Here is a 67,536-nt window from a genome sequence, read left to right as displayed (position 1 = left end):
GGCACAACTAATATTGTGCTTGGGGTTATTTCATTTATTGTGCCGCTATTTCAAGCTAGTACCATGCTGACTGCACAAACTTGTGATGTAGCCTACTAAAGCTCCAAAACATGTTTGAACTGTTTTCAAAGTTATCCATATTTGTTCAAACACAGCCGAGTCATTCCAAGAAAATGTTTCCCATCTGACATGAAAAAGTTGTGATTTTTTTAACCAAAATGTCTCCTTTTAAATATATTCTAAGTTATTGGGAATGAGAATCATAAAAATGAGAGTCATAAGAAACATTTTGCCATCTCAGCCATAAATGTTCTTTATTTCTAGTTGTGATTGAAGTAAATGTGTCATGGTGCCTCTGGCTGTTCTCCTCCCCCTCCCCTCTCTGCTCTGCTCCTGACTCCACCAGCTGTGACTACTCACCTCATCAAGCCTCTGCTCTAAATGAGGAGACCCAGCTCCAGCATTCTTTGCCAGTTCATTGCCCCTGATGGTGCTTAGTCTAACCTTTAGGCTCATGTCTGCCTTCCACGTTTTGGTTCCTCGTTAACCTTGTTTTTCTGTCTCAGGACTTCATGCCACGAGAGTCACCAGACTCAGATGCTTCCACGAGCAGCCGCTACATTCCTGAATCTCCTGAGAGAATCAATCCACGTCAGATCTTCCAGCCACGCCACGAATCCTGAACTCGCCAAGATCTCCAGCCACGCCACGAACCCTAACTTCGCTAGAACCTCCAGCCACGCCAAGACTCCCGACCACAGCGGATCAAAATAAACCTTATTACTTACCGTACTCCTTACCTGTGTTCTCCTCCCGGGTTTCAGCAACTGGGTGTTCCTCGTCTACTGGTCATGACAAAATGTTCATGAATCTCTGTGAATATTATAATGAAAATGTTTTGAAATTAATCACATTTCCCCTAATTCAACCATTTCAATCTGAACATTTCTCCTAAACAACAGTTTGTTTCTTTAAAATCATAAAATGTACCTAACAGGTGAAATTCACTGTCATTTTCCTGAAATATGCAATTTCTCAGATTTGCAATCCAAAATACAGAATTTAAGATACTTATCATAATTTAAATAAAAGCCAACAAATTTTTTATTTATTTTTTTATTTATTTATTTTAAATATGATCTGACTTGTATAACATGGTTGAAACAAACACAACAGGGTTGAAGAAGGTGACGGGGTTGAAGAGACAAATACAGATTTACTTGTGATTTCATACATACAAAATTCAATCCTGGACCTTCTGGGAGCATTGTCATTTCATAACCACAGCAACATCAGATGTAAATTGTAGTTTAATGAAGTTTACAATAATAATCGACAACAACTACAAAGCACATAAACAAGATAGTAAAGTGAATTGGTCAAGACTTCAAGTCATATGAGTTTTCCAGATGCATAAGATCATTTGTTTGTTTGTCTGCTCATTTCTTGGATTCTCTGTGTGTTTTTTTCTGTGGTGTTTGTGTGTTGGGAGGTTTTTACAGCTGCTTAACCCTTGTGCTATCTTAGATGACCCCACCCTTACATTGACGTGTTCTCCCTACCATGACAAAGGTGGATAAAGGTGGAAAGATTTCATGTAATCCATGGACACCAGTGAAGATCACAAATCATTGAAGAAAAAAGGTTCAGCACACTGTCTAGTGGGTCTAGATGACCCAACTCCCAATGGTAAAGTGCCTAGGATAGCACAAGGGTTTCAATATTAGAAAGTCCTGCAGATCTTCTTTTTTGATTGTTTTTCAATTCTGCCTTGTACCTAGATCAGTCATAAAAAGCTAATAAAGTTATTTCCTCTCTGCAACACCTAATAGAACACTTGTTACTTTTAATGCAAAAGTAATTTATTACCTTACAATATTACTTTATTGGATTTGTAATGCATCAAAAGTTACTTTCATCACTATGCCTGTGGGACACAACAATGTAAGGGAACAGATAGGGGTCGAAAGATATAAAAAAAAAAGAATTAAGTCCATGCAAGCAAATGTAATGTTCATTTATGTTTATCTAGGTCGGGTGTGATGGAAATCCATTGATCCTATGATGATTGGAGAATTGAACTGTGTACTCTGAAAAGATAGATACACTTGGAGTGATGGAGTCACCTGATCCCATCGCTCAAGACACAGATAGGACTGACTGAATTTGACATTTTGAAAACAAATCTCAAAGAACACACTTTTTCTTTCTCTCAAGTGTTAACTTTTCCGCCTTTAGCATGAGTGTTAGATTTCATTCGTAGATTTCAGTTGTTGTTGTTTTTACTTTTGAATTTGGCGCTGAGCTTTGTTTGTTCGCTTGGCCAAGCAGTTAAATCATTAAAATGTGATTTAAGATCGAATAAATAAACAAGTAGGGCCCCTGCTCTGCAGTACAGCAGCAATTAAGAATGTGAAACTGTAGTTTTGAAAAAAGTAAATTCCCTCTCAAGTTCCTTCTTTCTGTATGACTCAAAGTGTTGAACGATTTCAGACATGGAAAAGAGGTTTCTCTGAACGGCTCTACTGCCATCTAGTGGAATTTATTGTTTTCTACAATCAGCTTTCAGGTGATTTTGCTCAAAACTACAGCTTGTGCTGAATCTTATTTTGTTTAATATTTCCCATTTGAGTTAAAAAAAAAATATATGTATATAATTTTTAAATTCAAACGATGGCACTGGGATTTATATATATATATATATAGAGAGAGAGAGAAAGGCTCCTTGACCGGCCGCCTAAAGAGGTACACAAGAGACATGAAGAAAAAGTCAGTTCACCTCTACAGCTTCACTTAAACATAACTACAAACAAAAGACTACACAGAGTGGGCCTGAACACAAAACCACAAAAACTACACAAGGCAACACAAAGTACAAAACAGGTGGAGAAGCGCGCCCAGCTGCAGTGGAGACCAGTTGCAGCACAGGCTGGAGGTCCTCATGGTGCTTTTAAGGCTGCTGCCATCAGTTTGGGTCCATTTTTACTATGTAAAAATAAGCACATACTTGAAATCAATTTAACAGTGGGTCCTGAATAGATATATTCTGAAAGTTTGATTTTTGAATGGAAGTATGGAAATCAACACACTTATCCATCATATTCTGATTTTTTGGAAAGAACATGTTATGTATAAAATAAAAAGTAAATATTTGCAAAATCAGTGACGTTTTGTCAAATGTGAAGATGTCATTTTCATACTAAAACCCTCTCAAATCTTACTTTTTTCTCACAGCAATCTTGCCTTTTTGGGGGCTCGAGGTTAGAGGGGCTACATGACGTTTGACAGCGCCGCGCTGCATGCTGGGATGTGTCACGGTCTTGTTTACAAGATGGTAGAAGAGGTTGTTTGTCCCTGACTAAAAAAAACTAACAGCATTTCCACCTCGTCGCCCCGACAGTCTGTGGTCCGATTCCCGGCTTTTGTGGACAGCGGCTCGCTGTTGGTGAGTGGGCGCGGCCGGAAAGCGAGGAGTGAGCGGGCAGCAGCTGCCTCAGAGCCGCTGAGATTCTGCACAGTCACCCACACGAAACCACAGGTCAGAACGCGGAGCAACTGGGGGCATATAAATACCTCTGAAGCGACCACACAGCGGTCACTGACTTTGGAGGGGAAGACGACGCGAAAGCTTCAAGTCAATTACATGGACTGCAAAAAATTATGCCTCTTTCTTGAGGGTAGAGTCGTTCACTTATTTTCAGCCTCAGATCAGTCAGTTTAATGAGTTATTGACTGAAATTTAAAACTAACCCAACCTGTCACCAAACTTATCTAGATCTCTAAACAGAAAAGGAATCCCCCCTATATGAAAAAAAGTTATTTCTCTCTCCTTTTTTTTAGAGAATTGAGAAAAACGTTTTGTTTTCTTGCTGAATGCCATCTATGGATGATGTCTAAAACACAACTGTTTTAGGGCTCTCATTGCTAACACCATTCTCTAGATACAATGTGTTACTGCCTGTAGTATATTTTACAAAATGTTGCTTTGATTGAACTGAATCAAATTAGGGTAACAAGTGTTCAAAATTCACTCTAACAAAACCAAATAACCATAAAAGGGACTGGCAGAGGTACAAGTACAGTAGCTTTATTATCAGTACTCAGTAAAAAAAATAAAAAAAACAGGCTATTGACACAAAACAGGTGAACAGCTGGTTCCAATTGCAGCAGGTTAATTAGCTCAGCTCAAATTCCACATAGCTAAATCAGGGTCAGGCAGGCAGGGTCAATAATGAACATGGGACCATCAGATAAGAAACAAGATCCAAACGAGATTTGGGGCAGGCAACCGGAGTCAAAGAGTGTTGGAGTCAGGAAATCAGAAGATTGTGTCAGGATCCAACGCTCGGTAATGCAGGCAGAGTGGCACAAACAATACTTTGCACTGAGTGAGGCTCAGTGCAGTGCTTAAGTATACTGTGAGTGATTGCAACTGGAAGACAGGTGGGTGGAGAGAAAGTGCACTCAGAACTCTGGAGACGGTTCCCACTGGTGACCAGAGGAAGAGACAGAGCTCCGGCTTCTGACAGCTATACTCATGGCTATACCTATGGCTCCAACATAAGTGTCTGTATTGCCAAATAATAGCGGCTGAATTGACTTAATTCCGTTGAACCCGGAAGTAGACCATTTTCGATGGGTGACGTCACCCTCTCTCGGTCCAGTTCTCATATACAGTTATGAACCAGTGTTGGATGCATTACAAAAAGTCTGCATTACATCCCCAAACCCCTCATGTAAATATGAAATACTCTGCGTTATGTCGCACCTTACAATTCTAAGATGATTGTATTGTAAGGGATGAATATCAGTTTGGAAGTATCTTGCACAACTCTGGTATGAACTAACTCAGTGTTGCTCAACTGCCTTTGCAGAGTACTGCCCTCTCATCTGAAGAAGTAACCTGAATCCAGCCGAATGTAAGTCTTAGTGTTCAGTTTTGACTTTTTTTTCTTTATGACCCTGGAGTACTGATTGTAAAATATCTATTTTTTTTATAGAACCTAAGCTCATTTGTTTTGCTCGTTGTGTCAGAGCAGTCAGTTTGACTCGTGTTTTTAATCTCTCAGGAACAGAGCGACTGCTAAGAAGCTAATAGAGCGGTACTTTCAGCAGTTGACTGAAGGCTGTGGAAACACCAGCTGCACAAATGAGTTCTGCGCATCCTTTCAGGGTTTTCAACCCTTGGACAAAAACGCAGCAGCTGCCAAAGCTCTCGACCTCTTTAAGGCTAACGCCAAACTCTGCGATTATTATCCTTCCATCAAGTTGAGAGCAGACAACGTGGAGATGGGTAATAAGATGAGCACTGAGGATTTCTCAGGTACTTTGAAGGTAGACACTAAGTTTTATGTACGCTCAGTTCAAGCAGTATTTAAGATTTCTGTTTGCTTTGGTGTTTCAGATATTCACTACCTCACTGAGCACACCGTGTGTAGCATCCTGACCTCCTGTGAAGAAAAAGGAGATTATTCTGCTCTCGTTCGCGTCATTGGCAGGATTTTCTCCAACTCTGATGCCCTCATGAAGAGTTTCAGAAAGGATGAATTTGACACCACCAAAAATCTTGATTCTGTGAAACCAGCAGAGCAGCAGAGTGGAGAAGACTCCTCTGCTGCTTCACTGCCTGATCCAGCTCTAAATGGCGGCCTGGACTCGTGTGAAGTGGCAGTAGACCTGGACAGCGTTCGGAGAGTGTATGACAAGCTTCTATCCATTGACCAGGTGGAGGCGGCCCTCGTCAATGCTCTCATCTTCCTCACTCCAAACGTGGAGCTGGACCTGGAATACCTGGATGTGTATGAAACGAACCCGGACTATCTGAACATCTTCCTCATAGTGATGGAGAATAGTAACCTCCACAGTCCAGAGTACCTTGAAGTGGCTTTACCACAGTTCTGCAAAGCGATGAGCAAGCTACCAGTAACCGCGCTTGCCCGCCTCTCAAAGCTCTGGTCCAAGTACAGCCTCCCACACCTCCGCCGTATGATGGAGACCTTCCAGCAGCTCATAACCTTCACTGTGGTCAGTAATGAATATGACTCAGATAACCTTGTAAACGACGATGAAACTGTGGTGGCTGCAACCAAGTGTCTAAAGGTAGTGTTCTACGCGAGCATCCTTGGAGGGGACGTGGACATGGAGCACAACGATGAGGATGAAGAAGACTCTGATTCAGATGAATTAACTCTGCACGAGCTTTTGGGTGAGGAGCGCCTCTACAAGAAGGGCCCCAGAGTGGACCCTTTAGAGAAGGAGCTTGGTGTACGTACAGTAGATAGCATCAGACCCCTCATCCCATTTGAGGACTTCATCAATGAATCATTGAATGACGTGATTGAGATGGACAAGGACTTCACCTTCTTCAAAGTCGATGCTGAGACAAAGTTTTCTTTTCAGAGCTGTCCTTTCATCCTCAGTGCCATCACCAAAAACCAAGGGCTGTATTATGACAACAGGATCAGCATGTACAGCGAGCGACGCCTCACAGCTTTGTACAGTATGGTCCAGGGTCAGCAGCCCAACCCCTATCTCAAGCTGAAGGTTCGCAGAGACCACATCATCGACGACGCCCTCGTCAGAGTGAGTCTGTGCTGAGATTGTGCTGCATTTGTGTTGAATGACAGCTCAGTGGATGAAAAGACGATCACCCTTCTTCCCTCCTGTGCTACAGCTAGAGATGATCTCCATGGAGAACCCGTCTGACCTGAAGAAGCAGCTCTTTGTTGAGTTTGAGGGAGAGCAAGGCGTAGATGAAGGAGGAGTTTCAAAGGAGTTCTTTCAGTTGGTTTTGGAGGAAATTTTTAATCCAGACATTGGTGAGACTTAATAATACTTTAAACGTTTTTCTGCGTTTTTTTAAATTTGAAGTATTTAGGATATAAGATGGATGAGTGGATGGCATTGTTAAAGTATTTAAAGACCTACTCCTTGATCATCGTCTAGAACAGCTCTGACACAGACTGGTACAATTATTCATCAACTCATCGACTTAGAAATGTATGATAACCAGTGTTGGGCTTAAACTCCCAAAAATTAATATTTTACCTGTTACTTGTTGAAAGTCCCACTCTGATCATCTCTTGTTCTATTGTAAAAGCATTCCCAGTGATTATTTTATTTATGATTATACCGTTTTTAGACAAAATCAAAGATCTTTTCCATGGACAGTTTCTGCAGAGCAAAAGAATTTCATTAGAAATACTGACTTTGACTTGTGGGCGGTACTATTGGTGTGGAACAACCCTTCCTTCATTGCCTTCCCTGTTGCTGAGAGCTCTCTGTTTACACTCTCTCCCGCTATCTTACAGCCCCTCACATCCCCAAACTAAATTACCAGTGCAACAAAATGGCAAGCAATATTCCAGCTATCCAGCCATACAGTTTAGATCCAGATATCAGCTTAGACGAGGAAAACAAAGACATACGTGGATCTATTTGTCTGCAAGAGGATGCATACAAATGGTGCAGAGCAGGAAGCTTGAGGCCCAACCAGCGTATTTTATTCATTACAAATACAATCTTTTACGAACAGCATTTTTTCGTCTGCCTCTGGTTCAGAATTTGAATAAATTTTTCTTTGAATACAGAAATCCTCAGAAATGCAATTTATGCTAAATTTTTGTTTTATATATTGGTATTTCATCATTAGAAAAAATGCCACAAGAACATGTTAAAAGCACAATTTTCATCAGTGTGGTTTTTTTGGTATATAGAAGTCTTTATTTGTTGGTTATTCTAACTTGAAAACCAATACGTTAAAATATTAAGTTTAATGTGAAGGGTAAAATCTATGAAGATGAAAAAGATTAGTCATCTTTAAATTTTATGATTTGATATATTAGGGTATATAAAAAGCCACAGAAATGTCATCTGGTTCAAATCAGTTAAAAATGACCGAATTGCTCAGATTACCTGCAGATGCGACACAGATGTTTTGATGAAATAAACAACTACAACAAACCAGAAGTAAGGCTTCTGGATAGAATAATCTTGACTCAGCAGGTTTTGCGTTCTTCCTCAACATCAGTAACTTAAAATCACAATGTTTTGGTTCTTTGGCTTGTCCAATAATTCTTGAAGGATTCTTTTCCTAGTCACTTCTGCAAAGTGGCTTTATTCTTTAAGATGTTTAGCTCATAATTATGTTGAAGCAGTGCTTACACTTCCCTTATTGTCTTTTTAAGTAATCTTAGTGTCATCAGATCATTGTGTTTTCGCACAATTCAGTTATATTTGAAATCTTTCATCTAATTTGCCAGCATGATAGTCTAATTTAAAGTGGAAGAACATAGTCACCTTATTGTTTGCAGGCTATACTGGACTTGTGGGTTTAAATAACATTTACAAACCCATAGCATTAACCCTCCACCACCGTGCTTGAAGGAAAAATGCAATTTGAGCTGATGTGCTTTGTTTTTCTCTGACACACCATTGCATGTTACGGTCGAAAAACCTCACATGAATATTGTATGTCTATAAAATGTTTTACCTTTTTTTTAGTCATTCCTTTTTTTAATGAACTTTCAAGACCCTGAGGGTGACTGTACGTCTTTAGGTTTTGCTAAAGTACTTGTGAGATCCTCCTTCTTATAGTCCAGAAGGCTCAAAAGATTGGATTAGAGATGAATGAATGAGTCATCTTAAGTATAATGTCTATGGCTGATATACTTTCAGATTGTACATTTGCTTTGAGTGTCTTTCCTGTTTCATTGCAGGAATGTTCACCTATGATGACAACACAAAGCTGTTCTGGTTCAACTCCTCCTCTCTGGAGAATGAAGCGCAGTACACACTCATTGGAATCGTCCTGGGACTTGCCATTTATAACAACTGCATCCTGGACGTTCATTTTCCTATGGTTGTCTACAGGAAGCTGATGGGAAAGAAAGGGACGTTCTTGGACCTGTCAGACTCACATCCAGTACAGCAGCTATAATCTTGCACGTTTTCAAGCCCAAGTGGATTTTTGTTTTTGTTTTTTAAGATATTTATTGACATTTTTCCCACAGAATCAAATCTTTTCTTGTGACAGAGTGACAGAAACTCTTTGCTTGTGTTGCAGGTTCTATACCAAAGCCTGAAAGAGCTGCTGGAGTACACGGGCAATGTGGAAGAAGACATGATGCTCACTTTTCAGATATCGCACACAGATCTATTTGGAAATCCAATACTGTATGATTTGAAGGAGCAGGGAGATCAGATTGCTGTTACCAAGGCAAACAGACAGGTCAGATATTTATGTTTGCAGACCTCAGTCAGAATGAAGTTTATGAGCAAACATTGTCTGTCACAGTACAGGAAAGTACTTTTGCACCTTTTCAATCTTGGAATTTAGTCAGAAGAAATTGGACGTACAAGTTGAAGATACAAACAATGCTTTTATTTTTAAGTCTTTACATTTGTTGTCAAGAGTCAAGCATTTAAAAGCCAAAAAACATTTAAAACAATCTATTCAATTTAATCTTTTTGTTCACATGCGTTAATGAAAAAATCCATAATCTTCACTACTACAAAAAGCAAGTTATTTGTTTAGGAAGTATTTAACTTTCTTCTTTTTGTGTTTTTGTTGAACTAACAGGAGTTTGTAGATCTGTATGCCGATTACATCCTGAACACCAGCGTGGAAACTCAATTCAAAGCTTTCAAGAAAGGGTTTCTGATGGTCACCAGTGAATCTCCCATGAAATATTTGTTCCGACCAGAAGAAGTGGAGCTGCTGATCTGTGGAAGCAGAGTGAGAAAGTGCTCGTACTGTAGTTTTTAAGCCAACAATTGTGGCTTTCTTTAGTTAACAGTGATTTACTATCTTGATTTTACAGAAACTTGATTTTGAGGCTCTTGAGAGGACAACTGATTATGATGGAGGTTACACCAAAGACACCCAAGTCATCAAGTACGTCCAGAAACTGTAGAGAACAGGGTGGAAGTTTGCTTTTTGACCTAGTAATGACCTTATTGTTTCCCTGTACAATAGCTGCTTTTTCTACTGTCTCAATTCTGAGGCTCAAAATGTCAGAGGATTATAGCAGCAAGGAAATGCTAATACACAATTAAAACTTAACAAGTTAGCTGCTCCAGCACTTTTTAACGCCTTGGTTCAGGTGCCAAAACAATGATTCATAGAATTAAGCTGTGTCATTATTTTTGAATATTTTTTTCATTTTTGTATTAGTTCAGGAGAAATCTTGTTTTTACCAGATAAAGGAGTTAAGAAATTACTGAATGGTGCAGTCCTGTCCTTTTTTTCCCCAACCAAGTGTCTCATACTGTTATTATTTTTTGTTTATGTGTTTTAATGTAGCCATGGAATTTATATGTAAAGCACTTCTGCACCATTTTTGATAAAGCTGACTTTAGTAAGGTAGTGTTTATTTTAATTTGACAACATTTCAACGTACGTGATTGAAAACAGGTTGATCACCTCAGATCTCAAGGGCCAAAGAGTCAAGTAAACAGTCTAACTGAAACCAGTTCACATTTTAATTTGGAACAAAGAGCACCCTGCAGGGCAAATCTGAAGAAGCACAAACATAAATAAAAAAGAAAAATAAGGTGCTTGTGAAAATCTAATACCAGAGTTACAAGCAGGATGTTCCTTTTAAGCCTTGTGCTATCTTAGATGACCCCACCCTTACATTGACGTGTTCTCTACCATGACAAAGGTGGAAAGATTTAATGTAATCCATGGACACCAGTGAAGATCACAAATCATTGAAGAAAAAAGGTTCAGTGCACTGTCTAGTGGGTTAGTAACAGTGTTGAGATACGACTTTTTTTTGTCACCAATGACCCAGACCCTCCCCATTGGTAACCCATCTACACCCATCCTAGTAAGGCAGCGCATTTATTGCTGCAGCCTTAGTCAACTCTGAACTGCATATGTGTATCTGTTGTATGTCTGATCTTGTTCAGGTTGTACTGGAAGTAATTTCGTATGTCGGTGTAAAAGCTGTGCATATGACAATAAATGAATTCTGATTCTGATGACCCAAGTCCCAATGTTAAAGTGCCTAGGGTAGCACAAGGGTTACAACATGAATGGTGCTTGTTTTGAGCAACACTGCCCCCAAATGACTGTTGGATAGGTCAGTTTTGAGGTCCAATATAAAATAAAATCAGGTACTCACAGATTTCCGTGCAATACAGTTGATCTAAAATGTAGCTACAAAGACTAGAAGAATCCATGATGCCAGACTGTAAGTATCTTTATAATTCTTGCACATTTGAACCATTTTACATCAAAGTCAAAGTGACTTCCTAACTTGTTTAACCAGCCTCCAGTGTATAGTTGATGAACCAGACCTAGCTCCAGTTTGTTTTATCATCAAACAAGATTAACATTGTTTGTCACCGCCTGTTGGGTTTAGCTCACTGGTCATTGCTTTGCATATTATGTTTTAAAGATGAGGAAAATGAGTGGTTGCCTTCTTTATTTTTGCGGTTACAGGGATTTTTGGGAAACTATTCACTCCTTCAGCGATGAGCAGAAAAGACTGTTTCTCCAGTTCACCACCGGCACCGACAGAGCTCCAGTCGGCGGTCTCGGCAAACTGAAGATGATCATTGCCAAGAACGGCTCTGACACAGACAGGTATACAATTAATCATCAACTCAGTAGCTGCAGTTACATGTGCAAAATATCTTTGATCGGATCAAAGATCGGTAAGAATTGAACTGTGCACATGGACCCAGGAAAACTTTATGTGATTATGACAAATGTTCACATACGCCACACTTTCAGTCGGAACAAATTCTTTTGACATGCGCAGAACTATCTAAAAAAACGGAAACGGCCATAGAAGAAGAAATTGCAAGTTTCATTGTAAACAATCAAAACTGCGACTTAGAGTGAGATGATCTTCTAAATGTGTTTTTAGTATTGTTATGATATTTATTGAGTGCCTGTTCGCTTGTAATTTTCTAAATATGTGCGGCCAGTGCTTTATTCTTAGCTGCACGGAGCCGGAGGAAGGGTTAGGCTAATACGTGCCAACAACAACATTTAGCTCTGGATGCACTTAAAATCAAGGCGGGCAATGCCACAATGTGCACCATGGCTGCACATAAATATCAGGGAATAACATTAGCCTTTATTTTGTCTGGATACGACTGGAAATACAAATTCACGCGATTGTTTAAAAGGTTTCTCTGGACTGTGCAGAGCGGCATTCCTGCATTCAATAGTCGCCTCCGCCAGCTCACACGCCGTCCCAAAGCCGCTTGGAGATACAAATCTCCCGGGAGACGCGGTTCTCCTGAGTCCGGCAGCTCGCTCACGCAGAGCAGCCGGACAGACTGGAGCGCATTACTCATTGCTTATATTTTAGTAATAATAATAATTTATACAATTAGAAATGAAAAAGGTAATAGTATGACCGCCCAACTCTGATGATACCTGAATCTTTTTAGTTTGTGAGACTATCCTATGCTTTAACACTTCTTAATTTTTTTTTTCACGCAGGTTACCCACGTCCCACACCTGCTTCAATGCACTGCTGCTTCCCGAGTACTCCTCCAAGGAAAAGCTGAGGGAAAGACTCCTCAAGGCAATAACTTATGCCGAAGGGTTTGGAATGCTGTGAGAGTTCCTCACAAACTGATGTCAGGCTTTGATCGCAAGGGGGGAAAAAAAAGAAGCCTTCAGAGAACGAATGAAATGCTGACATAATCCTGTGCCTAACCAAACTCTAACTAAACCTCCTCTGGTAGCTTCTAAATAAGCTCAATAGTCCAAAGAGTTTTAAATGAATTTTAAACATCTCCAAAAATATAATTTTTTTCTCAGATTAAATAAAATACTTTTATTCTTTTGGTTTTCTCTGAAATAATTTAGGGATTGTGTGACGTGAACATTTGGATGCTGTGTGTGCACTGCTTCTGGAAAGGTAAAAAAAAATGTATGGCATTAATTTAAAATGGGTTAAAAAAAGAGCATCCTTATTATTTTCATTGTTCTTGTCAGGCATTAATAAAATACACTTGATTCGAGAAAACTGAGAGTGCAATAACTGAACAGCAGTAGAGGTATCAATCAGAACTCTAACAGTACTGATTCTACGCTGGGATTTATGGTGCTCTTTGGCTACGATTGTGTCTCATGTCCTTTGTGCTGTGCCTTTTGTATTTGATTTAAGTACTGTTTGCTTTGACATGTTTTTTGATTAGCCTTTCAGGATTTCTCAGTCACTTAACAACATGGCGGTTCCCACTTGTACCTTAAAAAAAAAGTTCTTTTGCTTCTGTGTTCTCGTTTTTTGCTAAAATTCACCGATAGCACACTTAGTTCAGGCGTGTGCTGCCTCTATAAGGAAAAATATGTTTTATTTGCTCAAACATCTCAGGTAAATAAAGACTGTGCAGTTAATGTGAAACTCTTATGTGAAACCACTTTAACAAGAAGCAAATAAAAGAGAAAAAAATGATCAAATAATGTCTGTAGTCACTTAAGAGTCTGGGCTGCAACTATGCTTTGGTAGGTGGGTCAATCCTAAAAACATCAACATGGTTGGATAGAGGCTTTGTCTATAGAATATTGGTTAAATGCATCCTACTGCCATAGGTTCCCATGACAACATTGGCGTATGTTTATTTTTTTTTACATCTGCAACCAGTTTTAATGACTTTAGGATGGGACGGACGCACTGTATCCAAGAGAAATAGAAAAAGAGTGCACTCATGTGTCTCATGCATGTGTACATTACCAAACTCGGATAAGCACAGGACCCGAAACAGGACAAAAGCTTCTTAAGCTGTGAGTAGTTTACAAAGGAGTAATGCATCTCTGCCAATCTTTCTTCCCACACCAGAATGAAAAGAACAGGGACCACACAAAAGGCCACAAAATGGCCCAGCCCAGGGTCATCATTGTACATTTGACCCCACTGGTTTTCACTAGGCTTGTGGCTTTGGCTAAAATGAATGTCCTGGAAATCCTTTTCTTCTGACATTTAATAAAACTACAGGGGGGAAAAAAGCTGTTGGAACACGATCAGTTTAATCATCCAAAGCTGAATATTTGGGCTTTGATTTAACTAAATCCCTGATCGAAACGTGAACTGTCTTCTTTGATAAAAGAGATAAGAGCTCATTATAGAGGCCCCTCTATTAATGTTAGTTAACGCATATTTAAGCATTAATTAATTATTAAATAATGTGTTAACAGCCATTCTTATGCATTACTATCAAATAAATCGTTAAACAGTGACACTGAAAAGTAATGGATTACTTTTAAGCAACATTAGCAAGTCTTACAAAGAAATACCCAGCACAGTACCATTCATTTTTGGTGTCAGATTTGGTCATTTCAAGGCCACCTAGCAGTTTCCCAGTTAATTTGTCTTTGAACAAGTCCAACCAGTAAGCTTTTGGGTTTCCATGTTCATCTCAGCAACTTATTTGTGTCTTGCTGTGCAGGACCTTGTGACTGGTCTCACCCCCCCCCCCCCCCCCCCCCAGGGGCTCTTGTGATGAATGTCATCAAGCAAAAATCACTCAATTCCTTCCATTTGACCTTTTTTTTTCCCCTGCATCTGTTAAACGAGTCGTAAGTTGAGTTTGCACAAAAGGAGCAGGTTCCTATTACTGTCCCTTTCTTTGCCCCCTACTCCATATCTTGTAGGGTCAGAGGTGTATCGTCTCCTTGGGGTCAGTAGTCTACTGTTCACTCAGTGGGGGGGTTGGGGGGGCTCATGAATCAAAGATCCCGTTGGGGGGAATTGTTTGTCCCCCAGGGAGCTATTCTTGGGTCCCCGCCCATGAGCCTGATCGCCCCTGGTTTTTCATTCATTTTTCCTATTTACCTCCCACCACCTTCCTCTTTGGTATGGTGGTGGTGGTGGTGGTGGTGGGGGGGGGGGGTGCTTGCTTCTGCTTTATGCTGGTCCCTATGCTGGATGTGCATAAACGTGTGTTTGAGCTACCTTGTGTAGTTTTTGCAGTTGTGTGGGTCTGCATTAACATGTGTGTGAATATGAGCATATATGTACAGACAGGTTAACATCATTTATGTTCTCTTGGATGTGGGTGGTTGTACTAAAAAAATCCAGCCTTTCAGTTAATATGTATTTATATTGACCATGCTAAGCCACAATCCTCCTTTGACACCTATTTTGATGTTTCATCTCCCTTTTTATGTCAACTACTATTCTGTTACCCAGACCCTGATCTCCCTTTTATCTGTTTTCCCTCCTTTCCATAAGACTTGTGATTTTTTTTTTTACCTTGTCCAATGCCGTTCAAAAAATGGCTTCAGCTGCAAAAAGGGATTATATATATGAAAAAAACTGACTTTGTGCAAGGAGCGCCAAACAGAACCTCAAGTGTTACAACAAAATGTGTTTCACACAAGAGGATTGTCTGCTGAGCTGCTGAACAGGACAGAAAGGAAAGTAATAAAGTTGAAGTTGTATGATTATAAACAGGTCAATTATCTTCAAATGTGTTCATTTTAGTTGGTCTTGTGCAATAAATTTTATCCAAAAATCAATACAGTTTTTGAACTTACATCTGCAATGATAAACCCTTAGCAATCAAAAGACTTGTGCAGTTTCAAATGACCTGAGAAAAGCTCAACTGAACAACTCAACACAACCAGGTCTTAATGGAAAGTTTAAACTGATGATCTGGTCTGTGTGAGAAGACCTGGCCCCAGAATACCCCTGCATAAAATATTGTTTGAAGAATGTGTGCACCTCAATAGCATTTAAGTGTTTATTGACAAATAAACCTTACAACCGCGGATGTTTGTTGACAGTAACCCATGTACAGAACTCATATTTTAGTTTGTACATTTTCATGAGGTAATACATTGAAATGGACAGTGCATTTCAGAATAACACTGAGTCCACTAATCAGTACATTTTCCACAAAAATCTTTGGGCTGATAAAAAAATAATTGCTGCTAGTCTACGGTCACGAGGAGCCATTATTTTGGCAGACATAGGTGCTTCTTCTCCACACATTGTTTTCCCAGCCAGCATACACATAAACATACGCTGTATACATTTTGACACATTATGAAAAGAACGAGCGTGCAGTAGAAACAGTTAGAAATGTGGGCATTTCTTTGAGATGGCGAAACAGCATTTTCAAGTTCTCCAGAACATCTATGTATCACTGGACTTTTTTGTCCTTGTCAGCCACCACTTCAGAAAGATCCTCTGGTTTCATGGACTTTACTTTTTCCTCCATCTTGGTGACCCTCTGCTTTATCCTCATCTGTCCGGAGGTGTACTCTGCCATGAGCTGTGCAAAGTTGGTCTGCATCATGTCCAGGTTGCCTTGAAGCTTGACAATCTTCTCCTCCAGGTCTTTCGGGTCAGCGCCAGCATTAGCCACTGCCTCATCTATTAGGTTGTCTTTCATCAGGATGGCTTTTCCCTTTTCTTCCAGAGCTTTCTTGGCATCTGGATACTCAGTGAGTGCCTCCATCAAATCGTCTTTGGACAAGGCAAAGAGATCAGAGTATCCCACACTTCGGATGTTGGCGGTTCGCCGATTACCTGCTTTGCTACCTTTGATTCCTAAGATGCTGATTTCTCCAAAGTACGCTCCATCACTGAGGACTACAAATTGAGTAACTCCGTCATCGGCCACCACTGCAAGCTTTCCTTCCTTAATGATGTACATCTCCCTGCCGATATCCCCCTTCTTACAGATGTAGTCTCCTGGACTGAACACCTGAGGCTGCAGCTTCAGCACCAGTTCAATCAATAGACCGGCCTCACAGTCCTGGAAAATTCTGACCTTCTTTAGCGTATCAAGGTGAACGTTAATGGCAATCTCTGCTTTAAGTTTGTCGGGAAGGGTTTTCAAGACTTCCTTCTCATCGCAGGTTTTCTTCTCTGTCCACAGGTAGTCAAACCACTTGATGACCCTGGCCTCCAAGTCTTTAGTGACCTTCCTGAACTGCATGTACTGCTTTATGGAGTCGATCTTCGCTTGGAACTCCGCACGAGAGGCGTTCATGTTAGAGATCATGGCACCGACATTACCTACAATACTAGCAAAAATCAGCACACCCGTAAGAAAGTCCGCAATGACAAATAGGTATTCAACATCCCTGACAGGGGCTGGAGTTTCTCCGATGGTGGTGAGTGTCAGTGTGGACCAGTACAGAGAGTAGATGTACTTCCTTGCCAAGCGGCCATGCTCTGGATGGCTAATATTGGGATAGACCCAAGTGTCTGAACCAAAGCCAATGGTTTTTGAAATTGAGAAGAACGCACAGGCATTCCAGTGGATGATGACCAGGATATAAAGTACGAGATTGCTGATGCGAAACATGTTGGGGAAGCTCGTCCTGGTCTCAGTCCGCTCGAAAAATTCAAAGAGCCTCTGGATCTTGCAGAGGCGGTTGAACCGGAACTCTGGATTGTCAAATCCGTATTGTAGGAACAACAGATCCGTGGGTATCATTGCAATCATGTCATACTTAAACTGAGATGTTGTTCTGTACTTGTCTCTTAACTTTTTTGAGTCTTTTACCAGCAGACCTTGTTCCAGGTAACCTGAAGGACAGAAAAGGACAGGTGAAGAAGAACAAAACCCAACCAGCAACGGAGCACCAAACCACACCGCTACTATACCTGTTCTTGAACGCACAAATGTGTCTGCTAAGTAGATTATGTCTGAAGTGTAGTCCAAGACTATCCACAGCTTTGTATACGATTTTTGCAGGTCATTAAAGCTTGCTCTGCAACACAAGGATGCACACAATTTGTCTCTTTCTGTCTTACACTAGAAAAAGTTACAATCTGCCAAACCTTGTTACGATCATCATCAGGTTGTAAAACACTGGCCCAGCGATGACGGTCAACCATCTGTAATACTGGTCTGCAGATGGATCCATGATCCACACCTCTTTCCTGGAAGAATCAAGGTGTTCTATTCGTGCATGAGGCTTTATTTTGGTTTAATGAAGCTGGGTCAAATTTGTTTCTGTCATTTTAACTATTCAAAATTCAACTAGTGTACTTACGGGGGTTCCTCTTTCTTTTTATCGTCTTTCTTGTCATCTTTTTTCTCATCTTTCTTCTCATCTTTTTTCTCATCCTTCTTCTCATCTTTTTTCTCATCCTTCTTTTCCTCCTCCTTTTTGCCATCATCCTCTTTTTTCTCCTCCTTTTTTTCATCTTTCTTAATCTCATCTTTTTTATCCTCCTTTTTGCTAGGGATCACAATCGTACAGTGACATAATGATTCCACTTAATCCATATGGACGGACAGTGGGATCTGACTACATGGGGGGGGGGGGGGGGGTCTAAATCAGGACTGAGTTGAAAGATATGGTGTAGGTGAAATATTTGCCCAGCAGATGGCCCTAAACTGCAGGAGAATTATTTTGTGGCACAGCTTAAACTTAAAATCTTAAATTTTTTAAAAGCCAACACCATAACTTTCTATAAAAGTCCTTTAATGTATAATCTTATCCAAACTGTAATTAAATAAAAGAAAAACTAAAAGGAAAAGCTTTCTTAGACTGTAGAAAATACGAAAATACCACCAAAGTTAATATTATGAAAAAAAAATCTCTATCTACAGTCTCACATAAACATGCACTTACTCGTCTGTGTTGTTGCAGTTATTCATGTTGTAAGTAGCCAGAGGCCACTTACTAACAAAGAGTACAAAAAAAAGGATTTTATTCTTTTATTTTCTTTGTCCAGATATATACACACTCAGTGAGCACTTCATTTAAAAATGTCAGACAATTTGTTTTTTTATCAACGTTTTACTCAAATTTTGAACTGTAATCGTTTAAAAATATTAGAATAATTTATTTTCTAAATCATGCGAGATGTAAATTGAACGTTTTAGACTATAACACTGACTTGAACTTTTTCTCTAAACAGTAAAATAAACATTACGTCAACTGAGGCTGCAGTTTCCTCAGTTTAGGAACTAGCAAATAATTTATTGCAATAAAATTTTGGATATTATTTTTTGTCCTACCCAATGTTAAAGGATTTTAAAACTGTGTTCAGGTTTCTTCCTCAGAAGCCAGGTTCTTACCTTCTGTGTCGAAGCTTGTCCTCATCTGACCTGTTCCCTGCGTTGGACGCTTCTTTGAGCTTAGGACCTCTGAAACGCTCGAGGAAAGAGTCGCGCCTCTCTTCAGGGGGGTTCATTCTAAAGGAGGTCCAGTTCCGCAGCATGGAGAAGAAGTAAGACAGCCTAGATGGTCAGCAGGAGGTAAAGCAGCTGAAGGTGACATCCATTCAGGCAAGGAGCAAACTGTAAAAACTGCTGATACAGCCTGACGGTCCTGACATTTTGCTGTGGTTTCTGGCATGAAGCCTTTGCAGATGTCTGAACAACACAGTTTAGACATGAGACATTTTTGGCGGTGTGTTTGATGTTTACATTCGGTTGTGTTGCTGCAGCTCCTGTTGCTTCCGTTTTTTTCCTCTGTCTTGAACAGGAGATCAAGGCAGGCAAAAACGTTGACATCAATCCATCACTATGAAACGCACAAATGGGGTCATGATGGAATTGTCCATCAGAGCTGAAGACAAAGCGGACTTGTGTGGAAGTAAGGCTCCTAAAGGAAGATCACTGCAAGAGGGCTCATCTTTCCTTTTTTTCAAAACTGAGGGGGAAAAAATCTGAAAAACTCTGCCTGCTGAGGTAAGTAACGGTCTGATCTCCTATAAACTGACAAAAGAGATCAGCGGAAAACCATTTCAGCATTTCTGTATCCCTTCAGGTTGACAATTTCAAATTTTTTTCATCAAAAAAGCGTTTTTTTTAAAAAGCACTGACCTTAATTTGTTGCATTAGCATTAGGATTGTTTATAGTTATAGTTTATTTATCTATATGGCACCTTGACATGACCAAAGTCAAACATTAAAATCTACAAGCAATAAAAACAACGATCCAAAAGTTTAAAAAAAAAGGTAAAAGCAAAATATAAAATAAATGCAATAGTTAAACCAAACCCGACCAGACCAGCAGAGTCTCATGCTGTGCTAAAAGCCTGGCGATTAAAATGGGTTTTAAGATGTTTTTTAAAAAATTAAGTTTTTTTTATTCTCAAATTTAAATAGGGTTGCACTGTGGTGCGGTGATTTGCGCTCTTGTTCAAGTCATTTCATTTTGGGGGACCTGAATCAGAACACCAATGGGGGACCTTTCTGTGTGGAGTTTGCATGTTCTCCCCGTGCATGCATTGGTTTTCTCCGGGGACTCTGGCTTCCTTCCAAACTCCAAAAACATGCTTCATAGGTTAATTGGTTACTCTAGATTGTCCATAGGTGTGAATATGAGTGTGCATGGGTGTGTGATCGTGGCCCTGCAACAGCCCCGTGACCCCGAAAGGGACACAACGGGTTTAGAAAATGAATGAATGAATAAGCTGGTTCCAGAATGCTGCAATGGACATTTAATGTGGTTAAAGAGAATTATGTGTTTCACATACTTGACATTGGTGTTGCAAAGCTGCAAGTTGAACAATTTACATTTTTATGGTAAGAAATTGTTGTTTTTGTTGTTTATTTTTGAACCTTCTTGAAGAATTAGTAGTTTTAGTTAAAAAGGCAAAACTTGATTAAACTTTTTCCAGGAGCTTAACCCCAATTTCTCAAAACTGATAAAAGAAAATGTTAGTTAGTTGCTGAAAACAGGCGTGTTATGGTGGTAAAGGCTTACAAGAGTTCCAAATGCTTTTGTGGTGTAATTGTGTGTTTACCTTGCCATTGCTGTGGCACCAGTGTGTGTTTTGGGGGTCAGGCTTCCACTAAGAGACTGGATCCTAGAAAATAGCAGGCAGGAAAAGTGATTCATTATTACTTACAGAAAACAAATTCAGACAATAAAAAGGGTCAAAATATGTATATTTCTTTTGCTGCTAATCACAAAAGTTGAAACCTGTTCTCTTTTTTTCTTTCCGACCTGCTCCCCCCATTTTCGATGACAGCCAGCTCATCATCAGACGGGTTTGAGGACAACCGCTGGCGTGCTGAGAGGGAGGTTTCACTGCAGACTTTTGCCATCTTGTATACACTTCTGTTTGCCTGCATCAGACAGGTAACACAAACAGTAACATGAAAAAACGGACTCAGAAGAAGTGCTATGTTGACCGCACGCCACTTTTCACCCTCTGTGCCAGAGTAGCAACTAAAAATACATCCTCCTTATGTCCTTAAACACTAAACAAGATCAGTGGCTGTTTCTGTGAACCATCAGCTATGGCTTACAGTGGACTGTAGCTGCTCTGCTGGGTGGTGTATGCTCCAGCTTAAGTCTATTAGGACCCAGTTAAAGAACAACAATCCCAACAATAGCATTCTGTCAGTGCATGTGCATTAAATCACCCTTTTAGATTATTTTTTAGATTAATTCAAGTTATTTTGACAGCTTTTTTTACTGACTGGCCAGTCCGTCCTTTTCTGCGATGCTCACTGATGTCTGCTTAACACCAGTGGTTACAACACGTGCACTCAGGTAGATTAGTGTTGGGAGCAAGAACTTAAGCCACCCCCCCTCCAAATCAATTACACTGAGAGAATTGCCAAGAAGCTGAGTGTTGGAAAAGTGACTTAAGGGGAAAGCAGGTGTGCACTGTTTTGTTCCTGCACGCCTGCATGTTTGCACAGAGAACGAAGGCTGTTCTGCAGCCATTTCTTTGACTGTAAAGACCTTTGCTTGCTTTTTGGAAGTGGGGGGGGGGGGGGGGGGTTAAACCATCAGTCAAGTTCAATAAACCGACGCCAAATGCCAAGAATTTCCGGGTCCAGCATGTGCAGATAGATAATGAGAAAATGGAGTAAATAAGAAAGACATATGTTATATATAAATGCAACAAATCCTGGTGAAGATATTCTGAATCTTTATTTTTTATATTAATTCCTCTTTAATATTTTGTTTTTAAAGGCTATTATGAATGTAAATGAATAATTCTTGATAATTCATATAGATTTATTAGTTTTGGCTCTAAAACCAGTTAAAAAGCAGTCAAATGTGATGTTGTTACTTACTGTCCCTTGTTCTTGGTTTAAACCACATTCTACACATTGTAAGAATTACTCATAGGAAATTCTCCTGCTACATGAGATAAAGTGACTTTGAACAAACAAGTTTTAGTTTTGAATCTACGTGACGGAAAAATAGAATTAACTTACCTGGTTGAAGCTGTTTCACTCACAATTTATCCAACCGATCAAAGTGTCATTTTTTTTCTGACTTCTCTCGTCCATCTTCCCGATCATGAATGTTTTTGTTGGTTTGAATCCAGTTATAGCTCCAGCAGCTTTGTCCCCTCACATGCTCACCAAAAAAAAGAAAAACAAAAAAGAAAAAGCTAAATGCTAGCCTTAATATAGCATTTAGAAGCTGTGCTGCGTGAGATCAGTGCAGACTGAGCTGACAGCTCCCAGGACAGACAGAGGAGGAGTCCATCACCTCATCTACTGTCACGGCGTCCACCTCAGCTCTAACACTGAGGGAGATGATGTCATTCATCCAGTAAACTCAACATGTTTCATTTTTCTCTTTTCCCCGCAGCTTCATGAATCACATTAGCTATGCATCAAATGTTGCATTTAGAACAAAGTTTCAGTACTTCTTACATAAGACTGGAAGCCATCGTGGAAAGTATTTTCCCCATACTTTTACACTCATAAGTGCCTGTAAGTATTGATCTCTCACTATTAGTTGTGAGCACAATAAAAATATCAATTACATCCTTCCTTCATTCGCTGTAACCTTCAGGTTCTTCTGCAGGAAAAGAACAGGTTTTCTCTTTAAACTAAAGAGAATCACCTCAATTTGTGGAATTAAAGTGAATCAATTCAACTCTAAAAATTTTTTTTTTTTTTTTTGAGCAGGAAAAGAACTGCAGTCTGGTTTTTCATCAATCCTCATCTTACAAATAAAATTGGAGCAAAGCACAACTTTAAATATAAAGAAAGACTGTCTTTAGTGAAAAAAATACAGCAGAAAAACTCAACACAGGGCGGGTTTCTTCTTTAAGCTTTTTAACAGCTGTATTGTATTTCTGCAGTCAGTATCATTCACAGATACAACAATTTAGTTTGTATAGTATGAGCGTCTCACTTCAACTGAAAAACCTGCAAGCATGTCCAACACAATTCATTTTTCCGCCTTTGAAAGTAAAAACAAAAACTTCAGATATTGATTTAACTGTTAATGCCATTTCCATGTGTGGCACGGTGAGATTGATTTGAAGTAACAATAACTGAAATTATCATCGTCCCACCCCCCTCTTGTCACCACCCAAGGCATAAGGTTAAAGAGAAATCCCTTGGCTGTATGCTGCGCTGCAGAGCTAATCCCAGCTTAGACCTCAGTGCTTTATTCAGACAGCTAATGCTCTCCCGCCTAAAGCAGTGCAGCATTTTACCTTTTCTCTTGATATGACTCTAAGATCCCCACAGGAACAAAGCCCTGGATTCTTCTGTATGAGGTTCCATGGACACAAAAACAGATTTTTGGCACAAATGGAACCTCATACTTCTGGGGTTCGTTTCAGTCACTGTGAAAAGGTTGGTTGGGACTGAAGCAAAACCCTTCTACTCCATGCTGGCCATCTTACTGATCATTTCAGGAATCGGTAGTGTAGGACCCAAAATGGCAGGAGACCCGGCAATGTGTCAGAAACCAAAACATTTAAGACACATACTGAAAGATGACAAAAACCATGGAGCAACAGAAAAGGTGACAGAGCAGAGCAGATGACTTGACCAGGAGGAACTGAAAACCAGACACTTTCTGTAAACAGACTGATGGTAATTGACAGAAACGTAAAGAGCTGTAGATGATCAACGTGAGCCAGGAGTGAGACAGAGGCAGTCCTGGCAGTCCTTAACAGAAAATTCAAATTTCTTTCTTTAAATCAAGATGTTTTTCGATGAAATCCAAACATAAATAGGCTATTTGCAGTATGGATTTTCTTTTTACAAGAAAAAGATAGTATCAATTATGGTATGTTGTTTGATTTGGTAAGTTTTTGCTCACAACGATGTTAGTTTAAGGTGCAAAAACTTTGACATGAGTGTTCAGGAAAAAAACAAACATTTACCCACTGTCTCAGATTTAATCCACACATTTTCTTTTGCATTGCCTAGCTAATATAAAGAAATAAATGTCAACAAATTTTGCATTATTTCAACACAGCAAATAGTCATTTTTAAAAAACGAATAACAATAGATGAGTAATTCTTACCATAAAGTTTCTAAACTTACCTAAACTATTCCCACCAAAAGGGATTTTGAGATTTTAAGGAAAGCAGCCATTTTGAAATAAGCAAGAAAAGTCCTTCTACTGCCCCTAGTGGAATGATGATGAACTGCAGGGAGGAAAACATGGACCAAGTTACATACAATAGGTCTTTGGAGAAAGTTTGGGTCATGTTAATGAGATAGGAGTCTCAGTAATGTGTTGATCAAAAATGATATGAAAGGTTTTAGAGGATTAAACTGCTTTGCTTGGCGTCTAGTGCCGACCTCTTGGCCATATAAAACAGCACTTGATCTCAGTGGTTCTTTCATTCAAATCAAGGTTAAATACATAAACAAGTTTAATGATAAATGCTGTGGTAGCATTTAGTTTTTTCGTTTTCGAGAATTTTATTTTGCACATGTGTTCAAAAGTACTTTTCCATTTTGTTAAGAGTTGTGTGATTAATTTGTATTAGGGTATTTAAAAACACATACTGTATGCTGTAACCATAAAATTGAAAATAGTTGGATGAACGTGTTTCTTTGTTACTGGAAACCTCTTGTTTGAGTTAAACCGTGGTAGCTGTGGGAGAACATCATAAATGAAGGGTCAGAAGTATCTCAGATCAGCTTTATAGACCACAGAAGGGGCTTGATGCGCGGAAAAATTAATGGAGCAGAACAAAAGGTGCAGCTGTGTTGTCAAGATGCCACACATGCCTGCAATGTAAATGTAATCATAGGCAGGCCTGAAGTGTCCTCAGCATTGCTGTGCATCCTCTTACGCTGATGAGCCGGACATCAGCTGCTCATCAAAAGCTGCGGATGGAACACTTGTACCTCATTATTGCTCTGTTCCACACAAGATCATTAATCTGATGCCAAGCTCTGAAAGCGTTGCTACGACAAAAAGGCTTAGGGGAAAAAAATTTAAAGTTGAACACAGAAGCATCCATTTATGGAACTTTCAACTGTTTTTTTGTCTTGTTTGGTTCACAATTTTCTGAGATAATTTGCTAGACTTTTATTTACTATTACAAGGATTTCAACACCACCTCACAGCTAGTAGAGCTTCATTTTACTTAATAATGACACAATCATTTCAAGAGTGAAGGACTGGATTTTGTTTGTTCTCCTCTGCAGTACAAAGTTTGCAGAGCTTCATCTGCTTTTGATACTTGATGCTCGAGACTTTACGGGAAACAGCAGCAGAATGGAAATGAGGTAGAAAAAATTGCTCCGTCTTAATTAAGGACACAAAGACATGGAAATATAGCATTTAAACGTACTTTTCACGGTGAGATTGATAAACGGTACCAAAAGACAAATCTTTAACGTTAAGCCAGAAGCAAACGTGTACCGACCACTTTATTAGCTACACCTTGCTATTTGGACCCCCTTTTTCCTTCTGAACTTCTTAATCCTTGGTGGAAAAGATTCAACAAAGTTCTGGAAACATTCCTCAGAGAGTTTGGTCCATTTTGACATGATGACTTCACACAGTTGCTGCAGATTTGTCGCCAGCACATCCATGATGCCAATCTCCCGTTCCACCACATCCCAAAGGTGATCTATTGGGTTGAGATCTGGTGACTGTGGAGACCATTTGAGTCCAGAGAACTCATTGTCATGTTTCAAGAACTCATTGTCATGTTTCAAGAAACCAGTCTGAGATGATTCCAGCTTTATGACACAGCGCCTTATCCTGCTGGAAGTAGCCTTCAGAAGACGGTACACTGTGGTCAGAAAGTGATGGACATTGTCAGTAACAATACTCATGTGTAGGCTGTGGTGTTGGAACCGTGCTCAGTTGATACTATGAGGTTCAAAGTGTGCCAAAAAAATATCTCCCACGCCATTATACCACCACCACCAGCCTGAACCGTTGATACAAGGCAGGATGGATCAATGCTTTCATGTGGAAGTCCCTACCATCTGAAGGCAGCAGCAGAAATAGAAACTCAAGTTTTGGTATGTCTGGATGAATTGTAGCCTCAAATTCCTCTTCTTGTGACAAGAGTGGTGCCCAGGGTGGTATCCTGCTGCTGTAGTCCATCTGCCTCATATGTAGTGCGTTCAGAGATGCTCTTCTGCAGACCTCGGCTGTAGCCAGTGGGCATTTGAGCTCCTGTTGGCTTTCTGTTGCCCACAGAACTGCTGCTCACTGGATATTTTCTTTTTTTCAGACCATTCTCTGTAAATCCTATATGGTTGTGGGTGAAAATCACAGAATAACTGCAGCAGATCATCTTGACCATGTCTACATGCCTAAATGCATTGAGTTGCTGCCATGTGATTGGCTGATTAGAAATTTCCATTAACGAGCAGTGGTTAAGTCTATGAACAGAAAAAAAACATTAATTATTTCTATTAAAGGAAAATTCCATTGACAAAACAAATGATGTGACACTCGGCTGAGGTGAAGCATCTGAACATGGGATCAGATGAGCATGGACCTGCTGCCCTCTGTTGGAAGCTGGTGAGATGACACCCATGAAATTCCGTTGGGCCGTTGGTTTTATTTTTAGCACATGTGGCATGATGACATACTGATGGCTCAGCTTTACAGGTGTGTATGTGTGTGTGAGTAGTTGTGCAAAGCAGTAGTAATAAAAACTGAATTAGCTGTGTGACATGACAGCAGCAAAGCTCTTATAGTTTTTGAATTAATTATGAATCAAGATTTTTCTTTAAGTAATGTACTTCATAAACACCACATGAATGTTTATCCATTCATTGCCAGTAATTCTACAAACGTCTATTATCAGAGTTTCATTTGGGCAGGAAATGCTGTCAGAATTTGTCTGAATCATCACAAACGGCTTAAAGCAGCACAGAATGTTTGTGAGAACAGCATTTCATCTCCTAAGATAACAGAGTGATGAATCAGGCAGGGAAACCTGAAGGTGAGCGTTCCCGTGTTCTGGAAAACGTTTCAAATGGTATTCACATGTACACAATGAGCTGGAAGGGGGAGTCAAAAGAAAACTAACAGAAGCAGGGCTAAAACCGGTACTTTCTAGTTCAGATTGGTGAGAGTCTAATCCACAAAGAGATCAGGTCATCCAAGCACAAAAAGCAGTTTTCAGCTGATGGAAGTTGTGGGGTTGTGCAGCGTGACTTGTGTGCAGTGGCGGCGAGAAGACCAGCATTGGAGTTTGAGGGAGCGTGCTATTTTCCCTACTTAGTGGGGGGATGAGTTAGTGCTTTAACACAACCACAGAGCTGATTACAGCTTCATAATATTGGCTCATAAAGCGTCCCCATCTCCTGCCAGACAGTGGATTCTGAGTTTCTCCAAGTATATCTTGGATTGTGACATAAGCAGACATTCGTTATTCTTCTACTCCAACTCACTAAATTAGTCTTATGTAAGGTTGGATGTCAGACTGGCACATGGGAAACCAGGGTTTGTTTCCTAGTGTGGGTCCTTGGGAAAGACCCTTCCACACTACTGCCTAACTATGTAGCTACAAGGGACCCCAAGTCTGGGTCGCTCTGTGTCGGTCCCCAGCCCAGATAAAATACAGGGTTGTGTCAGGAAGGGCGTCCAACGTAAAAATCTCTGCCAAACTACCTGTGTGAATCCGTGAAAGCTGATTCGCTGTGACGACCTCCTCCCACTAACAACATGACTCATTGGTTGAGTGGTAAATTGATGTGAAGTCCTACACTGCATCCAAGGTGTATTCTGACTTTTCCCTGAAAAAGTTGTGAAGGCTCCTGCACAGAATCAAGCAAGATTTAGAGATGGTTTAATGGATTTACCTCCTTTTTTCATATTATATTTGAGGCAAAATTTGGCATTGAAAAATATGATCAAATGAAAGGGACACAAACTGATAATTGATGGGAGAAACATTTAAAAGCCTTTGGAGATTGCCTTTACAACAACTGTAAAGAGAATATAATAAAATCGAATACTTCATAAGGAAATTGAACAGCTTTGAAGAAACCTCTGTACATGATGAATGTTGACAGACAGCTTTGGCAACTTATCTCTGATTTTAACCTCCAGCCAATTTTTTTTAAAAAGGCAGTTTTTAATGTATTATGGTTCAAGGGAGCTATTTGAGAAACTGTTGAACTGGTTCAGCAACTGCAGCACAATGTGTCCAGATGAAGGAAGTTCTCATTGCAGCTGATGCTGCTTCACCCTTTCTGCACACACACAAAGTATGTATATATATATATACACATATTATTTTTTTACCAGGTAGCTTTCCTTTCCTCGTATGTCAATTAACACCAACATGTCTCTGTGGAATGGTGGATTTTATGAAATTGGAAACTATGAATATCTAGAAGATGTTTTGGCTTTTTTAGAATCCTTATCAGTGGGAGAAAAAGCAAATGAGTCTAAGGAACAGTGAGTTTTAATTGATCTAGTTTGTTTCCAAAGCTGCAAGAACTGTCTGTTCAAGTTCTCTGTGATTGCCAGAACTTTGAATAAATATGGGCCACAGAGATTAATGTCTTCTTCTAAAAATGTGTTGAATTGGTACGAGTGTTAAATATAATACAAAAGAAAAACAAAAAAAACAGTGAAAACAAAACTGAAATAAATAAATTTTTGGTCAAAGTGGAAGTGAAAGTCCAGGAACAAGTATGTCTATCCGTCCTGCTTCAATCTGTTGGTAAAAATGAACTCAACACCCCTCAACTTCATATCTCACTTACTGGAGCTTTTCTATGATGAGTTTGATCTTCCTGCTAGAGGAAAACACCCGTGTTAACCACAACTGACAGCTTGTTTCTTGTCAGCATTCTGGCAGAGAACCTGGACTTGCAGCATTTTTGTCCAAACATAAATCATCATCCAGAAAATATAGCAGATCTGCAACAGTACCAAAACTATCAAACCTCCACAGTAAACATCTTGAAAACAAACAAAAAAAATCTAATTCCAGTGGTCTTCTGGTTAATTTGCCAGTTTTTATTTTAGCTATATGAAAATATTCACATTAATATTAGCTTAATTGTGGGGATGAGTTATACAAATTATGATTGAGTTGAGATACAAAAGGTGAGAGTTTGAATAAATGAATGTGCTTAGTTGTTCTTTTTATATTTTTCTGCCATAAAGTCAGATATTGAACAAGTTTTAGCTGAACTGTGTTACTCTGGTACAAAGTGAAAAAGATTTAAATACGTTTTCATTGAAAACCTTCTTAATAAGGTCAAATTAAAAAAAGAGAAATGTCATGTTTAAATTTGATGGTCAGATTTTCGTCATTTTCCATTATGAATTGAAAACATCTCAATCCTTTTTTTTTACTGTCATATAACCATGTTACCAAGCAATATCTTTTTCATCAGGAATTTAAAAAAGAACTTGCTAATCATTCTAATAAAATGTTTCAGTTTCACAGGCTGGAGTGCTCATTTCCTGATGGTGTGCTGCAAGACACAAGAATGTTTGATGGTTTTTTTAATGCAAAAAAAAAACAACAACAGAACATTTCTTTAAGTGTTGTAGTTTATCTGTTTAGTTAAAATCAACTTAACCCTTGTGCTATCCTATGGGGTCAAGATGACCATTGACGTGTTCTCCCTACTGTGACAAAGGTGGATAAAGGTGGAGAGGATTTCATGTAATCATGGACACCAGTGAAGATCAAAAATCATTGGGAAAAAAAGTTCAGCGCACTGTCTAGTGGGTCTAGATGACCCAACTCCCAATGTTAAAGTGCCTAGGATAGCACAAGGCTTAATGAAAGAACAGTCTTTGTTTTAGTGATCTCCCAATTTAGCTGTGAACTTCCATGTTAACCAGCATCTCAAAGCCTTATTTTATTCTTGAAATGTATTTAATTACATTGATTTTGTATGGAAAAATAATCATTTTATGCCACAAGTTGTTTCTAGGTTTGGTGAATGCAGTTAAAAAGGAATTCAAATTTAAGTTAAAAGTTGCTTAAAGACACATTTATTCCAGTATTCATTTATAAAGACTGATTCTTTAGTGTAAAGTGTTGCACATGAACATTGTCCTAATAAACGAGAGACAGAAAAGTTGCCAGGGGGAAATAACCAACCTTTGTCACCCTTATCAAATATGTTTATTCATGCCATCTCGCTGCTCTTAGCGAATTATCGCTTCACTCTGACTTTTTACTGAAAAGTTATTCTCTGAGCAGGACTGCAACACCAGAAGTGAAACTAACACCTCACATCAGAACAAAACACTTAAATATAGTACTGAGTCATACCAGTAACAGGAAGGATGTTGGTCTCCTACTGTTGAGGCTGCAATATCTTCTCAAATCTTCTTGTTTTTACTGATATTTTCTGGCCTTATCTCTGTAAGTCATTAACTTTCTTTACTCTTTAACCCTTGTGCTATCCTAGGCATTTTAACATAGGGAGTTGGGTCATCTAGACCCACTAGACAGTGCTCTGAACCTTTTTTCTTCAATGATTTGTGATCTTCACTGGTGTCCATGGATTACATGAAATCTTTCCACCTTTATCCACCTTTGTCATGGTAGGGAGAAGCGGTCAATGTAAGGGTGGGGTCATCTAAGATAGCACAAGGGTTAAGAAACCACACCATTATGGAGTAATATAAAAAATTTGAAAGCAAATATTTAATATTTTCATTTGCAACTTAGAAAGTTTTGTGTGCAACATAGTAGCATAAATGTTACCAGCCAGGACCCCCCAAGGGAGACCCGCCCCGCATTCCAGGCAGCCACCCACCCGGCACACGGTTGGTCCAGGAAGGAGCAAGGCAAGGGCCAGCCGCCCCCGCCCAGGAGGAGGGGACCCAGGAGAAGAGGGGGTCCACAAGAAGTGTTGTAAACATAGCCCGACCAGATGATCAAAATGCAATTGGGAAAACTTGTAGCATAGAAGTAAATCTACAATCGGCAGTCCACAAGCCCCCTTCTTCGCTCCATCCTGAAGCATTTGTTTGTAGACGACTAGATCCGCGTATGTCTTTGTTATCCTCATCTGAGCTGGCATAATGTTTGACTGGGGGTGTGGGGGGATGTAGGCTAGTGGGAGAACAGGTAAACAGACAGTTAACCACCAAGACAATGATTTAAGGGTTGGCTTACGCTGTGCCGATAACTAAAAAGGGAATTTTTAATGAGCTCTTTTTTGCTAAAAACAGCATAATCACTGGGGATGTTTTTTGAATAGATCAAAAGCATAGAATGGATAGAATAGATCAGAAGATGAAAAGAGTAGTTCTTTAAGATAGTGTTTCAACATTTTTCCCATTGTCTTGTCATTCGTTTTGAGACGTTCCCCCATCCAGCAAAACCGTCCAACACTATGATTCTTCCACTTATCATGAAGACTTAGTGTTCTGTTATTTATAAGATCTTCCCTTTTTCTCTCTTGCATAACATCTATCACTATGACCAAACACTTCAGCTCTTGCATCAGTCCCTCTGTCCCCACTTTGCTGTCTTTCCGCTCATGTCATACTGAACTGGTTTTGTTAGGGGATAACATTACCCTGACTGGTTTTTTCCATAATTTTACCCTGTCTTTTCTTTGTTATTCTATTGAACAGGTGCAGGTTTCTCATGTTTTTCCCTGATAGAAACCATCTCCCTTCTGAGCAATGTGATGACTTTGTGCACCCATGATGGTCCTTTTTGTTTGATCAGATTAAACTTGAACCTTTTGAAAGGTCTTCTTAAGGTAGGACAGACTAGTCCTCATAATTATTTTTTTATTCTACCATGATGTCATGCAACAAGGCAGTTCTGTTTGAAGGTGTGCCTTTGGATACACCCACAGGTGTGTTCAGTTTACTCAAATAAAATCATTAATCCTGTGAGGTCCAGTCAGAGATTTAAAATGTCATAAAAGTCAGCATGTGTGATATTTCCTGTTTTAAGCCATAATCAGCTGGATGTACTTAAAAACCTGACTTAAAATGATAAAAAGTGTTTTCAAATGATGTCATTGACTATCTTGGGTTGTTTTGATTTTGCAAATGGAATTCAAAGTTTAAGATGTCTCTAAAATATTGACTTTAAGACACTCAGGTATAAAAATGTTCAAGTTTAAAAAGTGAAATCAATTACTAAATAAATAAGACCAATATTTGCCAACTTAGCAAACACATTTTTTCTAATTTATATCACAATTCGGATTTAACACATTTTTCACGTACTTCTTTTAACATCTCACATTTTTTTTCTTATCCAGTCCAGTAAAAAGTAAGTAAGTAAGTAAGTAAGTAATCTTTATTTATATAGCACTTCTCACATAGAGCGACTCACAAAGTGCTTCACAAAAAAAAGATAACAGTTTTCGTGCTGGACAAGCTAGATTGTTAATCCTGCTGTTCGTTTTCCTCAGACTAACAAGGTGTACACACTCAGTGGTCACTTTATTAGGTACACCTGTCCAACTGTTCGTTAATACACATTTCTAATCAGCAACAGCAACTTGATATGGTCAAGACAATATGCTGCAGTTCAAACCAAGCATCAGAATAGGGAAACAGGTTGTTTAAGTGAATTTGATTGTGCCATGGTTGTTAGTGCCAGACAGGCTGGTCTGAGTATGTCAGTAACTGCTGGGATTTTAGCCCACAACCATTTTTAGGGTTTACAGAGGTTACAGAGGTTTGCAGTGAATGGTCCAAAAATATATCCAGTGAGAGGCAGCTCTGTGGGCAGAAAGGCCTTGTATATGCCAGAGGTCAAGGAGAAGGACTCAACTGGTTCCACCGGATGGAAAGGCAACAGTAACAGTAACTACATTATGTCCAACCTTGTGGCAGATGGACTACAGCAGCAGAAGACCACACCGGGCGCCGCTCCTGTCAGCTAAGAACAGGAATCTGAGGCTACAATTCACACAGACTCAACAAAACTGGACAATAGAAGATTGGAAAAACAACTGGTCTGATGAGTCTCCATTTCTGCTGCCACAGTTAGATGGTAGAGTCAGAATTTGGCATCAACAACATGAAAGCATGGATCCATCTTGCCTTGTGTCAACAGTTCAGGCTGGTGGTGGTGGTGTAATGGTGTGAGGGATATTTTCTTGGCACACTTTTGACCCCTTAGTACCAATTGAACATGGTTCCAAAGCTACATCCTACCTGAGTATTGTTGCTGACCATGTCCATTCCTTTATGACCACAGTGTAGTACAGAGGTGGGCACTGAGGGCCGCAGTCCTGCATGTTTTCCAGCATACCCTGCTCTGGCATGTTCTGATTGGCTGGACACACCTGAACCAGGTAATCAGCCATGAGTAGGGCAAGATTATTGGCTGGACACACCTGAACCAGGTAATCAGCCATGAGTAGGGCAAGAGTATCTGGAAATCATGCAGACACACCGGCCCTCGAGGCCTGGAATTGCCCACCCCTGGTGTAGTATCTTCTGATGGCTACTTCCAGCAGGATAAGGTGCCATGTCATAAAGCTGGAATCATCTCAGACTGGTTTGTTGAACATGACAATAAGTTCACTGGACTCAAATGGTAACCACAGTCACCAGATCTCAACCCAGTAGATCATCTTTGGGATGTGGTGGAACGGGAGATTGTCCTCATGGATGTGCAGCCGACAAATCTGCAGCAACTGTGTGATGCTGTCATGTCAATATAGACCAAACTCTCTGAGGAATATTTCCAGTACCTTGTTGAATCTTTTCCACCAAGGATTAAGGCAGTTCTGAAGGTAAAAGGGGGTTCAACTCGGTCCTAGCAAGGCGTCCCTGATAGAGTGGCCAGTATGTGTACATTCACACATCATTTCACACAAACATTTGTGTTGGCTTTAAGGGGAGCGGGCACAATTAAGTATGTTTTTATCACAATCTACAACAATGCAGGCCCCTTTTTCCATATGTAAAATAATGCTTTGTTTACATTTATTCTGATTTTCTTTGCTTTCTAAGAAAATAAGAATCAATTATTGGAAGAAATGAATCACGCAATGTGTTGGTTTGTCGACTCACGATTTTGTATTCTGTGGAGACACAGTCTGGCAAACTGAAGGGTTTTCAAATCATACTATCTGATATCAAAGAGTGGGAGAAAGAACGTGGTCGTCTTATTGAAAATGGAGATTATTATAATCAGCATGATACAAGTTCTATGGACGACAACATTCGTGATCTTCCAATTGGCTCTTTACTGAGACACAGGTGAGACTACAGACAGCTTAACTCAGCAGATAAGAAAAACAGATAAATATATAATTGACAGGCCGTTCTCCCTTTATGATCTCTACTTTTGTTTAAACCCATCCTCTCTCAAATAAAAAAGTGGAAGAACAAATTGTCTGTTCGTGGTTGTGCTAAGAACGTGATAAAAATCCAGATAAGGAGTTTTTGTTGCCACTGCTTCTTAGAACAGTATATAATTATAGGAAGTATACCAGGGACAGGTTGTGTGAATAGATAGTACATAAAATGTACACTTGAAGTATACTGCCTTACTTTCAGTATAGACTAACTTGTAGTGCACTAAAATAGACTACATTTTGCTAAGGGTGTAGTCGACAGAAAGAATGAGTGAAATTTTTTTTTGTCAAAACCAGTTCTTATTCTCATTTGTTAGGACAGAGTTTTCAGTGGTTTAAATGGTTTTGTTTATATCTTTATGAAAGATTATAACGTAGTTTTTATGTTACAATAAAGCTTAGAAAAGTGTGTGTGATCTGCAGTTTTAACTAAGGCACCAGAAAGGTGCCCAGCTTTACATTTGGACTTTGATATAAATACAGTTGGAAAACATCTGAGCTGATTGGGAGGAATTTTCCATCTGTGTGTTGTTGTTTCAACCTGTTTTTAGGTCTGACTAACCTTGATTGTTGGGGAAACTATTTGAAATAAGCAAAGGAAGCAAAAAACAGACCTTCTGATGCCTGGCATATACTCCAATTACATTACTCACAATGTATTAGGGATATTATTAAAACCCCAGTGGATGTCATTTACAGTGTTAGTTTCACTTCACAGATTTTCAAGATAGGGAGGTAATTGTATTGGGGTGATAGGCACACCTCATGTTGTGTTTTCCACATCATGGTCTCACTGTGTACAGGTACATGAAAACACAACGTCGCTTAACAGACGAGCAGCGTCACTTGGACACAGAGCGCCCTCAGGTTGGAAGTAGGCGACATATGTTGCAGGTAAACTTGTCTCAAAGTGTCATCAGCACACTTGCATCAAGACACAGAACTACTAGCAGAGTTTGTGACAGACCCAGCAGTGGAGACATGCCACTGACAGACCACAACCATGACTAGTACCTAAGAACCTCTGCACTCAGACAAATGCCACACATCTGCAGGTCCATTTACCAGATGTGAGGGGTACTAGGGTTTCCAGACAAACCATTCACAACTGCCTCGACTAACTTGAATGTCAGACGACAGGCTAATCCACTGACACCAAGAGACCACTGTGAATGTTTGCAGTGAACACAACACCATGTGACCTGAACAATGCAGGTCTACCGCCCTGTTCACTGATGAGCGGTCTCCCTGCACAGAAATGGTGGTGGTTAGCATTGCTGGAGCAGGCGAGGTGAGGTCAACATGGTTCTCAGGGCTGGCATTGGTGGACGAGGTACAACAGACTGGACTGGCAATTGCTAGTCAGTGCAAAACTGATGTAGTAATTTTAGCTGACCTAGTCACTGCACATTCTTACCTCAGAGACATCACAGAACCATCATCATCCCCCAATTCCACCAGCACACCCCAAACTTTCTGTTCATGGAGGATAATACTCCACTACATGGTGCCAGAATTGTTAGAACTCGACTTAAGGAAGTGGGAGTACCTCATATGGTATGTCCCAGCAATGACCCCTGACCTGAACTGCAAAGAGCTCGTCTGGGACCAGGTGAAGCAGAGACTGGATGATGGCACCCAACCCAAGTGACCTGGCAGAACTGTATGTTCTTGTGGAAGAGTGGAACACCTCAGAACATCATGAGGCTAGTGTGGAGCTTCAGACGTCACTGTCAGGCTGTGATTGAGGCCGATGGTGAAAATATCCGCAAGTGACATGGTCAATTTTTGTTTTTTGAGACCATCTTTATTTTTTTTCTTCATTTTGGGGGGAATAAATATCAAACTAATGAAAATGGTGTTTCTTCTCATTCATTATTAGTAAAGGGAACTTTTACGTATGTCATTACAATTTAGACCAAACAGGAAAACATTTAAATAATGATATGCCTCACTAATTGTGTGGTGTAATTTTGTACAGTTGACGTGCGCGTGACCGCCCGTTCACGAGGAGTGACGCGGCGTCGCGCAGACGAGGAAGAGAAGCCGCAGCAGTTTTTGAAGAAGAAGAAGAGCAGGCTGCGCTCCGTCGGGCGGTGTAGCTGTTCCGCCGCCGAGCAGAGTTGTAGTTTTCTCCTCCCGGCTATGATTGACAGAGCCAGCAGAGGTTTAAACGGGCATGTCCGCGCACTGTTATCGTAAGAGAGAGATCCACGGCATGGCGAACCAAGGAGGAGCCCGGAGCAGCTGCTGCCGCCGCTTCAGGACAAGAACATCGTGTATCGGATTATTAAGATTTTTATTTATTGCTTTTATTAACGCGACGCAAGCCAATCATCAAGGTTTGTAACTTAGCGGCTATGCTAGCCGAAAGCTAACTTCCGCAGGTATTTGAAAGGAGTGGGCTGAGGTTAGCCTCTCTTCCTCTGCGGCTAACTTTATTATCGCAGCTACTCCCAAAGTACGAACCTCAAAAAAGCAGCCGACGAGGGGTTCACTCGAAACTCCAAGAAGTTTGTGTCACGTCTGTTAGCGTAGTTTAGAATGAAAGAGCCGCCATGGAGAGCAGGTATCTGTCTGTCTCTGTCTGTGTGGCCTGAAACGTTAGCTTTGCTTGTTGTCATGTTGTCATCCCTCCTTATATGGTCGGTTGGGCTAACTACAGCAGTGTCAGGCTAAAGATGTTTTTCCTTTTTCTTTTTAACTGCCCAACCTGCAAGCAAATTCGCCTCGGTGCCCAAAATGAAGAAGTGTCATTCAAAGCAGACGGCTTTGCTACATTTTGCGGGCAACCAAACCGACTTCCTCATACTAGCGTATGATGAATACTGACTGAGTGACGGAAAAAATAAGTTGGGGAGTGTAGCTTGTGAATGTGGTGATTCTGACCCTTTTACGGTTTTCAGACCCCCACCCCCCCACCCCACCGACTCTCACGGGGCCAAATGACACCCGGGTGTTATTACCAAGCGGGCAGAAGCTGTCAGATCTGCTGATGATGCGCACAGCTGTCAGCCACCACCAGCATCAGCGGAAAGCCACCTTTAATTTGTTTACAAAGCTCCAACAATTCACTCCAAAGTCTAGGTGTGGGAACTGCACCACCAAGGCAGCACAGAATAAGGAACCTGGCCAGTGGGGTGTGTTTCAAAGCTCTGGGTGTGACGTGTGCCTCCAAACAGGACAATGTTTTCTTGTTTGGCTGAAGAAACTTGCAGTTGATCTGTAGTGACTTCAGACCCACTTTGAAAATGGTGTATTTATGTTCTTGTAGCATTTTTACCATGATGGATGTCTTATATTAAGAAAATCCAGCTTAAAATTGCATTTCTGAGTATTTCCCTATTCAAATTGTTGTGAATCGGGAGCAGATGGAAGAAATGCTGTCAGAAAAAGTTTGTGGCAGTGAGGCAGAACTTACAACAGCAGCCTAATAAGGCGCTCCATTCTGATGCGCACACTTGCAGACAAATAGATCCACGTACGTCTTTGTTTTCCTCATCCGAGCTGGAATCTGGCTCAAAACTGTACGGCTGGATAGCTTCAATATTGCTCGCCACTTTCGTTGCACCGGTAATGTTAAGTTGGGGTTGTGGGTGGCTTTAAGCTAAAGTGTAAACAGATGGGTGATGGAAATTGGTCCCGCCCACAACTCGAATGCGATTTTCCTTATCAACTTCTGCCACTCTGCAGAAACTATGACCTCAAACAAACAAACAAAAAATCTTAGTTTTTTTTTCATTTAGGCTAAAAATGGCATAAGCACAGTTAACAGACCACTGGGAAAATGGAGCAAAATATGATTTGGACCTTAAAGACCAGACTAAAGTTGCCTCCTGGTATTAAGAAATAAACAAAGATCTCAAAGAAATACAACATAGATTTGTCTGGTACAACTTTCAAAGGCTTCCTGTCTCTGAGAGGTCTTGTGCGCCTTCTGTCCACATCCTCTTGTCACTCGGTCATCACTTGTGGCAGTGGCTTTAGAGTTTGACACATGGATATCTGATGAGTGAAGAAACAGCAATTAAAATATGAAAAAGACTGCTCTTATAGGTCTCTTGAAATGCAGGAGTTTTTCCTTATATTCCCTGCAGAAGGCTGTGCAGGGACGCAATGATTAAACTTGATTTCAAATCACAAGATGTGAGAGTTAGCTGGTGTCACATGAAAACTCTGCCTTTTAGTTCAGGGTTTCGTACTTTGGGGTTCCGACTTTTAAAAGGCCCCACTCCCATCATCTTTAGATCTATTGTAAAAGCATTCCCAGTGGTCTTTTAAATAGGATTGTCGTTTGTTTTTTTTTTTAGCCCACATCAAAAACATGTTGTTCTCTTGGACATAGTTCCTGCAAAGTGGAAATTCACCTCCGAGTCGTAGGCGGGATCGGTTTGTGCGCAGCAGCCCGCCCCCCTTCCCCACTCTGTTGCTGAGAGCTCGAAGCAGGGAGCTTGTGGCCCGCCCAGCGTACTTTCTATGTCACAAATAAACTCTGCTCCTGCTTCACAACGTTTTTCAATAAAAAAATACTTGAATTTTTTAAGCTTAATTTTCTTTATATACGTCTTCCATCATCAGAAAAATTACACGTTAAAAACACAATTTTCCTCAGATTGGATCTTTAAGGGGGTCACGTGACAATTAATGATACGTTGTCATATTCGTGTTGATAATAATGTGATAAAGAAGGATTCATCCCCATTTCACCCCCCAGCTCCTTCCGGCACCTTTTTTTTTTGTTTTTTGTTTTTGTTTTGAAGTGTCAGATAAAATGTCCGGTGTGGGAGCAGCCGGTTGTGGTCTCTGCAGATCCTCAGCCTGAACTATCCCTCATCTTGCCCGGCAGCTCTGCAAACACAGATTGAAGTTCAAGGAGGGAGTTATCTTTACAAGGGATGTAGGATGGTATGCTGTGATTACAAACGGATGACTTTTGCAGAAATGTATTTTCTGCACCTTCATATTTTGAAGCAGGAATGATCATTGCTGCTCTTGTGGCTGCCGGTGGATGTTTGAAAGCTGACTGTGACATTTCAAATCCATCTCTGCTTATTCTTGTATTCTGACAGCTGCTTTGCTTTGCAAATCAGTTGCTATATCTCACCTTTGGTTGGCCAATCACTAGCAGGCAAATGTCAGCATGTTAATATGAGTTTTTTTCTGTTTTTTGATTTAATATTTATAAACTTTTAGGTTTTGTAATAAGAAATAAAAATCGTTTAATAGAGACTCATCCCTGTTGTCTTTTCACAGCTTTCATTCAGTCAGACACAATTCTGGAGGTTTTACATTTTGGTGAAGGAAACCTTCTGCAGGTATTTGTCCTTTTCTCTTGTCTGAATTTAAAACAACTGTTTTATTTGAAGAAATTACAGACTGTACCCATTTTAAGAAAACCAGCTTAACAAACTTCTCAACCAACTAATGTAACATTTATCACTGACTTTCCTAATGTTTGTTATTTTTTTGCAGGCAGAGTCTGACATCGATTTTAGTTTATATCATCAACAGAGGTATGGAACGATTCTCAGACTAAAAGATCTGGCTTCAGTTTGACATCTTGAGGTTGAAGTGAAAGCTCTTGGGGATTAGTAAAGTATTCTGGAAATGGAGTGGTGGTGTGTGTTTCAGTGTGCATTGGGTCTTTATCTGCAACGTTCGATGCTGCAATGTCTGTTCCTAGAATGCAAGTAAAACGCAAAAGGAAGGAACAAAGGTGATATTGAAGCTCCTTAGTAGCCTCAGATGTCAGTTTGACAGCATGTGTCCACACTGAGGGGAATCCATAGAGGATTAGGCAACAGCATTTACAATGTAAACAAGCATGGCTGACTGCAAAATACTTTGAGAAAGTTGGATATTTACTTTTAGTATCTTAGCACTGTTTGTACTACCGGGACTTACTGCCTGGGCAGCACACTGATTTTTTTTTTTCTGCGTTTTTCTGTTCAGTTTGGTTAGATGAACTGGTGGACTGAGTGGTCCTGAACGGTGACAGCTCTTTGCCCCTGTCAGGAAGTGGGTACCGTAAAAGTGTGGTGGCTTTTGGGGACCTTTTCTCTGGACGTCACAGCTTCTCTGTTGGCACCTTTCACGTGTGATATGTCAGGGTGCAGCAGGCAGTCGGACTGCCTTGTTTATTCGGCGTGTACAAACTGTTACAAAGGTTATCTTTCGGGGTCGTGGCACGGCCACACCTCTGACAGTTTTTATGTGGGGCTGTTGACCAGGCAGTTGCACATCTCCCCCCAATAAGATTCTCCTTTTTGTGACGGGTCTGTAGTAAAGTTTGCTGTCATCAATTTAAAAACTCGACAAACTGATATGTGGAACAATTCTTTTAGTAGATGATTCCACAGTGACGTTTGGCCATGATGTCCATCTCAGGAGAAAGCTAAAGCCAACGTTTCAGCACAAACACCAAAACACCAAAGTCATTGCTTCTATAAATCCATAAAGAAAAAAACTGTAGATAAATGTCTGCATACGTCCACGATAGAAGGCGAGTTTTTAAGAACAGGATTTAGAACCAAAGGACTTCAAAGTGTCGTCATGCAGGCTATGATAAAGAGGATAATTTTTACTCGGTTTACATAAAACAACTTGTTATAATAAGGTCAGTTTTACAGGATATAGTATGCAAGAAAAAATACAGAATATGCAGGAAGTCATCACTGAAGGCTGTTTGTATAGCTGGAGACCAGCCTTCTTGTTTTCCACTCACTCCCTTTTATTCAAATGAAATATCACTCTTTACATTTCTTTATTTTCACCTAACATTAATGAAAAAAACATTTTTTCAGGCACTAAATGTAAAAGTGGAAGCATATTATGACGGGGGGGGGGGTTGAGGCTCAGACTTCGTGCTACTCCATTTACACGCTGACATTCAATACGTTAGTTCTGAAGTGCAGATTTCACAGCCTAGATCCGTTTGAATCTGACACGAAGTGTGCCGTTAGGTTAGTTAGTTAAGGGGTGAGGGTGGGGTGTGTGTGCGTGGGTGGGTGGGTGTTGGATCACTGTGCATCTCAAGGGATGGACTCCATTCTCCGTCCAGGTAACCTTACCAATGGAGCTTTATGCTGCAGTGAGTGTGTGTTTCTGTATACGGGAGGTCGGTAGTAAATGGGTCAAGTTGGTCTCCTGTGAGTGAACTGTAGAGGGGTGCTGGAGCGACTTCCGTTTGCTCTCAGAGGAAAACGATCTTTAACCTTGTCCAGCAGAGCACGGTACAATGAGGATGTGCGGTTCTCCTGCAGCTAAATGACTCGGAAGACCTCCGAGTGCCACGACTCCATTCCTGCTGAAGTTGTTTTTGCATGAGTTTTACATACACAGGCTCCCATTACACACATATGTTGTACACTAGATCTGTCAAAGAGGAGTTACTTCTGCTTGGGGCTGGCCTTGTCTATTGTTACGGTGCACCTGTTGTTAAACAGGTTTGGTGAGTCACACAATTGGGCAGGTTGCAACTCATGCTCAGAAGTTGATGCCCGCATTAGAGGAAGACGTCAGCCTAAAGAGCTACCGGGGGAAGTTCTGCTCTTATTCCAGTGGCTTGTTGTGGCTCTACATATGGAAAAATTGTTGTCCATGTGGGCGCCGGCCCGTTACTGCCTCAACTTGCTTTTGGGGAGGAAAAAACAGACATTAGCAGGAGTTTAGAGTCAGAGACTTTGCGGATAGTTTATGTGGACTTCAATATGGAAGGCTTGGTTTCCAGGCTGCTTCTGCTGCTCTCACACCTCCCTGTCTTTTCCAGCACGTCCCCCCACCGCGGGAACTGCAGACCTATACGATTTGAACCTCCAATGTTGGATTTTTATGAAAGGTAAGTTCTTTGTTTTGGTTTTTCTTCTCACACGGACCGGTTTTATTTATTTATTTTGGTCATTTGTAGTTTTTTGCTTTCTGTCAGTGTCGAGCTTTGTTATTTGCATTTACTGATGAGAAACGAACTGAAATGTGGGGCTTGGCTGCTTTAATTGCACCACTTATGAATTCCACTGAAAGCTCTTAAAGACCCACTCCGATGAAAATGGTGTTTTTGGTGTTAACATGTTCTTGTAGCTTTTTTTCTGTTGATGGATAAAGAAATAAGCTCCAAATTGCATTGCTGAGTATTGCTTTGTTCAAATCGTTGTGAATCAGGAGTAGACAAAATATACGGTTTGAAAAGGCCTGGAGATGGGACATAAAAGCTATAATCGCCATGAGCATTATTTAAAGACCTCTAGGAATGCTTTTACATGTAATTGAAGCTAAAATAAATTGTCATTAGCTTCTGGCATGCAAGACAAGATTGAAATGGTCGCAGTTTAATCTTTACATAGAAGATTAAGACTGGTTTGCATGAGTTATGCTGCAGGGAGAATCATAAAGGACACCACATTTCACATCTTTATTACCTTGGTGTTTCACACCATAACATTTTCATACCAACCGCATGCTGCTCAGGAGGCAGCAAATCAAAGACTTTATGGAGTGCCTTGAATGCTGGATTTACTAATATGGAGAGGATACGTCCGCTGAGAGACACACCTGCCTCCACAGTCTGTCTCTGTTCTCCTAAAGCCTCAGTGAAGTGACTTTTATGGCTTTTCAACTCTGCTGACCCCATCTTCTGTCTTTTTTGTTAATTTTTACCTGATTCCTTGAATAACTTTTCACGTCATTCGTCTTCCAGCGTTCTTTTGTTTGTCTTCACATTCACCTGGCCTGTTCATGACCTGTACTTGTTGTTGCAAATCTGTCTTTTTTTTTTTTTTTTTCTTCTTCTTCACAGGCCTGTTGGAATGCCAAAAATGGAGAAAGTTTATTTACATAATCCTAGCTCAGAAGAAATTAGTTTGATATCAATATCTGCAACAACAGCACATTTTCATGCTTCTTTTTTCCAGAATAGGGTAAGTCGTGTTCCTTATTTCACGTCTTTAATGAAAACAAAAACAGAAATCATTTGTTTTATATTGATTTTGTATTTTAAATGGTTCACAACAATTAAAAATACAATATTTTTCTTTCTATAAATGAGTAAACTCACGTGCTGCTGCTATCTTTTATGCTGAGCCCGGAATAAATGTGGCTAATTATAGAAATAAAAACGGCTGATAAAAATCCACATTTGTGTAGTTGTGTGAGGGCGATGTGTTGTCCTGAGAAGCTCCTCCACTTCTTGCAAACATTTGACTCAGCAGAAGATGCCGAGCTCTTTGCAGATGTGATGATGTGAGCTCTGTTAGAAGGGCTGCATGGCAGAGATTTCAGTGGTTTTTCTGCTGCAGCTCATTTGATCTCTGTTAGATTGTTCTGATAAATGTGGACTGTTTCACACGTCGTGCACACATATAAACACAGTTGAAGGTTAATCAATAAAACAATATTTACTTGTATACAACAGCTAATTTCAGATTGGGTTTTATCTTGTCTTTTTCATTTGAATGAAGACGTTCAAACGCCTAATTGGTGCTTTTAATTGCATGAATAGTTTCAGCACGTTTGTGTTACGGTGACCTAGAAGTGTAAAGACGGCGAGGTTTTTGACCAGGGCAAAAGGGAAAACGCTGTTGTGTAACGGACGCAGCCAGCAGGCTTGGCAACCAGTTGATACAACTTTTAGAATTGAAGATGAGACGTTTTGATGCAGTGTTTTTGGAGGCGACTGGAGTCCAGATCTGAAGGTTTCAGATATTTGTGTAAAAATGATCGTTGTGCGGTTCTACTTCACATGGATCTGCCGATTTACCCATAAGCCCTTTCCTACATATTCAGAAACATGTTGAGGGTGCAAAAGCTCCCAGGAAATGCACTTACTTTTCATCACAAACATTTAAATAACACATTTTTACATAAACTGTCAAATGCTGCGTGTATGTTTGAAGGGACGTTTGCTGCATTAATGTCACAGATGAATCCTTTTTCTGAATGGTAAAAAAACAAAAACTTCAGATTTTGCTTGTAAATTAATCAAGAGTTGCTCTGTGCACTTTTGATGTTAAAGTTCTTTTAATTTGGAATTTAATGCTACTTTTGTCACTAAAAATAAAAAATAAAACAACATAAAAAATTCAAAGCCTGACATAGATTTTTTAAGTTTTCTTTTGACAGAACATCTTGCGAAAAAGGATGTGTATTTTGTGTTTGTGGGAAGAATCAAATTCGTTGCCTCATTTTTGAAACATTTAGAAGCTTTTGTCCTCTGTGTGTTAATGTGGGGGAAGTGTCCTTCTTCTAAAAGCTGCTTTTGTAACTCGATCGCGTTGCTGCAAATCCACATTTTAAGGAAAAACTGACAAACTACAGTAGCTAGGTAAAAAACAAAAAGTTAACAACATGGAGCTGTCATGTCGTGAAAGCGGCAGAGCTTTAGGGTCAGGTGGAAGAGGAAAGTAAGCGTCATCTTCGGCCCCATTTGTAAATGTCTATTCAACAGAAAAAAGTCAAATCTTCTCTTTTCTTTTCTAGATAATCCCCCCAGGAGGAAACACATCATTTGATGTTGTTTTTCTTGCTCGTGCTGTTGGGAATGTAGAAAACACTTTATTTATTAATACATCAAATCACGGAGTGTTTACATACCAGGTAAAGTATTCAGAGCTGCTTTTGAAAAAGTGCTATTTCGGGTGTCATGCATGTGTGACTTACACTCCTTTTAACGTAAAGGTTTTCGGGGTGGGCGTCCCTAACCCCTACAGACTGCGGCCCTTCATTGGTGCCCGGGTCCCAGTGAACAGCAGTTTTTCACCTCTGATAAACATCCACAACCCGTACAGCGAACCCCTGCAGGTAATTGGGAGTTTATCGATGTGCAAAAATCTGCAACACTTGCTTTTGTTCATGTCGAGGTGTGTGGGGTCTTTCCCTCCAGGTTGTAGAGATGTACTCCAGCGGTGGAGATCTGCACCTGGAGCTTCCCACGGGCCAACAAGGAGGTGCCGGGAAGTTATGGGTAAGTTGCTTCTCGAGGCAGTTTCATCTCAAAAGGGGCGGAGCAACATAGGGAATCTCCTGATCTTCAGGAAATTCCTCCGTTCGAGACAAAGGGAGTCATGAGGGCCAGCTTCTCGTCGAGAGACGTGGACAACCACACAGCTTTCATCAGGATCAAAACCAATGCTCCCAGTGAAGACCAGTTCATTATCCTCCCTGTGGAGGTGGAGGTCACATCAGGTGTGCTTTTTTATTTCTTTCTCTGTCTTACAGACGTATTCAAACAGAAGAAAAGCAGTGCTAATATTTTTAATGCAGAATGTGGGCGATCTGATCACATCTTTCTTTTTTTTTTTTTTTCTTTTTGCAGCCCCGGGCATTTACTCCTCCACAGAGATGCTTGACTTTGGTACCCTTCGATCACAAGGTGTGCACCAATAAAACAGGCGACATTTTTACGCTTTGGTAAAAACGTGTCCTTTAACTGACTTTCTGCTTCTTCTCTACAACCCGGTGGTGCAGATCGCCCAAAACTACTCAACCTTCACCTTTTAAATTCAGGAGCAAAAGACGTTCCAATTACAGTGAGTATCCTGAAGGCGTTGAACCTGTTCACCCTCTTTTTTCTTTTTCTTTTTAACGTGTCAGTTAATTTTCTTTTGTCTGTGCTTCTCAGAGCGTCCGCACGACTCCATCAAATGAAGCGGTCGCTGTAGAATTCAAAGCAGTGACACTCAAAGCAGGAGAGAGTAGATACACCAAAGTTGCAAGTATTAGTTTCGACGGTAAGTGGTGTTGCCTTTGGCTGTTTTCTTTTCCTTAAAAGGTTTTTTGTGAAGCGCTTATGACTAATTTGTGTTTGATTTGTAAGATGGAGAGTTTAAAGTCCCATTCTGATCATTCTGGATCTGTTTTCATTGGATTCCCAGTGGTCTTTTAATTGTGATGATGCTGTTTTTAGTCAAAATAAAAAAATAAAAACTGTCGTTTTCTAAGACATAGTTTCTGCAGAGTGGTGGTAATTGATTAGAAATTCTCCTTTGAGCTGTGGGTGGGACCACTGGCACGGACTAAGCCCGCCCCACTTCCAGTTTTCCCTTTATTTACACGCTCCACTGCTAGCTTAAAGCTCCTAACAACCCCAACCTGCAACAAAAATAGCGAGCAATAGAGGAGCTATCCAGCCGTACAGCAATACATGATAAGATGTCAGCTTGGATGAGGAAAACAAAGACGCACATGGAATTATTTCTCTACAAGTGAATGCATCAGAATGGAGCAGAGCAGGGAGTTTGTGGCAGCTCTTGTAACTTTTCTAAATGCAATTTCAAGCCTAATTTTTTTATCTCCTCCATCATCAGAAAAATGCCACTAGAACATGTTAAAAACACGAAAAACACTTTTTTTTTTTTAATCAAAGAGGGTCTTTTAGGCAAAATGCTGAATAGGGGCCAATATAAAATGTTCTCTAAATGAAAGAGGAGTTGACATTTTCTATGCAAAACAGCTCCGACTTAATACATGATTCAGTGGATCAGGCCTGTAGAGAGACTGCATTAGTGTGTGATGTTTTTATGCATTATGGCATAGACCAGGGGTCGGGAACCTTTTTGGCCAAGAGAGCCATAAATGCCACATATTTTGAAATGTAATTTCGAAAGAGCCATACAATAATGTAGTGTCCCTTCCCCACACTGAGGCACGGAGACTTAACCTCTTTTAAAGTTCTTTATTCCGATTACTGCAGACCGCAACAAACGCCATTCAATTAATTCAGCAACTCCTGAATCTCTCCCGCCGACACGAGAGCGCTTCTCCCAACTTTATATTCCCCTGCTCCCGCTGCAGCCCTCCCATTTCCCTTATTCGGCCCATAGCTGAACCCCATTGGTCCAAACTACCTAACAACAGGCTGAGCGACAGAACTGAGGGCCAATCAGATCTCTGCTTGACGCGTTCAATGAACTCCAGAACTTTTAACGCGGCCCAACAGCCATCCAACTCAGTCCGTGACAATTTGTTTAAAACTAAATATACAAATGAATGTGTGCATTTGATTTAATTTCAACATTTTTAAAGTACAGTGTTTTTAAAGTTTTTAAAGTCTGTGGATTCTTTTTAATAACATTGTTATTCTGTTGCTAATAAATGATGAGTATTTCTAGTGGTAGTTTTGCTGATTGTCTAGTCTGGTTGGTTGATTGATAGGTGGTGAGTTTATGCTTCATGCAGGCGTTGAGACTTAAAACGTGATTGTAGGTCTGAATGTTCTGTAGATGTGACAAAGACTGCTCACATGCAGACGCGGAGCCAAACACACTCACACGCTGCAGTGAGTGACGGGCAGCGGGTTTTACGTTTTTACAATCCCTGCGCGATTCACCTGCTGCCTGTCCCCCCCCCTGCTTTCTTCCTCTAACATCCCGTCCCCGCATCTGCGCGCTCTTTCTCAGAGACGGGAGCGCGTAGTTTTAGGCACGTCAATTCACAAGTTTCCAGCTGGTACAAACTCTGTGAAATAATAGATAATAGTAACTGATAGCGCTGGCGCAGATTTCTCTCTCTAAGCACTGCTACTACTGCGCGCCTCTGGCATCGCATCGCGCCCGAGAAGGACTGGTCTAATGAAAAAAAAAACTATAATTAAAGATTTGTCTGCGAGCCACATGTGACCATCAAAAGAGCCATATATGGCTCGCGAGCCATAGGTTCCCGACCCCTGGCATAGACAGTAGGTGGACCACAGCCTGTGGAATCTGCTGACTTTGCAGATGTAATCCTGAAAGAAGGCCACAGTTGCCCCACTAATTAAAACTATGTCCTCTTGAGAAGCTTTGGTGAAACCTTTTCTTTGAAAAAATCCCTCTTTTTCCCTCTTATCTGCAGCTTCCAAAGCGAGAACAGCCTATCAGTTTTCTGGAAAAATAACCGTTAAAGCAAAAGAGAAGAGCTACCCAAAGCTTGAAATCCCATACCAGGCTGAGGTTTTAGACGGGTGAGTCATTTTATTCATATTCTCAGAGAGAAAGGAAAGGATTTAATGTGTAACCGTGTTCTTTTTTTCTTCAATTTTTGCAGCTACCTGGGCTTTGACCACACAGCTACGCTGTTCCACATCAGGGACAGCCCTGTAGACCCTGTGAGCAGACCTGTCTTCCTCACCAATGCCTTTGGGTTTGCGATCCAGATACACAACGTGTCTCTCTCTGAAGAGGCCAAAACCATGTTCAGCGTAAGTTTTAAGCAGAAGGAGCCCCTGCTGCTTTCCAGCACCAAACCGTTCTCACCGTCTGTCCCGCTGCTGCAGGTGCAGAACTTCAGCACGCCCATCCTCATCCCTGCACACGACTCCCGGAACGTCTTCTCCCTCCTCTTCAGGCCAGTGCGGCCCTCCATCCACATAGACAGCAATATCTTGCTCATCACTAACGCATCCAAGTTTCATCTGCCGGTTCGGGCTTACACCGGCTTCTTGGAGGTAAGTTTGTGTTTGAGTAGCAGCTTTACAATTAGCAACTATTCTTGTTGCTCTTCAGTTCACACACCATTTTTTTAAGACAAGAGCAGATGCATTTCCTTCAGTTGCTTTGCTTCATCGACGTTTGATTCATATTTTAGAGCTTCTGTTGGCAGGAAAGCCGTCACTGATACTGCTTGTTGTACATTTCTTAGCCCCTTTATTGCTTAGATTGGTGTTTGCCCAGTCGTCCACAAACACTCACCCACTCAGTCAAGCTTTTGCTATTTGCTGACTTTTTTTCTCTCATTCCAACTTTGATAAGCAGAGTTCAAACAGAAAACTCAGACAAAACCACATCCAAAGAGAACCTGACCGAGTCTTTGCTCTAAACTTTAAGCAGCACCTCTGCTGATGTCGGAACTTTTCCATTTCTGATCTCCTTCATTGTATTCTGAATTGCTTTGAAAAAAATGTGTAATCAGTTGTAAAAGAAGAGCTTAAAATCAGATTTTTTTTTGAGTCTTAATGGGAGTATGGGGATAAATATGAGCTTCAAGTAGCCTCCTGTGGTTTAAACCCACCTCTGCTCAAAGCATAATGACAGTTCTCTGGCTCCCGTAGGTTTGTAGAGTTGGGTAAATGCAGCATCGTGACATTATTCATCCAAACTCTAGAACTGTGCTGTAGTCTTCCCCTTTTTACCGGAAAAGGGCTCCGGTGCTTCATTGACGGGCTCTGCTCTGCTCTGAGTCATCAGTTTTAGTTGTGCTACATACTGCTGCTAGTTTCACAATTAAAACGTTTGCAAAGAACATCTCGAGGAGGAAGTGTCGGTGTCATTCAGTGTCTTCTCGTTGTGAACAGCCCCTGGTCCTGCCACCCAGCCTGAAGGAGAACTTGCTGGACTTTGGTGTCCGCAGCGCGACAGACACCAGCAGCATCGTTTTTGTGGTGGTCAACAGCAACCCGATAGAGGTAAAGGGTTACACCTGCGACCAGAGTATGTATGTCCAGCAGGCGCTACCCACTGCCCTTGCTGCCCCCTTTTCACTCCCCATCAGTCACTACTTGCCCCCGCCCTCACAGACACCCCCCCTCCCCCTTTGCCACCCCGGTCAGAGCTGAATCTGGGTTGTCGAGACAAATTAATAAAAAAACAAAAAAAAAAAACTTTTTTTTCAAAATGTCAGCTTTTCTATGTGTTCTATCTACATAGCAACCATTTTGTTTTTTTGGTTACCAAAGGGTGACAAACATGTCATTTTTTGAAAGAACGCCAATGGTGTTCAAAACTGTAACTTGTATTTCCAGCATTTTCTTCCCAAGATGCTTCCAATCAACGCTCGGGGAGCTAAGAGGCGATAGATCAAAATCCCTAGGAGTTTAAAGTTGTAGCTGACACTAACGTTTTTTTTTTTAAATCAAAATGGCGGTCTCTTTCCAGGGTCAAATGTCAATGTAACTTCTGTTCTGTGGTTGTAGAATTAACAGGCTGCATGTATATGACATTTTAGTAAAATCGCTTGAACAAAATTTTCTTTTCCCATATTGGGAGAAAATTTGAAAACACAAAATAGCTGCCAAGCCGTTGGTTCTGTGACCATCCCATAATAATTAAAAAAAATTCCTTGGGATATCCACGACGCGTGTTTTGGTTGAGTTGGTGGATTTCAAACGATACATTTTTTTGAGCCCCTTAAGAGATTTTGGCCCCCATTTTTTTTCTATGGTTTCTTCCCCTTTGATGTCATCATTTTTTTTTTTGTTAAAATTTCGCCAAAGGGCACGGTAAGAATCTAATCTCTAATTGAAAAGAACAGCTCAGCCCTATTTTTGCCCGGCATGGTTTTTTCCGTTGTAATAAGGAACTTTTGCAAATTTTCCAGGATGCTTCTTACTTGTGCTTTATTTGTTTAGTCTTTTTTCTTAACTACATATTAGTCTGTTGCAACATGAACCTTTTGGGTAATGTTAGAAGAAAAGGACTTGTGCTAACACTTCAGTAACTTGTGTCTTCCAGCTGGAGATAAAGTCCTGGATGGTTACAGGGGAAAGTCTTTCCATGGAGCTGCTGAAGACCGAGACGGGAAACACGACAGCGGCCCTGAATCAACTTCACGAGCTGCAGAACGCTTCGGGCTCCCATCACAGAGCTGTAAGATTTCCTCACATCACTGCCGTGTTGCTTAACAAGCACACACAGCTTTGTTGACAGAACTAGGAATGAATTTGAGGTGGGGCTTTTCCAGGCGGTGTCACCATGATTAGCCTCATTATCTCAGTCTTAAAGTTGTGGAAAGCTTCTACTCCATTCTGACTACAAACATCCTCCCACCTGACCACGCCCGGATTCTGACAGTCAAAGTGGTGCGTTTGCTGCCGTGGCAGTTCCTGTCTTCAAAAACCCACAGCTAATATACCATAATGCTGTTCCAACTCTGATATGTGGACAATGTTCTGATGAAATATAACTACAGGAATTCCTACAGATGATGTGAGCTGATGTACATTGAAAGAGATCTTCTGGAAGTGAGAAGCTTTGAGGAGGAATTTCTTCACTTAACCTGTCCTGAAGATGTCACCTGGACAGGGCGGGGCCACATTCTGTGCAACTGATTCAAATATGGATAAACCTTTAAGAAAAGAAACTTTATTTCCTTATTTATCTGCAGCAGCATTCTGGTGTTAGTCTTTGCCGCAGGCTGCTTGCCTTTGACGATGCCGTCAGTAAAATAGAAAGTTTTGCTGGTAACTGCTCTTAAAGTTGAATTAACTAATATTTCTAATAGCTTTAATAAGTCATTTTATCTTGTTTTTTTTGTTTCCAAAAAAATATTTCATGTAGAGAAGATTAATCTTTAGAATAAACAAAAGAAGGAACTGAAATTTTTCCTCCCTTTTCAAATTTAATTTCGATGAAAGTTTCCCAAAGAAAAGATGAATCCTTCCTCATTTTTGTAAAAGTCTTAACGGTTTTTCAAAGTAAAAGCAGCAGAAGAGACATTTGAATGTCTGTCTAAAAAAACACTCCAATCAAACATCTCAAAAGTGATGATTGAGGGGAAACGGTTTTCCCTCCTTTCTGAAAGGACAACCTTTGGGTGTTTTCAGGTGATTTTAGCCTCAGGCTACTACGCAGCATTCAGAGTGACGTTGGTGGCAAAGAGGCTGGAGGGCGTGTATGATGGAGCCATACACATCACAACAGATTATGAGGTATGTCAGATGATGTGCAGGTTTTTAAGCCTTGTGCGATCCTAACACTGTTTACTCCCATTGTCCTAAGAGTTGAAAATGACCCACCCTACCAATGCCCTGAAATAAAGCAGCTTAAGTGAATGTATCTATAGTCCATGATGAAACAATCTATCACTTGTGAATTCCATGTCAATCATATTTTAGTTACACCATATAAAAAGACAGTAACTTTTTTTTATCACACAAACCGTCATAAGTTTTCTCTGACACGCTAAAGGTTTATTATGGATAATATATAAAAGTAATTACGTCTGATTTGGTTATATTCAAAGGAGAAATGCAGTCAACAACTGGAATTCTGTTGTCACTATTTTCATTCATCCATTCATTCAATTTTACTAGTATAGCCCAAAATCACAACAACAGTCGTCCCCGACTTTGGGCACTACGCATAAAACATATGGTCATTAAACACTTTAAAAGTTAAACCAGGTCGAACTTCGACCAGTCAGGGACTGGGATTTGTGCCCAGACTGATTTATTTCATACATCGGAATAGAGCTGTGAAAGAAAACTCCTGGAGCAAAATTCACCCGATTTGCCCCGCTTCAACATTTCCCACCGAGCCTCTTCCATCTGTAGACGGGCGCTAGTAAACAGTAGAAAAAGAAAAGAATAAGAAGCCCATCCCTGCTTGACCAGTGTGAACACCATAGGCTTAAGGCGCATACCAGGACTTTCATCAAATGCCCAGTGTGTACATAGCTTAACAGTTTGACATTATTTGTGTATATGACTATAATTGTACTAATGCAAGTGTTTGTGTGACCGTGTTTTATGTTTTTAATTTTGAACGTTTTTCAGGTTTTCAAATACTTTTCTAGTTCACGGGGGAAAATCCGTGTACCCTAGTGGTGTACAGCCTTCATAGAAGTATCACTTTTTCTAATGATGGAGTCCCTTCAGGAAAAGTCGTAACATTTCAAGTTGGAAAAGGAAACGTTAAGGCATTTTATTCTACAGGATGTCTTTTTTGTTGTTAGTTTGGTAGTAGGTCACTTTTTACCCGCAGGACAACACAAGGCCTGAAAGGGAAACTACAGTATTTGTGAAATCACCTTTACACCTGACTGCCTTGCGCCTCCTCAGATATTAACCATCCCAGTGAAAGCCGTCATTGCAGTGGGAACTTTAAACAGCTTTCCCAAACACATCATACTGCCGCCTTCATTTCCAGTGAGTGGCGTCACATTTTACACCCAGACCGCCTGATCTGCCTGGAATCTGAATGCAATTCCTCGTCCCCCTTTTGTTTCCTCCTCCAGGGAAAGATCGTCCATCAGAGCCTCAGCATCCAGAACTCTTTCACTCAGAAGGTGAGGCTGCAGCAGATCCGTTCACTCACTGAGGACCTTCGCTTTTACTACAAACGGCTTCGCAGCAACAAAGATGAGCTGGAGCCCAGACGCAAGTCAAAGGTACAAAACCTGGTTTGGACAAAATCTGCAATTTTTGTCTTGGTAGAGGTAACCCTATTTTCATTTCTCCTTTGTTTTTGTTTTTTTCCATAGGTTGCAAATATTTATTTTGATGCCGGCTTGCAGTGTGGTGATCACTGTTATGTGGGCCTGCCTTTTGTGCTTAAATGTAAGTTTTGGTTATGTTTCTGTGGGTGTGTGTGTGTTCTCTCTGCTGCGCGTCGACACCATTGCAGCTTTGCTGCGCTGATGAATGATTCCAGATCGGGTCGTTTTTCAACCCCATCAATTATATTTCTCTTTTCTTAGAGTGGAGCATAAAGCTGCGTTCACAACGTAACTCGTGCGTCAGGGGCGACCAGTTTCAATGCCAAGTCAATGTACAGACGCGATCAGAGGTCCTGTGTTGCGATTTCAGCATCGGACGCAGAACGTCAGTCTGGCAGCGGTGTGGTTTAGGCGGCGCTAGTTTTCGTCATCGTGGCACTTTGGGTAATCAAAAATCTGAACTTTGGCAAAGAAGACGCTTTGCATCTACCAATTAGTGACTCTGCTTTGGCCTATGATGTGTTGATGACGCGATCAGCGGGTGGAGTCCAAAACCAGCATGGAGGCGAATCTGATCATTCTCCTGAACTTTGTAATATTTCTTTTTCCATCGAGACCAGAACAAAAAGATCATCTAATTTTTCCCTTACCTTTTATTTTTCCCTCCTCGGACGGCAGCAAGTCCTCAAACTAGGTCACAGAGAGACGGAAGTAGCGCTAAAAGCGAAGATGGTGAAGCTCACCGTACTGGGAGAGTCTCTGAATGATGTCATCAACCCAGACATAGAGACATGTTTACCGATGATTTTGTAGAATTCTTCAAAATTGATCTCTCAACGTAGTCTGTGTCTTTCATGTATTGTAGATGAGATATACAGTCAATGCTTCCATGTTGCAAAGAGGCTAATAACTTTAGGCGGTAGCTCCTCCCACACGCGTCTGATCACATTTTTGGGTGTCAAGCAGCAAATTTGAGGCATCCGATGCGATGTTGGTGCACGGATCTGGGGTCTGTGCAGCATAAAGCTCACATGCAGAGAGGATATATGTGAATATTAAAGAGATTTATCTGGATTATTCAACTTAAAAAGCTGGACAATGTCAGAAATTCTGAAAGAAATTCTGAAAGATAAACTTTTTTTTAAAATCTTAAACCCTTTTTAAAAAATTGTTGATTAGGACAACTGTTTTTTTTCAAAGCTTTTATTTTTTTTCATACTTTAAAAGTAGTTCTAACTTTTAAACATTGCCGTGTTTGTATTTATTTCTGGATTTTCTCTTTTATTTAATACAACAGAAATATTTGATTTAAGGGTTAAAGAGGCATTTATTTAGAAGAAGGTTGTGTGACTCAGGTGACTCAGGTGTATCTCCAGGTGAGATCACAGTTTGATTGTTTGATTTCCTCCACCCCCTCAGATATCTGCCTTCACAAACAAAACTGGCAGTTGGTAACCGTATATTTTGGCCATCATGCCTCACCAGCAGCTGCCTCAGACTTTTGTTAAAAACTACTGTATTGACACCTGGAGGGAGTGCATTTTGGCAAAGACGGACCATATGGAGGGGCTGGGATTTGTTAGTGCGCTGTCCTTTTTATTCTTTTCTCCCAAAGCAACAGGGCAGAGTTTGAAAGTGTTGTCATGTCTCAGGAAGGTGATGGGAAGTTACCAGGGCTGCACGTTCGAAGTCAAACGAGAAAAACCTGTTTAAAGGAAGGGGGCTGAAGCGAAACGAGCCACACAGCTGCAGGTCTCTACAGATTAATTAGACCCTTAACTCTGCTCATTCCTATGAGCAAAGAGGAGGTGGGTGCACAAACGAAGAAAGCGCAGTAAACTCGTTGAATTTTACCTTCCTGATTCGTTGCTGCAGCTTTGGTTAAAATAACTGAATGTTGCTCTGCTGTTGTGAAAGAGGCTGGAATTACCTGCTTTACTTCAGTTGGGAGTCAAAATGAGGAAGAAATAGTTTCCATGATGAAAGTTGAGATGATTGTGAAAGAACGTGTGGTTATATAAGATGATACCTGTGCATGGTCTCATTCTCAGTGCTTCAGGTTTTCTTTTTCTGTGTTTGTTCAGGTGATAAAGATCCCACAAAAATGCAGCAAAATGAATCCTTTCTATGCCTTTACAGCCTCTTTGCTAGAGTCAGGTGGAAATCCAGGTTTAAATTGAGAACATGCTGAAGCTAAATGTGACGTGTTAAAGAATGAACCCCCTTTTTGTTCTCTACAGCTGACTTGAAGCCCCACGGGTTGGCACTACAGGAGGATATCTGGGATGCCGATGTAGATCTTCACCAGAAACTCCTGAAGCGCTGGAAGGAGCTCAAAGAGCGCTCTGGACACAAGTGAGCGCATTCCTCTCCGTAACGCCGAGCTGACTTTGGTTGATCCTCTCGGCCGTTTTAACGTTTTGTGTTTGTCACCTAAGGATTGAAGCAGTGTTTGAGGTCAACACAGACCTCCAGAAGAATGTGCAAGCCAGAGTAACGGCCCATTTGATCTGGCCCTCGCTGGTCAACTCCTCACAGCAAATCACCTTCCCCCTAACCAACACAAAAAGCTCCTCCGTGAGTGCGGCCGCCAAGATGTCCTCCTGCATGCACGCATTCATGCAAATGTGCAACTTCAAAGCGTTTCTGTTTCTGCAGGATGAGGAGGTGATTCTGCAGAACCCTGCAGACGTCCCGATCTACGTCCAGGTTCTTCCCTTGGCTCTGCTGCCCAACCCGTCTGTGTTCTCTGGAAAGCTGGCAGACAGGTCAGACATCTGCTAAATCAGGGGCGCTCTTTCATCCATTTTTTCGCTGCTCAAACTTACCTCCTTCATCTTTGTTCTCCAGGTTCCCTTCAGGAAATTTGTCCAACATCAATATTGATGTAGACACCCTGGAGTTCCAGGTTCACAGAAATCAGGTGAGTGCTCTTTTCATTGCTGTTTCAAATCCTACTTTTTATCTGCGTTTGTGAAATCATTTTCCTGTGGTTGTGTGATCTGTTTGCAGACTTCTGTGGTAAAGAGCAGCACGGGGTTTGTGGAAGGTTCCACCAGACCGTTTGTGTACAACCTCCTCCTGCAGCCCGGAGAAGTCAAATCCCTCAGTGTGAGGTTCACTCCTGTCAGGAACCACAGCGTCTCCTCGCTCCTCATAGTCCGGTAACGGCTTCACTTCCAAAGCAAAGGCCCCTCTTTTAGAAAACATCTTCTGAAGCTGTGTGTTTCCTGTTTAGGAACAACCTGACTGTGATCGACACCATAGTGCTTCATGGACGAGGCACAACCGAGAGCCTGAAGGTTGGGGGGAAGCCCCCAGGTCCCGGCAGCTCGCTGAGGTTCAAGATGACTGAAGCGCTGCTGAAAGACTGTGCAGACAGTGAGCTCTTTCTTTTTTTTTTTTTTTTTGCTGCACAGTCAAATAAGTTCAGATGTGTGTCCTGTTCATGACCAGATAAAATCTAGAAACGAATCGACTGGTATCATGTTGTTTACCTGGCCTGCATGCAGACCTTTAATCTGCGTTTCATCTGGCCCAGCTGTCACATGGTCTGTCATTTCTGCTGCTGTGTTGCTCATCAAGGTGAAGAATGTCAGAGTTCAGTGCTGCTTCAGAGGAGTTTTCATCCAACAGGAGTTTGGAGGAGCAGAGGAAAGGCAGGAAAATAACAAAGCAAACTTTCTATCATCAGCTTTCAGGTTCAGGGGTCTTCGTTCTGACTTGACTAAATTCAGGTTTGGTTTGGTTGTACACTAGATTGCCGTCTGATCTGTCCTCACAGAAATTAAACTGGTGATCCATGAGGGTAAATATGGTGTCTATCTACCCTTTGTTGCTAGAACTGGTTCAGCTCTTCATAGGAAGCTTTCATTGGTTCAGAATTGTCTTTGAGAGTGTTTTTCCTCTAGAAGCTCATGTGTTACACACCGACAGGTGGCACCCTGTTACTGTCGTTCACATCCCAAACTGTGTACCTTTGTTTGTCATGGGAGTAAAGTTCTGAAAATAATCTGCTAAATGTCATTTTTATGGTTTACAATAATTATAGATGTTTTAATTGTGTAAAACTACACACTTCATACACTTTTAACTCTTTTTCTCAGACAGACATCCGCATTTTCACCACTTTCTATCTTTTATAAAGAAAAGAAGTTCATTATTGTAAAAAGAAAATAAATACCTGGTTGGTGTCTAATATTCGTATACATTTCGCAACCTCAACAAATTCTGCATAGGAGACACGCCATGGAGATTGATTGACAGTGATATCCGGCCAATCAGGATGCAGAACACAATTGTGAAACTGTGAAATGGCTAAGGACCACTGTGCAACTAATATTACCTAAAAGAAACAGTGGATTGACTTTTTCTTTATCGAAATGATCCATTAACTGTTTGGCACAATGTTAAACATGTCCCTCCTGCAGATTCTGTCTTGCATCCTCCCTCATTTAGAACAATGGCGGGTTTATTTCACTTATTGGTCATATCTCCATGAGGTTCGCTCATCGCTTCTTACTCCATTTATGTAACGACAAACAGCCCATCATCAGTCACAGTTTTCACCATATGAGCAGCATTGCCGTCTTTAGGACAGACTTGTGACGTGTAGGACTGTCAAACAGCAGCTAACTGAGGGAATCATTTGCTCTTTGCAGCCACGTTTGTAGAAAGCAGCAGTTAACTTGAAGGGACCTGAGGTTTTTACTTATTTGCTCTGTTTTAATGGCAAAGTTATTGCATTTCAAAACATTTTCTGTGAAACAATCACGTGAGTCTTGGGGAAAAAATGTGAAATTGTTAAACCTGAATGAAAAGAGTTCTTGTGGTGAACCCAAAATGGCAGGTTTTTTAATGTGTAAAAGTTTAGTTCTTTCTTTCCTAAACCCTTATCTTTTTATTCTGTTCTCTTGTCCAGAGTCAAAAGTCAAAGAGCCAAACTTCACCCTGAAAAGAACCTTCAGAGTGGAAAACACAGGGCTGCTCCCCATCACCATCAGATCAGCAGAAATCAACGGGCAGACTTGTGAGGGATATGGATTCAAAGTTCTCAACTGTCAGGAGTTTGCACTGGAACCAAACTCCTCTAAAGACCTTATTATACTGTAAGTGACCAAATCCACATGAAACGGGCAAACCTCAGATCCTTCATGGTTGGAGACAATATAGAGGTTTTATATTCAGTGATGCTGAAGTCTCAGTTTTCCTCCTGAGTTTGTGCAGAAGTGTATCCATACTCGGTGTTTTGTTTTTAGAAATTTCCCGCCTACAGAACCTTTAGACAAACCAACGGCGTGTCGATAATGTGACTGAAAAGAAGGTCATTGGCTTAAACTGACAGGTACATGTCAGCTAACACAGCACACCTGAAATCTTTGGCTAGTATTTGCTTTAGGACGAGTGAACCTGCAGGAACGCTGTCCTGCTACGGAGACCTTTAAATCAGAAGCATTTCAGTCTGATGACTCAGGTTTTTGTTGTCAACACGAACTGGCTCTGCACAGTTTACATGCACTACTTCAAAGGTTAAAAGCATTTGTGTTGACTCCCACTGCAGGAGCAGGAACGTTCCTGTTCCAGTCCTCTTTGGTGTAGCCAGAATGTTGCAAATCATGAAACTAGTGGTAAAAACATGACTTTTTATTTTTCTTTTCTTTCTTTGAATCCTGACATTTGTAGTCAAGATTAACAAACAAAAATGTGTTTTAGTTTTCTCTGAAAGTGGAGCCATGAGGCTAATTCTATATATCATTTACAGATAACCCTGAAAAGTTGGGATTACAACTCCAACAAAGAAAAATGGAGAAAAAGTTTCCAGAAAACCTAATCAGATGATTGAAACAGTCTGGAAACTCTGCGTTCTTCTGTTTATTACATGTTTTTGTGAATTAGGTGTTTACATGCTGGTGACTGGTAATATTCCACTTGGGATGGCTTAATCAGTTTTGACGAGCTGGCTGAGAATTGGACTGAAAGATTCTCATTCCTCTGTCTGGGCCTGAGCAGCCCAACTTCTGCAAAGAGGGATAAGTCTAGTTCCAGGAAATCTTTGCCGCAATTTTTCTGCAAAGTTCAGGACATGACCACACCTCATTTCACTGTCCATTCATCTCTGCGTGAATTGGAGCGAGACCGTCCTTTTCATTACACCTAGCTGAGTCAACACGAGGAGAGAAGAAGCTAGACGAGTTGGTTTTAAGACTGTTTATACTTTTTAAAAACAGACTTTTTGCTCCAAATTCAAATGTGATTTGTATGCATATATGCAGCAGGAAATGCTGCTTTCTTCAAGTGTTCAACATGTAAACTTTGCAGGAGTGCAAGAAGGATGAAGAAGAAAATATGAAAATAAATTCAAATCCCCAGTAGAAAAAATAAGATGCAATATAGTATTAATAGAAAAGGTCAAATATATGACACATAATAGATCAAATAAGTAAGGGTTAATGATCCACAATGAGCGTCAATTCTGATAATGCACACTTTGAAGGCCATTAACCCGCTCATACCATGGTCAATTACAAAAGAAATAAATATTCAATCAGTTTTTCGTACTTAATATTCTTATTTGTATGGTTTAGATCGCATTTTTTCCACAAAAGCAGATTATTTTTTACGTTAACATGACAACACACCGCTTAGCTGGCACCGATCTCGACTGCAGCAGCAAAGAAAAGCTAAGCTGATGGTCACGATGGGTTGAATAAAGCATCAGCTCAGACAGAAAGTTCTCCTCTTGCCGCTTGTTTCTGTCCAGATGAGGAAGCTAAAGTTTGTTTTAAAGAAGCCAGCGCAGCGATATAGAAAATTTCAGCTGCGTGACCGGAACTTCTTTTTTAGGTGTGCAATATCACTGTGGATTATCACTTTTTGATTCACACCCAGCAGCCAATCAGAATTGAGTATTCACCCGGACCGTGGTATAAAGAGGTGTAAACGGTGGGACAGAAGTGGCAGCTTTACAACTGACAAAACTGAAGTGAAGTTGGATCTTGACAAGTTTCCTTATTGTTTTTGAAGTCTGCAAATGCTTTGTCCCAAATGTTAAGAACAGAAAATGCAGCCAAATAAAAAATCTTCACTTCCTTTGTTGATTGAAGTGTTTTGACTTTCCCTAAGGCCTTTCTTTAGGTTAGATTTGACATTTTATTTTCTTGCGTGGCTTTTTACAAATAGAAATGTAAAGTTTAGTATGACACGAGAGACAGGAAAACATGGTTGCTTATTTATTTTAAAACAGTCCTTTGTCAAAGGCCACACAGTTCTAAATTAACCCCCCCACACAAACATTTGATCATTTCCCTCCATCATGAGGATCACAGAGACTTCCTGTGCTTTCAGGTTTACACCCGACTTCACTTCGTCACGAGTGATCAGGGAGCTAAAGCTGGTGACCGATGGGGGCTCAGAGTTTGTGTTTGTCCTGAACGCCTCGTTGCCCTACCACATGCTGGGTGCATGCGCCGAGACTCTTCCCAGGCCAGACTGGGAGCTGGAGCTGCACATCATCGTGTCCGTCATCATGAGGTGAGAGCGGCGCCACGGCGGCATCGCCACCCTTAAGGTCAGCCTGACCAACGGGCCGTCTCTGTCTCTGCAGCTGCATGTTTCTGCTGGTGATTGCCACGGCCTACCTGGAAGCTCAGAGCATTTGGGAGCCCTTCAAGAGACGCGTGTCTGTGGAGCCCAGCACCTGCTTGGAGACGGGGAAGCCCTTTAACCTCAGGGAGATCGTGCAGATCGACGGTGATTCAAAGTAAGTGCACTGTGGAAAAACACCAAACTGGAGTCTACAAATAAAAGTTTGAATTATGTTTTTTATAATTCTTGAAGCAAAAACCGTTAGAGGAATTCAAAAGTTGCTCAAACATTGGCTTGATGCTGGTCCCAGATCTGGCAACCTGCTTGTTTTCCAGGTGCGTTTAGTCAATCGGGATCTGGAATCACCTGATGGAGTTGGTCAGTAACAGAGAAGGCAGATTGTGTCTCTGCAGGGATCAGATGGAAGAGCGGGACTCCTAACGGATCAAAGCTAAAATGCTTCGACTTGAAGCTTCACTTTAGCATCACTCTTTTTACTCTGTTAACACGGAAAAACAAAAAATGACAGGACGAGGACGAGGGGAAGACTTTCCTTTCAAAATAATGGTTCAGAGTATTTTCTAATAGGAAGGGGGTGATGGAGAAAGTCCTGAGCAGTTTGGTTATTCAAAGATAATCCAGTGTTTGTCGCACTGTAAAAAAAAAAACGGGGTGCATACAGGCTCCATAGACGATCAGTACTCCAGAAGACTCCTTCCAGGAGGAGTTTTTGAGGAGTGTGTGAATGAATGAATGAAGCCTCATTTGTCACGTGCAGAATCCACACAGGTCAACATTGCAATAAAATACTTTTGTAGAACCTGAAAAAGACAAAAAGGGGGAAAAAAACAAAGTTATTTGACTTAAAGGGGTTTGTTTGACTTCCACTGTGAAAGCTTTTAGCGCGTTTAGCTCTGAGCGAAACCACGTGATTAGAGCAGACATAGATACAGAACCTAAACACAGATAAGACGGAGCAGTCTACATCTTAAGTGTGTGCTTCTGTGCACATACAGCCGTCTGTCCGTGCTTTAGTGCTGAGAAAAACTCTGAAAGATTTACTCCAAAAATCAATAACCGTGGATATGAAGCAGCCTGAGAGAGGGAGAGCACCGTCCTGTCCAGTGTCAGCTGCTGATGGATGCCTTCCTGTTTTTACCTTATGTGGCTGTGAAATCGCTCCTTATCAGCCGTCTTCCTCTGCGTTTGCTTTGTTAACCTGAAGGGAGCAGCTACATCTTTATTGGGGCACTTTGAATTTGTTTCGCTTTGCTTTGCAGCTGCTAGTTTTAGCTCCAGTGTTTGCATTCTTTTGACTGCCCTAACTCCTCAACCATTCGCTCAATCATGTAAATCCAGTGGATTCGGTGAAAAGCACTGATATGCAACACTTTAGGGCAGTGAAGTGTTTACGGAGTCAACATAAAACACCGATTCTGTCGAGAATAATGGCGGCTTTGAGCCGCTATGCATAACTTCACGAGAATCTGTTGTGATTACTGCACAAACGGTGAGAGTTGCTGTAGTTCAGTGTTTGTTGTTTCTCAGTCCCCGGTGACATCTGTGGTGTTACCGGGTGTTATTTTGGTGCATTGGGTCTCTAGTTTTGGAGAATGTTCATGCAGGATCTACGCTGCTTTATACACAAGTGCAGGAACCCTGGAGCGTAGCAGGTGGACAGAGGAAGCATTTCAGAGTAGAGACGACTTTCCTGTCATCTTTCAGGTTGAACGACTACAGCGACTCGACTCAGAACAACAGAGGATTATGCCCAGCCAGCAACGGGACAGTGCGGGCTGCAGGCCGGCTGGCAAACGATCGCGTCGTTCCAGAGCCAAACTCGCAAGAAAAAAGGTCCAAGCCCGCGTTTAGCCGCTCATCTGGGACGGCCACGTCCCCACAGATGTCCAAAGGGACTTCTTTGTGCCCAGAAGGCCCTTCACTCGTGTGCCAGCCTATCAACCGGAAGACTCGGACGCACAAACCCTTAGAAACTTCAGCTGCATCATCGGGGCCTCAAGGAGCATTCTGCCCCGACGATGCAGATTACGCCAACCTGATAGGAGCCATGGACAACGACCTGGAGCGCCCAGAGTCGCACAGCGGCGAAGCAGTTCAGGAGCAGAGCTCTCAGGCCGTTCAGCAGAAAGGTACGTCCGCTCGCATCAGATGGCGCGGCGCGGCGCCCTGTTTGCATTCCTCTTAACCATGGTTTTCTTTCTCTTTTCTTTGCCTCAGCACTGGAACCCAAAGGGAAGCATCCAACGAAAACAAAAGGTCCCAGAAAGAAACCACAAAAAGAGAAAAAATTAACGGTAAAGACTCAGGGAGACGGGGGCAAAGATAACCTGGCCGACAATGACGACAGCTCCTCCACCACCACAGAAACCTCCAACCCAGACGTGGAAACCAGCGTCAAAGAGGTGCTCAGAGCAAAAATGCAGAGCCGCAAAACTGCAGATGGTTTCCTGGGGTTCTCCTTTAACATCCATCCCTTCTTACAGGAACCAATAAAGAAGAAGGGCAGGACAGTAAATCCTGGAAAAGTAAAAGAGGAGTATTCTAAACCCAAAACAAAGAAACCAGGAGCCAGAGAAAAGGACAGTCCAGTAGAAAAATCCAGGTATGTTTCCAGAAAAAAACCAAGCACATACTTGCCATTCCATTAGCTTCTGACTCCATTTTGTCAACATCTTGTTTGCACTCAGCTCCCTGGAGCTGCCGTATGTTCCACTGGAGGACAAACTGCGCAAGTTAAACATCCCAAAGACCAGACCCGTGCAGAAACAGAGATGTAAGCTCTCACCTGAACCCTGATCCTGCTGCAGCTCGCCTCTGCCTCTTCACCTGTGTGTGTTTGTGTGTGTTTTTCAGTAGACAGAAAGCAGGAGGAAGGACGCCCCTCCTTTTCACCCAAACTGTCCACCAGTTCCTCTGTGCCTGAGCTCGGCCACAGCAGCAGCTCTGAAGGAGAGAAGGAGTTTTCCTCCCCTGAGTGGGATTTCCCCGTCTCCGTTAACGGTATTCGTGAGTCGAGACCTGAAGCCGTTTCCAGTTTCCAGCCACGCCCCGCTGGCGCTGACTTTCTGCGCTTCCCTTGCAGAAGCAGCCAGCCTCCAGCAGATCTCCCTCCAGACCATAAATGCAGATCCTTTTCTGAAGAGTTCTGCCCCGACTGGGACCTGCTCTCCACCACCTACCTCCCCCAGTCTGCTGCCCCGGTGCACTTACAGCAGCGTGCTCAACAGTAGCAGGTATCCACGTGCTCCTACAGTTCAAAGTCCCACTCTACTCATCTTTTGATTTATTTGCAAAGCGATCCTTTAATTAGGATTCCCCTCGTTTTTAGCCATAATCACGAAACAAAACAGTTTCTGCAGAGCAGCAGAAGTTCACCTCTGAGTTGCAGGGTGGACTACCTCGCCCCCTTTCCCGTCACTCATTTGTCTGCACTCTCTCCCGCTAGCTTACAGCCCCTAAAACCCCCAACCTAACATTAGCGGAGCAACAAAAATGGCGAGCAATATTGGATCCAGATTCCAGCTCAGATGAGGAAAACAAAGACGTTGGTGGATCTGCTAGTCTGCAAGTGGATGCATCAGAATGGAGCGGAGCAGGAAGCTTGTGGCCCACCCAGTGGGCTGTTTTTTTTTTTACCTCTGATCCTGAAATACTCAAATGCAGAACTAATTTTAATTATCTTTACATAAATGTCCTCTATCATTAGAAAAATGGTACAAGAACACAATAACGTTATTTTCATCGACGTGGGTCTTTTAAAGCCTCAAAACCTCATGTTTTATCAAACACAGATTTCTGAGTTGAAAAATGTTTTCATTATAGGAATTTTTTTTTTAGGACCATGAAAGTGATTCAGCATTACCGAACAGAACGGAGGAGTGATGTACAACAGTACAGACTCCCTGAAAAATCCTCCCGTCTCATCAGAATCCAGCATTAAATGTGTTCTGCAGACGGTTGGAAATCCTCTGCGGTTCTCTCACAAACATTGAATTTCCGTCTCTTTGAAACTCCCATCGTTGCTGGTTTTCCACAGCCCAAAGGTTTGACCGGGTTCTCCAGAACCCTCCACGGCCTCCGGGATCCAATCTAGCCACCTCCATAGATGAGCGTAGCATGGTCATTTACCAACACACAAGAGTGTCGAGCTGCGTTCACCCTCTGCAATGCTTGTGAACGTAGCGTCAGAGTTACACTTGATCAATTTTCTTATGATCCGGTTTGTTTGTTTTCCTTATGTTTTACTCATATTTTGTGTTTTGTTGCAGTGAGATGAACCAGAAAAAGGCTCCCGGAAATAAACCGAGTGCGGTCACTCCTCTTCTGGGTAAAAATGGGAACCCGACCTTTGCTGCTGTAGCTGCAGGTTATGACAAAAGCCCAGGTGATTGTGCAACGCTCAGGTGACTGCTGTGGGTCCCATCGCGCCGTGTTCACCGTCCTGCATTATGTTCCCAGGCGGTTCCGGCTCGGCTAAAATGGACCACTCTGGGAAGACTCTGGCTCACATGACCTCCGTGGAGAGCGACAGCTCTGACAGGTGAGAAATGCAAGCAGGTGATTCTCCTCACAGAAGTTCTCCCTTCATCTCCCCGTTTCTCCTCTCAAAGCTCCGGATTGTGGAGTCCAATCGACACAACCAGCAGTCCAACCTACCAGACCACCAACTCTTTCTCCGCCTTCGGCCCCAGCAACCCCTTCAATCTGTCCAGAGGTAACGCCGTCTTCACGTGGCGGAAGAATGTCGAGCGACCGGTTAAACAAAGACTGCATGAGCTGAAGTATGCACACGTGTTGGTTTTTAGTTTTCAGAGGAATGAATATCCAGAAGTCATCTGAACCTCAGCCCACTTGGTCCGAGTTCTCCCCTGTCCCTCCCCCCATCTGGGACATACCAAACAGTGACCCTCTGCACTCCTGGCCCAGCAGCTCCAGCTCCCCCACTGCCACAACCACAGTAAGCTCCACCCCCACATATAGATCTCCTCTCAGATGCTGCTCATGACAGAGTACCTGTGCTTTTTACGTTTTGTTTAGTCACTCCTGGGAAACACCCGTAATCCCTGGTCTGCACCCACGCCCTACAGCAGCTCCATTTGGTCAGCAACCGCAGATTCAGCCTTACACCCGTTCCCGGCTTCAACCAATTCAGCGGTCCTGCCCGATCTGGTCAGCAGCCCCGCCCCGTCATCGCCCGTCTCCACAGAGATGAGCCGCACCTACAATCCCTGGAACATTTGGCGTCCCACCCTGAGCCGCCGAAGCTCCGAGCCCTGGCCCAGCTCCTCCGACGCCGGCAATTAAACATGACATGATGCCCTGGATAAATTATGTTGGTCGGAGATTAAGGTGACGTGGTCGGACCATCCTGTGTTCAGTTCTCTGCAGTTTTTTATTCACAGAGGCAGAATTGTTGAGTTTTACTGGTTTTAACAGGCGCCCCTCTCTTAATGTTTTCAAATTAATGTTATGTTCAGCCAAGAGTCAGTTTGGGCCATGCTAAAAGCTGGTTTAGGATTGCCGCACTCAGATTTCATTTTATTCTTTTTTTTTTTTATTTAAACAAAAAACAAATATCAAAGGCTTCTGTGGGAAAAAATTGGTCCAAGATCTAAGTTTGAGGTTTGAAATGTACACCTCTGTCACCTCTGTTTGTCATCAAATTTAAATAAATGATTTCAGCATCCGGCCCTCTGTTTTCATTTCCCTTCATATGCAGCATTTCAGCAGAGGGAGTCGGACTGTAGACATGAGTTCAACATGGTAGAATCAGATATTTGTTGGCAGTTACGGTTATTAGTTAAAAGCTGTAAAGCATAAAGGAGACGCAGGAAAAAAGGATTTGAATGCTTGACTTTAGCCCATTGTTTTTCTGTTTCTCTTTATTACGTTATCTTCTGCCATTTTTTGCTGCTTAACTCCTACAATGTTTCAGACATTTTAACCATTCAACTATTAAAATGTTCAGCTTTTTCCAGCAATGACTTTTGGTCACAGTCAAACTTTCCAAGATATTCAAGGATTTCCAGGATTTTTGCCTTCATTGAAACACATGGGGAATCCCTGGTGCAGACGCTCGCTGGTTCGAGACCCGGCGCTAACATTTTTCACCAAAATATCCCTTTATTTATGGTCAACTTTGTTTATTTATTTTTTTGCCAATCATTACCCTTTTAAGTTTCATTTTAATTCACCCAAAAAGCATTCAACCCTGAATTTCCTTCTGCAAATGCAGCTTCTTCTAGTTACTTGTGCTTTTAGCGTCTGAAAGAAAGCTTCATTTGAAAGCCGGGCCGACCAACCCTGTTTGAGGTCTGGCACCCTGCCTGAGTTTCTCCCCTCCTCCTTGACTGCTGCTTAGCTGACTCCGGTGCTTTCATGTCCGATGGACTGAACGCACCTGG

At 41.4% G+C, this 67,536-nt stretch overlaps 3 protein-coding genes across 10 annotated transcripts; 2 read left to right on the top strand and 1 right to left on the bottom strand.

Annotated features, from left to right (window-relative positions):
- The first annotated feature begins 3,290 nt into the window (after nt 1-3,290).
- LOC101165876 (ubiquitin-protein ligase E3A) lies at nt 3,291-13,427 on the top strand. 3 transcript variants are annotated; one of them, XM_011474419.3, is made up of 11 exons: nt 3,291-3,445; nt 4,875-4,919; nt 5,070-5,323; nt 5,405-6,582; nt 6,674-6,818; nt 8,718-8,923; nt 9,065-9,229; nt 9,581-9,736; nt 9,822-9,895; nt 11,450-11,593; nt 12,464-13,427. In XM_011474419.3, coding segments are annotated over exons 2-11 (2,445 nt in total). In that variant the 5' UTR covers nt 3,291-3,445; nt 4,875-4,917; the 3' UTR covers nt 12,585-13,427. The 3 variants fall into 3 exon arrangements, with proteins under 3 accessions (XP_011472721.1, XP_020558307.1, XP_023810254.1); XM_020702648.2 differs by having other exon boundaries at nt 3,291-3,538; XM_023954486.1 differs by lacking the exon at nt 3,291-3,445 and adding an exon at nt 4,193-4,348.
- A 2,270-nt stretch (nt 13,428-15,697) lies between these two features.
- Nucleotides 15,698-22,687, bottom strand: cnga3 (cyclic nucleotide gated channel alpha 3). 4 transcript variants are annotated; one of them, XM_011474420.3, is made up of 9 exons: nt 22,123-22,687; nt 20,870-21,015; nt 20,691-20,753; nt 19,015-19,176; nt 18,566-18,616; nt 17,981-18,169; nt 17,766-17,867; nt 17,589-17,695; nt 15,698-17,510 (listed from the first exon to the last, which is right to left on the bottom strand). In XM_011474420.3, the coding sequence occupies exons 2-9, from the start codon at nt 20,992-20,994 to the stop codon at nt 16,114-16,116; spliced, it is 2,196 nt and encodes a 731-aa protein (XP_011472722.1). In that variant the 5' UTR covers nt 20,995-21,015; nt 22,123-22,687; the 3' UTR covers nt 15,698-16,113. The 4 variants fall into 4 exon arrangements, with proteins under 4 accessions (XP_011472722.1, XP_011472724.1, XP_004068340.1 ...); XM_011474422.3 differs by having other exon boundaries at nt 20,894-21,015; XM_004068292.4 differs by having other exon boundaries at nt 19,015-19,131; nt 22,123-22,686.
- Nucleotides 22,688-36,435: 13,748 nt separating this feature from the next.
- Nucleotides 36,436-66,821, top strand: tmem131 (transmembrane protein 131). 3 transcript variants are annotated; one of them, XM_011474425.3, is made up of 41 exons: nt 36,436-36,750; nt 39,662-39,723; nt 39,881-39,921; nt 42,177-42,245; nt 43,200-43,320; nt 44,879-44,995; nt 45,077-45,199; nt 45,282-45,362; nt 45,433-45,583; nt 45,714-45,770; nt 45,866-45,927; nt 46,020-46,128; nt 48,230-48,338; nt 48,422-48,575; nt 48,651-48,821; nt 49,668-49,778; nt 50,824-50,958; nt 51,915-52,019; nt 53,151-53,237; nt 53,327-53,479; nt 53,573-53,648; nt 55,768-55,882; nt 55,966-56,104; nt 56,186-56,295; nt 56,378-56,450; nt 56,540-56,691; nt 56,766-56,908; nt 58,449-58,635; nt 60,872-61,057; nt 61,131-61,286; nt 62,837-63,261; nt 63,350-63,534; nt 63,616-63,734; nt 63,820-63,905; nt 63,989-64,132; nt 64,215-64,365; nt 65,401-65,516; nt 65,591-65,672; nt 65,743-65,846; nt 65,938-66,089; nt 66,170-66,821. In XM_011474425.3, exons 1-41 carry the CDS (start codon nt 36,588-36,590, stop codon nt 66,434-66,436), a joined length of 5,349 nt encoding a protein of 1,782 aa, XP_011472727.1. In that variant the 5' UTR covers nt 36,436-36,587; the 3' UTR covers nt 66,437-66,821. The 3 variants fall into 3 exon arrangements, with proteins under 3 accessions (XP_011472727.1, XP_011472726.1, XP_020558305.1); XM_011474424.3 differs by having other exon boundaries at nt 36,437-36,750; nt 63,986-64,132; XM_020702646.1 differs by lacking the exon at nt 36,436-36,750 and adding an exon at nt 36,938-36,977 and having other exon boundaries at nt 63,986-64,132.
- Nucleotides 66,822-67,536: the final 715 nt, after the last annotated feature.

Source organism: Oryzias latipes, chromosome 4 (genome assembly GCF_002234675.1).
Source record: "Oryzias latipes chromosome 4, ASM223467v1".
NCBI lineage: Eukaryota > Metazoa > Chordata > Actinopteri > Beloniformes > Adrianichthyidae > Oryzias > Oryzias latipes.
Note: the sequence above shows the minus strand (reverse complement) of the source record. Positions and strands in the feature narration are given on the sequence as shown.

Coding starts and splice junctions, on each gene's coding strand:
- cnga3 (XM_011474420.3), bottom strand. CDS start 20,994: ATGGCAAAAGTCTGCAGTGAAACCTCCCTCTCAGCACGCCAGCGGTTG. Junction 20,754..20,869: donor GAAAGAAAAAAAGAGAACAG/GTTTCAACTTTT, acceptor GCTATTTTCTAG/GATCCAGTCTCTTAGTGGAA. Junction 17,868..17,980: donor AAAAAGAAAGAGGAACCCCC/GTAAGTACACTA, acceptor TGATTCTTCCAG/GAAAGAGGTGTGGATCATGG.
- LOC101165876 (XM_011474419.3), top strand. Junction 6,583..6,673: donor TCGACGACGCCCTCGTCAGA/GTGAGTCTGTGC, acceptor CCTGTGCTACAG/CTAGAGATGATCTCCATGGA. Junction 8,924..9,064: donor ACCTGTCAGACTCACATCCA/GTACAGCAGCTA, acceptor CTTGTGTTGCAG/GTTCTATACCAAAGCCTGAA.
- tmem131 (XM_011474424.3), top strand. CDS start 36,588: ATGTCCGCGCACTGTTATCGTAAGAGAGAGATCCACGGCATGGCGAAC. Junction 48,576..48,650: donor AGGCCAAAACCATGTTCAGC/GTAAGTTTTAAG, acceptor CCGCTGCTGCAG/GTGCAGAACTTCAGCACGCC. Junction 48,822..49,667: donor CTTACACCGGCTTCTTGGAG/GTAAGTTTGTGT, acceptor CGTTGTGAACAG/CCCCTGGTCCTGCCACCCAG.